This window comes from Oncorhynchus gorbuscha, linkage group LG12 (assembly GCF_021184085.1).
Source record: "Oncorhynchus gorbuscha isolate QuinsamMale2020 ecotype Even-year linkage group LG12, OgorEven_v1.0, whole genome shotgun sequence".
Classification (NCBI taxonomy): Eukaryota; Metazoa; Chordata; class Actinopteri; order Salmoniformes; family Salmonidae; genus Oncorhynchus; species Oncorhynchus gorbuscha.
Genome location: NC_060184.1, coordinates 59,102,070 through 59,173,441, shown reverse-complemented (window position 1 = coordinate 59,173,441; position 71,372 = coordinate 59,102,070). Strand labels below are relative to the sequence as shown.

At 44.0% G+C, this 71,372-nt stretch overlaps 3 protein-coding genes across 4 annotated transcripts in view; all 3 read left to right on the top strand.

Annotated features, from left to right (window-relative positions):
• Nucleotides 1-16,494, top strand: part of cubn (cubilin (intrinsic factor-cobalamin receptor)) — a 53,862-nt gene extending 37,368 nt beyond the window's left edge. Inside the window, exons 45-66 of the mRNA XM_046292450.1 lie at nt 1-126; nt 325-465; nt 1,178-1,365; nt 1,616-1,787; nt 2,103-2,306; nt 3,056-3,205; nt 3,505-3,626; nt 4,055-4,280; nt 4,524-4,711; nt 5,022-5,178; nt 5,283-5,432; nt 6,580-6,768; nt 9,181-9,307; nt 9,874-10,091; nt 11,356-11,561; nt 11,738-11,903; nt 13,696-13,904; nt 14,240-14,381; nt 14,553-14,734; nt 14,988-15,153; nt 15,459-15,694; nt 16,095-16,494. The exon at nt 1-126 is cut by the window's left edge and continues 81 nt beyond it. Of these exons, the coding sequence (XP_046148406.1) occupies nt 1-126; nt 325-465; nt 1,178-1,365; nt 1,616-1,787; nt 2,103-2,306; nt 3,056-3,205; nt 3,505-3,626; nt 4,055-4,280; nt 4,524-4,711; nt 5,022-5,178; nt 5,283-5,432; nt 6,580-6,768; nt 9,181-9,307; nt 9,874-10,091; nt 11,356-11,561; nt 11,738-11,903; nt 13,696-13,904; nt 14,240-14,381; nt 14,553-14,734; nt 14,988-15,153; nt 15,459-15,694; nt 16,095-16,202 (3,773 nt within the window). The 3' untranslated portion in view covers nt 16,203-16,494. The remainder of the gene's footprint in view (nt 127-324; nt 466-1,177; nt 1,366-1,615; nt 1,788-2,102; nt 2,307-3,055; nt 3,206-3,504; nt 3,627-4,054; nt 4,281-4,523; nt 4,712-5,021; nt 5,179-5,282; nt 5,433-6,579; nt 6,769-9,180; nt 9,308-9,873; nt 10,092-11,355; nt 11,562-11,737; nt 11,904-13,695; nt 13,905-14,239; nt 14,382-14,552; nt 14,735-14,987; nt 15,154-15,458; nt 15,695-16,094) is intronic.
• Nucleotides 16,495-27,016: 10,522 nt separating this feature from the next.
• rsu1 (Ras suppressor protein 1) lies at nt 27,017-62,241 on the top strand. 2 transcript variants are annotated; one of them, XM_046292448.1, is made up of 9 exons: nt 27,017-27,290; nt 28,734-28,845; nt 29,405-29,455; nt 34,606-34,726; nt 37,822-37,940; nt 39,121-39,203; nt 41,208-41,322; nt 43,296-43,428; nt 60,636-62,241. In XM_046292448.1, exons 1-9 carry the CDS (start codon nt 27,273-27,275, stop codon nt 60,736-60,738), a joined length of 855 nt encoding a protein of 284 aa, XP_046148404.1. In that variant the 5' UTR covers nt 27,017-27,272; the 3' UTR covers nt 60,739-62,241. The 2 variants fall into 2 exon arrangements, with proteins under 2 accessions (XP_046148404.1, XP_046148405.1); XM_046292449.1 differs by lacking the exon at nt 27,017-27,290 and adding an exon at nt 28,266-28,546.
• A 2,624-nt stretch (nt 62,242-64,865) lies between these two features.
• c1ql3a (complement component 1, q subcomponent-like 3a) lies at nt 64,866-71,029 on the top strand. The gene is made up of 2 exons (XM_046290777.1): nt 64,866-66,070; nt 68,907-71,029. The coding sequence occupies exons 1-2, from the start codon at nt 65,483-65,485 to the stop codon at nt 69,084-69,086; spliced, it is 768 nt and encodes a 255-aa protein (XP_046146733.1). The 5' UTR covers nt 64,866-65,482; the 3' UTR covers nt 69,087-71,029.
• The last annotated feature ends 343 nt before the right edge of the window (nt 71,030-71,372 follow it).

The window sequence follows — 71,372 nt, the reverse complement described above, 5'->3', positions numbered from 1 at the left end:
CCTGTGAGTGGTACCTGGAGGGCCCTACAGGACACTACCTCACCATCCGCTTCAACAACTTCAGCCTGCAGAGCACAGTAGACTGCAGCAGTGACTATGTCGAGATACGAGAGTACAATGCCTCAGGTACCCTGTTCTATGTTTACGGATTCTTGACATGTTTCTAGCAATGTTCTGCCTAAAAATGACAGTGGCGTGTGCACATAGTTGTGTCACATCTCTTTTCTAAGAAGTCTAATTCAGTTTGTCAATTTGTGTAATTCATTTTGTCTAATGTGATGAAATAAAAGGTGACGAATGTGTTGCCGGTATGTGCTGTTCCAGGGCGCTTCCTGGGAAAGCATTGTGGAAACAGCATACCTAGCCCTATGGACACAGGAGACAGCTTTGCTTATGTCAAGTTTGTCAGCGACAGCAGTGTAAATGCCCCTGGATTCACTCTGTCCTTTGTGGCCAGTGTGGAAGGTAAAAGTCAATTCATTTAAGACTTACAGTGCATTCGGAAAGTTTTCAGAACTCTTTACTTTTTCCATATTTGGTTACGTTGCAGCCTTATTCTAAAATGTACACACAATACCCCATGATGACCAAAGCAAAAAACAATTTTTAGACATTTTTGCAAATGTATTACAAATAAAAAAACTATCACACATATACTATTCAGACTGTTTACTCAGTACTTTGTTGAAGCACCTTTTGGCAGTGAATACAGAATTGAGTCTTCTTGGGTACAAGCTTGGCACATCTGTATATGTGGAGTTTCTCCCATTCTTCAGAGACTTGTCCCTAAACCACTCCTGCGTTGTCTTGGCTGTGTGCTTAGGGTCATTGTCCTTTTGGAAGGTGAACCTTCATCCTAGTCTGAGGTCCTACTTATGTAAATAAAGTATCTGGTTTTATTTCTTATAAATTAGCAAAGGTTTTTGAAAAGCTGTTTTCGCTTTGTCATTATGGGGTATTGTGTGTAGATTGATGAGGAAAAACAAGATTTTATCTGTTTTAGAATAAGGCTGTAACGTATCAAAATGTGGAAAAGGGGAAGGTCTGAAAACTGAGCTTGTGTGTGATTTCTGTGTCATAGCTTTGTGTAGTATTGGTATTAGCAGTGAAAATGACTGACTGACAGTAGAAGTTAATAAGCTGTGTTGATGTTAACAACCCGTTCTTTCCCCTACAGTGTGTGGAGGTGAGCTGAACGCTCCCTCGGGGACCATCTCGTCCCCTAACTATCCCAACCTGTACCCTCACGGCCGTACGTGCCGTTGGGAGATCACTGTGGTCCCGGGGAGAAGGGTCACTCTCACCATCAACGACCTTCGGCTGGAGGGCACCAGCAGCAGCAGCTGCTACGCCGACTATGTGGATGTGGGTCCCACTTATCTTTCAGCTTCTCTTCTTTTAGGTTCACTTTTTCATCCTTTAAGTCGGTGTGTTGATTTATTTTCACATTTGCCTCCGTTTGCTGTGCAGTCATATCATCTAGGGACTAAAATCTACTCAATCCTTCTAGCACATAATCAGCCCGGCCTTTCCATGCTTCCAGTATGACTTTATTGGTTCTAATGCCGTTCTAATTGTTCTAACTGGTTCTGATGGCGTGGTTCTCCTCCCTCAGGTGTTAAACGGCGTGTCGGTAACCGCCCCTCATATCGAGCGGCTGTGTGGCACCGTGCCAACAGGCTACCAGGTTAAGGCGTCGGGCAACACCATGACTGTCGTGTTCCGTACCGACTCCTCTGTCTCCAATGGAGGCTTTACAGCTACCTACTCCTCCAATGAAGATGCATGTGAGTACAGCTTTACTCTCGTCTCCCTCGCAACTTTCCCCAGGGTGTTCAGTATAAGATCTAAGTATAAGATTCTCTCAGGGTTTAATAAGGGTTAATAATAAAGGCGGCCATTGCCGTTTTGACCTCTTTCAAAGACATTTAAAGACACTTTTAATGCAAAGCATGTCTTTAATGTGTGAAGTGTGTTGCCATCCTCATAGGGATGTTAACATTTGGATTTGAATTATCAGAACTGCTCTCAAGGGAAATATCATACATTTAAAATACCCTTCAGTGCTTTCTTGTTCTAAACCTCTATGTCCTTCTCCATAGTGTGTGGTGGCATCCTCAGTGACCCAGCTGGAGGTAACTTCACCTCCCCGGGCTACCTCACCTCTAACTACAGCAACAACCTGAACTGTGAGTGGCTGATCCAGAACCCTACACAAATCAACTCGTCCATCGTGGTCATCCTAGAAGACCTGCACCTGGAGAACCATCAGACCTGCGAGTCCGACTACATAGAGTTCCGCCTCGGTGAGTCACAATGCTGGATGTGTCGTTTTGCTAATCGAAGAATGTTTGTGTTCGTATCCAAAATAACTACTCATTGGGGCGGTTTCACAGACACAGATTTAAGCATAGCCGTAGAAAAAAAATATATATATATTTTTGGCATTTAAATTTGACCCCTTTTTTCTCCACAATTTTCAATCTTGCCTCATCGCTGCAACTCCCCAACGGGCTCGGGAGAGGCAAAGGTGGAGTCATGCGTCCTCCGAAACATGACCCGCCTAAGTGGACACGCCTTAACACCCGCCAGTTTAACCCGTAAGCCAGCCGCACCAATGTGTCGGAGGAAACACCGTTCAACTGGCGACCGGGGTCAGCCTGCAGGCACCCAACCCGCCACAAGGAGTCGCTAGACCGCGATGAGCCACGCAAAGCCCCACCTGCCAAACCCTCCCCTAACCCGGATGACGCTGGGCCAATTGTGTGCCGTCCTATGGGACTCCCGTCCACGGCCCGTTGTTGGCACAGCCCGGGAATGAATCCGGGTCTGTAGTAACTCCTCTAGCACTGCGCCACTCGGGAGGCCCTAAAAAGCACTTTTAATGGAGATCCTTCATTGAGCTTGCTTTTTATTCCAGGACTAATCGTAATCTGTGTCTGGGAAATTTCCCCTAAGGGATAAAGACAAGTGATTATGTGCCTAACCGTTCTGTAACTGATCCCCATAAACAAGCTGTGTAACTGTGTGGATGTTGTGCATCTTCCCTTCCTAGGTGACTCTAGCGGGGAGCTGCTGGCCCAGTTCTGTGGCCAGACCACTCCGATGATTCCCCTGGTGGTGTCCACCCCTGAACTCTGGGTCCACTTCCAGACCAACCAAGCTATAGGAGACCTGGGCTTCAAAGCCAAGTACTTATTCTCCGGTGAGCTTAGCCCCATCTCTCACGTACAGTTCCTCAATGCCTCTAAACTCAACATCATGTGGTCCAAGCACCACTAGTTTTATTCTGAGGGATATCAGGCACAGATCGATGCTCCACTAAGGCATCAAGATATGAAATGTAGCATTGCAAACTTCATAACCTCTTCATCTCCCTATATAGTGTGGTGGTTGGTAGACTGGGGAAGGAGGTATAATCCTGCCTTCTCAAACATTGACCTTTTTACTCAGCCATTGTGTCTAGCTCCTAACCTCGACCTCTGTCTCCTTACCTCCCTGTAGAATGTGGTGGTTGGCAGACCGGACAGGGAGGTGTAATCTCCAGCCCTGCCTACCCTAACCTCTACCCCAGCCCCAGCCGCTGTACTTGGTTACTGGAGGCCCCTGAGGGCCACACCATCACTGTGAGTAGTAGAGAATCTCTCAGCAGTATGTCCTGGAGCTGGGTTAAATCTTGTGTGTGTGTGTGTGTGGTTTGGTGGCTAAATTTAGCTACATAGCTAACACTGTAGGACTAATATCAATCAGCATGTGAACTAGCTAGCTAGCGATATTGAGAAGTGAAGAGGATTTGTATATGCGTTTCTCTAATGTCTTCTGGTAGATGGTGTGATTGTTATATTTGTTTACCTGGATGGTCAATTTCTTAGGTAATAGTGACATTAATAGTAACATTGATGTAGTGTATGGTATTTATGCAGAGCTGGTGCTATAAATCAGATGGTATAATATAAACTCAACTTGTGCAACACAAACAGCCATCACATACCATACAGATTTACCTTAAAAACATTCAAACCACCCCTCCATTTCCCCCTGTTGTCCCCCTCAGCTCACCTTCAGCTACTTCAACCTGGAGCCTCACAATACCTGTGGCTGGGACTCTGTCACCATCTTCAACGGGGGCTCCCCAGGGTCTCCTGTGATTGGCCAGTACTGTGGAACCACCTCCCCAGGAACCATCCAATCAGGGTCCAACAAGCTGGTGATGGTTTTCCTGGCCGATCACTCAGTGTCCAGAGGAGGATTTGTGGCCACCTGGTCAACTGACTCCTCAGGTAGGCTATGGGCCCATGAATGACCAGGATGTCGTCTTGCCCAGGGTTGAGGTCAACTCTGGGAGTTAACAAAAATTCCAAGTAATCTTAAAAAGCAAGAATGGAAAGCGGACTTGGAATTTCAGTTTACTTTCTGGATTAACTGAATTTATATGGAATTCACCCCAGCCCTGGTCTTGGGATTGTTCTGTGATAGTTGTGTGATATGTTGTGAAAATATGATGTACTGTTGTATCCCTAAAGGCTGTGGAGGAGTGATACACGCTGACACTGGTGTCATCAAGTCTCCCAACTACCCCCAGAACTTCCCTGCCAACATTGAGTGTTCCTGGACCATCATCGCCCACGAGGGTAACCACCTGGAGATGAACTTCAACTCTGACTTCCAGATCCCTGATGCCAACGGGCAGTGTCAGAGCAGCTACATCAAGGTGAACACACACTATTGAACCTCCTAGCTCCTTCACTTGCTTGATAAGATTGCGCCCTCTATTAAAATAGCCTTTGGTATTGCAAGGTTGATGCTCCGCTGACATCATATGACTGAAATAATGAACCCAAGGAGTGGGAATTATTTTGTATAATGGTTCTGTGCAGGGGTGTGTGGTACGCCACTGGTTCTGTGGTCTGCTAGCTGCAGGGTGTGACAGCACTGATCCAGTTGACATCATCACTCCCTACTGTACAGTACATACTGAACATAACGTCTGTTTGTTACTATCTCTGTCGTATTACCTGTAGGTGTGGTCAGGTGATAGTGAGACAGCTGATGGACTGCTAGCTACAGGTTGTGGTACCACCGCCCCAGCCCCCATCATCGCTCCCTACAACACCATCACCACTAGGTTCCAGTCCACCGGGACCCCAGGAAGAGGCTTCTCAGCCAACTACATCACACGTGAGTAGAGTACTACTAGTGTCTGTTAGGTACACATTTACAGTCGTAATATATCAGTGTATTTTAACTACTATAAAGTTCTGTCCGTTGGCGTCTTCTCTCAGGGTGTGGAGCTAACTTCACTGCCCCCACCGGCCGGGTGGTGTCGCCCAACTACCCAGCCGACTACCCCTTATTCTCCGACTGTAGTTACCTCATAGACGTTGGACCCCAGACTGTTGTCATCCTGGAGTTCCGCTCCTTCCAGGTAGAAGGTAAGAAGAAACCATCTAAATGGTCATCTTGGCTCTCCTGCAACATGATAGATGTGTAACACCTGCACAAGAGATTTGTCTCTTGCTCTTTGCTGTTGAGAAAGTCCGCCCGATACGCTGCTTCCGAAATGTGTGTCGCTTATTCTACCTTCAAATCACATTCATAATACTATGATTCATTTGACAGTTATTTTCCCCCAATGGTGTCCTAGCCTGTGTCCTTTGTGTCCTGTCCTAGCCTGTGTCCTTTGTGTCCTGTCCTAGCCTGTGTCCTTTGTGTCCTGTCCTAGCCTGTGTCCTTTGTGTCCTGTCCTAGCCTGTGTCCTGTCCTAGCCTGTGTCCTTTGTGTCCTGTCCTAGCCTGTGTCCTTTGTGTCCTGTCCTAGCCTGTGTCCTGTCCTAGCCTGTGTCCTTTGTGTCCTGTCCTAGCCTGTGTCCTTTGTGTCCTGTCCTAGCCTGTGTCCTTTGTGTCCTGTCCTAGCCTGTGTCCTTTGTGTCCTGTCCTAGCCTGTGTCCTTTGTGTCCTGTCCTAGCCTGTGTCCTTTGTGTCCTGTCCTAGCCTGTGTCCTTTGTGTCCTGTCCTAGCCTGTGTCCTTTGTGTCCTGTCCTAGCCTGTGTCCTTTGTGTCCTGTCCCTAGCCTGTGTCCTTTGTGTCCTGTCCTAGCCTGTGTCCTTTGTGTCCTGTCCTAGCCTGTGTCCTTTGTGTCCTGTCCTAGCCTGTGTCCTTTGTGTCCTGTCCTTTAGCCTGTGTCCTTTGTGTCCTGTCCTAGCCTGTGTCCTTTGTGTCCTGTCCTAGCCTGTGTCCTTTGTGTCCTGTCCTAGCCTGTGTCCTTTGTGTCCTGTCCTAGCCTGTGTCCTTTGTGTCCTGTCCTAGCCTGTGTCCTTTGTGTCCTGTCCTAGCATGTGTCCTTTGTGTCCTGTCCTAGCCTGTGTCCTGTCCTGTCCTAGCCTTGTGTCCTGTCCTAGCCTGTGTCCTTTGTGTCCTGTCCTAGCCTGTGTCCTTTGTGTCCTGTCCTAGCCTGTGTCCTTTGTGTCCTGTCCTAGCCTGTGTCCTTTGTGTCCTGTCCTAGCCCGTGTCCTTTGTGTCCTGTCCTAGCCTGTGTCCTTTGTGTCCTGTCCTAGCCTGTGTCCTTTGTGTCCTGTCCTAGCCCACTCCACGTGTATGTTTGATGGGGTGAAGGTGTACGGTGGTACCCACCCTACGGGGAACCCTGTGGCCACAGTGTGTGGCAGCTCCATCCCTGGGCCCTTCAGCACCCTGGGACCCATGCTGGTCAACTTCTACTCCGACTCCATCATCAACGACAACGGCTTCCTGGCGGAGTACAGAGCTATACGTGAGTTTCATGCTTCAAGTCTGAGGCCCAATTCTAAATCAACCCTTGGACCCTAAGCCATCTACCAGAGGTGTCCAACTCAATTCCTGGCCGTGCCTCTGCTGGTTTTTGTTATTTCCTTTCCTTTCCAATTTAGACCTAGACAACAAGGTGAGGAGAGTTCCTAACTACCTTCAGAGGACTGGAGTTTGACGCATTTGCTGTATGCACTTGAAAAAATCTGAGAAGATTTTATTTGTGTAAGCAAATGTGGTAAAACGTCCACCTAGCCTACAGAAGGCAAGGGGAGATATTACCATATTGAGTATCAGTGCATTCTGACTGGTTCTGTCTGAGCCCCTGAGCTCAGAGTTTTGGGCTTTTGGCCTCACAGTTCTGGGGTTGTTTACCATTAAGAGGGGAATGCTGCCGTTGCGCTGGCGCTCCATTCAGCCCAGTGGAGAATGTGAGGAATGGAGAGAGGCTGCGCTTTCTAACAATTAGAGGGGATTTGAGAGGAGAAGAGGGCTCTGGATACAAGGCCACAGCAGATGGATACCAGGCCAGGGACAACACATACACACAATAGACCCACACACATACAGTGCCTTCAGTAAGTATTCACACCCATTTTACTCTTTCCAAATGTTGTTGTGTTACAGCCTGACTTTAAAATGGATTCAATTGCATTTTTTTTGGTCACTAGCCTACACACAATAATACCCCATAATGTCAAAGCGAAATTATTATTATTATTATTCAAAGAATGTAAGCTGAAATGTCTTGAGTCAATAACTATTCAACCTCTTTGTTATGGCCTAAATAAGTCCAGGAGTAAAAATGTGTTTAACAAGTCACATAATGACTAGCATGGACTCACTCTGTGTGCAATAATAGTGTTTAACATGATTTTTAAAAGTCTCTGTACCCCACACATACAATTATCTGTAAGGTCCATCAGTCGAGCAGTGAATTTTAAACACTGATTCCACCACAAAGAATTAAAAGAATTGATTAAAGAAAATGAAAGGCAGACATTGAATACCCCTTTGAGCAGGGTGCACTTATGAATTTCTCTATTGGATGGTGTATCAATACATCCAGTCACTACAAAGATACAGGCGTCCTTCCTAACTCAGTTGCCGGAGAGGAAGGAAACCGCTCAGGGATTTCACCATGAGGCCAAATTATGACTTTAAAACAGTTTAATGGCTGTAATAGGATAAAACTGAGGATGGCTCAACAACATTGCAGCTACTCAACAGTACTAACCTAATTGAAAAAAATGTATATATATTCCAAAACATGCATCTTGTTTGCAACAAGGCACTAAAGTAATATTGCAAAAAATGTGGCGAGACAATTAACTTTTTATCCTGAATACAAAGTGTGATGTTTTGAAGCAAAAATACAACACATTACTGAGTAGCACTCTACATATTTTCAAGCAAGGTGATGGCTACATTATGTTATGGGTGTGCTTGTAAACATTAAGGACTGGGCAGTTTTTCAGGATAAAAAAAATGTATAATTGAGCTACGTGCAGGAAAAATCCTAGAGGAAAACCTGGTTCAGTCTGCTTTCCCCCAGACACTGGGAGATGAATTCACCTTTCAGCAGGACAATAACCTAAAACACAAGGGCAAATCTACGCTGCAGTTGCTTACCAAGAAGACCGTGAATGTTCCCGAGTTGCTGATTTACAGTTCTGACTTAATTAAATCTACTTTCATTTTCAACAAATTTGATAACATTTCTAAAAACATGTGTTTGACTTTGTCATTACAGGGTATTGTGGTAAATGGATTAGATAAGTTTTGTTTGTTATCCATTTTGAATTCAGGCTGTAACACAGCAAAATGAATAAGTCAAGGGGTATGAATACTTTTCTGAAAGCATGCACACACACGCGCTCTCACACACGCACGCACGCACACACCCTTCAATTCATAAGGATTCAACTCTGACCTCTGTAATATTCAGACATGCAGCCTGTCAGACAGAACAGCAAATACGTATCATCATCAGTAGCTAAATGACTCAGACGGGCACCCACACACTTCAGACAGGGCAGCCATTATAGCCTCTATAATGGGGGAGACACCACTCTCCATCAAGCCTTTTAGATGATTCATGTCTGGAGTGGCAGGGTAAACGTGACTGGCTGCACATTGAAAGCTCAGAGTAGTCAAAAACTAAAAGACTTATTGCTTTATTTTTTTGCATGCTTCATAATGAAAACAGCTCTTCTCTCAGAAACCAAGACACACAACAAAATACAGTCTGAAAATAAACCGAATTAATTTAAGTAGGATTCATTCAAGTATATTTAGTTCAAGTAGCAGAAAAAGGGGGAGGAATGAGACTAATTAAGGGATTGGTGTTTCTGGTATGGTCAGAATGTTATTAATCTGTGTTTTTTTTTACTATTAGCATGTGGAGGTGTGTTCAACAGCACTTCTGGTACGGTCAGCAGCCCGGCTGGCATCGATAACTACCACCACAACATGAACTGTACCTACCACATCGTCGTCACTGAAAACAAGATCATCAACCTCAAGTGAGTCTAAGGGACATGCTGCTTTGTCTACTAACCCAGAGAAAGTCTAATAATGATCAGAAAACCAACACAATCCATCATCATTCAAAATAAGAACAGGGAGCAAGTGCAAGGCTTAAGCTGAAGTGTTGACTTAGCCTAAAGCACATACGGACTGCATTCTTAGCTAACAATAAGTACCTCATGTCTGTAGTGTAGTAAGATCATTCTGATTCTGAGAACAGACCGTCTCATGTCCCCCGTTTCCACCTGCAGGTGTTAATGCCTTTGTGTCACACCATAACCCCCCCCCCACACACACACACATACACACACAGAGGGAGAGAGTGTGTGTGTGTGTGTGTGTGTGTGTCCCGGTGTATGAGGAAAGATATCCTCTATGGACCAGGCACAGCCTAACTCAAAACAATGACTTTCCTCCTAAGGGACATTCTGTGCGTGGCAGTGCTTTAACAGACCCACATGAACAGGTTGACACCTCTTCCAGAAAGTCGTGTCAGGCTTTAAGTGACACCCACATCTCCTCAGATGTCCCATTACCCTCTGCCTCTTCTTCCACCAATCAGGTGGAACACCTTCCATCTGGAGGCATCGTCGTCCTGTCGCTATGACTATGTGATCGTGTACGACGGGCCCAACGCCATGGCTCCTATAATGGGGCAGTTCTGTGGCACGGAACTCCCGCCCAACCTCCAGTCCACAACCAATCAGATGTTTATCGCCTTCACGACCGACTCATCCGTGTCTGGGATTGGCTGGAGGGCCACCTACATTGAGACTCTGGGTAGGTCATCTTACACCCGGCTTCTCGATTTGTCTATTTTAAAACAGTGGCTGGTGTTACATTTTTCTTATCTAAGTGTCCCAGACACTATATGGGCTATTTGAAAACAACGGACTGTATCTATATAAAAGATGGGTAAAAATCTTACATTGTCCTATACTTATTCAGGCCTCAAGCTACTGTCGACGTTCAGTTCATATAGTTTGTTTTACACTCTCTCTAGAGAAGTGAGAGGCCAGGATTGTTGTTCTACTCTCTCCAATATTAACCCACATGTCTTAAATCGCTATGTGGGGAGTGGGGGGCTGTACATTCCCAATGACTGCCCCGCTGCGCATAAACAGCCTTTTGTCCATCCGATGGGCAGGGGGCCAGCCAGCCATATTAGTGTACTCAGACCAGGACAAAAGAGAGAGTGAGAGAGGCATTCTGCATTGCATCAAGCTAGTGAATAAAGGGCAAGAATGTTTTTTTTTTGTTTTTTAAAATCTCTTTTGCCATTTATTTTAATGCATTTTAGTATTTGATAGTCTAGATACAAATGTCTCTATAAAGTGTAGAGAGGGTTGATTTGTGTTTGATAGTCTACTGTAGATACAAAAGGCTCTATAAAGTAGAGAGAGGGCTGAAAAAGAATCCCAAGATTCCGTCATTGTCATAGAAGAGAGCCATGGTGAATCACCCCACTCTGTGTTACACTTAAATCAATCTCCAGCTGTGGTTACCCCTGTTTCCCATGGAGCTGAAGGCCATCCGAGGGATGTGAGCAGCTGAACAGACTGGGCAGAGGGGGAAGATTTATGACGGCGCACACAAACACTCCTCTGTCTCTGGGAATGTTGGGAGTTCTATAGGTTTTAACACATTATATTCAGTGTTCACAGCATACCCCCTCAGAGCTCAGACATCCAGTCCCTCAGTTAGTTTTGATGCATACAGCACAGCAACAGCAGGAGGGACACCTTGGGTATATGGGGACATGTGATATCTTGATGTGATATTAAATATCACTTGATGGGTGGATACTCAACAAGTACTGTTTTGAATGTGTACCACCCTTGTTTGACGTTGTAGGCCTATACATGTGTACTAACAGCCTTCTTTGAGAATTCATGGATATTTAGTGCTATCTGCTGTTCACTTATGGAAGCCTGCATGAGAACTCCCAAAGCTCACATGCTATATCATAACTCTTTATCACATATGCCCATGTCTTCCTCTACCCTCTTCCACTTTTCTCTTCCTCCCCTGTCTCTCTCTCCAGGCCCGGCACAAGGTTGTGGGGGTTATCTCTCTACACCTATAGGGATGTTTGGCTCTCCGGACTCTAACGGTGATGGGAACTATGAGTACAATATGGACTGCCTGTGGACTATCACCATGCCCATCAACAAAGTCATTAACCTCACCTTCTCCTCGTTTGAACTGGAGGGAACGTCTACATCTACCTGCCATTACGACTACGTCAAGGTTAGGAGATCTTCCTTCCATTCAATTGTTCACTCATTCGTTTATTTGCTCTCTCGTTTGTTCGTTCTTTCACTCATTAATCTACTCTCTTTCTTTCTTTCTTTCTTTCTTTCTTTCTTTCTTTCTTTCTTTCTTTCTTTCTTTCTTTCTTCCACCCTTCTACCCTTCACCATCAGATCTTTGACGGAGACAATATGAACTTCCCTCTGGTGGGGACGTACTGTGGACGTGATGTAATCCCGGGTCCCTTTGTGTCTGTTAGTAACTTCCTGACTGTACACTTCGTCACTGACAGCTCTATCAGCTACAGGGGCTTCAACGCCACCTACAGGGCACAGGACAGTAAGACACCCTTTGATCTATTCCCTTCCTTTCTTTCTATAAAAGTTCACCTGCCCTGCACTCATTGGCTAATCCATCACACTATTATTAATACAAACATAGAACACATATTTACAGTACCAGTCAAAGGTTTGGACAAACCTACTCATGCAAGGGTTTTTCTTTTATTTGTTACTATTTTCTACAATTTAGAATAATAGTGAAGACATCAAAACTATGAAATATCACATATATGTGCAGTAACCAAAAAAGTGTTACATTCTTCCAAGTAGCCACCCTTTGCCTTCATGACTGCTTTGCACACTCTTTGAAAACTCTCAACCAGCTGCATGAGGTAGTCACCTGGAATGCATTTCAATGAACAGATATTCCATGTTAAAAGTTCATTTGTGGAATTTCCTTCCTTTATGCGTTTGAGCAGTTGTGTTGTGACAAGTTAGGAGTGGCATACAGAAGATATCCCTATTTGGTAAAAAACCAAGTCCTTATTATGGCAAGAACAGCTCAAATAAGCAAAGAGAAACGACAGTCCATCATTACTTTAAGACATGAAGATCAGTCAGTCCGGAAATGTCAGTTTCTTCAAGTGCAGTTGCAAAAACCATCAAGCACTATGATGAAACTGTCTCTCATGAGGACAGCCACAGGAAAGGAAGACCCACAGTTACCTCTGCTGCAGAGGATAAGTTAATTAGAGTTAACTACACCTCAGATTGCAACGCAAATAAATGCTTCACGGAGTTCAAGTAACAGACACATCTCAACATCAACTGCTCAGAGACTGCGTGAATCTGGCCAACATTGTCGAATTGCTGCAAAGAAACCACTACTAAAGGACACCAATAAGAAGAAGAGAGTTGCTTGGCCAATCATGGTGGAAATCTGTCCTTTGGTCTGATGGGTCCAAATTTGAGATTTTTGGTTCCAATCGCTGTGTCTTTGTGAAATGCAGAGTAGGTGAACGGATGATCTCTGCATGTGTGGTTCCCACCGTGAAGCATGGAGGAGGTGTGATGGTGTCGGGGTGCTTTGCTGGTGACACTGTGATTTATTTAGAATTCAAGGCACACTTAACCAGTATGGCTACCACAGCATTCTGCAGCACTGCGCCATCCCTTCTGGTTTGCGCTTAGTGGGACTATCATTTGTTTTTCAACAGGACAATGACCCAAAACACACCTCCAGGCTGTGTAAGGGCTATTTGACCAAGGAGGAGAGTGATTGAGTGCTGCATCAGATGACCTGGCCTCCACAATCACCAACCTCAACCCAATTGAGATGGTTTTGGATGAGTTGGACCGCAGAGTGAAGGAAAAGCAGCCAACAAGTGCTCAGCATATGTGGCACATGAAGCACATGAAGCTGGTTGAGAGAATGCCAAAAGTGTACAAAGCTTTCATCAAGGCAAAGGGTGGATACTTTGAAGAATCTAAAATATATTTTGATTTGTTTAACACTTGTTTTGGTTAATACATGATTCCATATGTATTATTTCATATCGTTGATGTCTTCACTATTATTCCACAATGTAGAAAATAGTAAAAATAAAGAAAAACCCTTGAATGAGTAGGTGTGTCCAAACTTTTGACTGGTACTGTATATCAATTGGCGTGTGGGTATTGCGATTCACAAGACTGTGTGTGACTGTGTGTGACGTGTGTGTGTGCGTGTGTGTGTGCGTGTGTGTGTGCGTGTGTGTGCGTGTGTGTGTGTGTGTGTGCGCGTGTGTGTGCGTGCGTGTGTGTGTGTGTGCGTGCGTGTGTGCGTGCGTGTGTGCGTGCGCGTTATCCAGGACTCTGCGGAGGCACTCTGAACGCTACAAATGCGGTCCAGACCATAACATCTCCTATGTACCCCAACGCCTATCCCCCGTTCATCTCGTGTCGCTGGGTCCTGGACGCCCCTCCTCAGGAGAGCGTTAAAGTAGCCGTACAGCAGTTCAACCTGCAGCCCAGCCAGAGCTGTAACACCAACTTCCTGCACATGAGTGACTGGCCTGTGGTGAGACAGGCTAGCCAATTTTCTGTTGTTGCTTTTTTATGTGTTTATTTGTACAGAGTGTTCTTGGGTCACTTGAAAGTCACCTACAATTAAATGTTGTATTATATACTTAAATTTGTAGGATACTACTACTCTAGATGTCAGCTCTTTTAAACTGTGACAATAGCCGAAACCATTAATGTACTTGCAGGCATACTTGCACCTCCTTGTGAAGCCGATACGTATTGCATGTCAGGACTGGGAATATTATTTTAGAAAGTCCGTCTTCACTCTGTGAGTCTCCTAAAAAGACTTACTCTAATGCCCTTAATCTTTCTGTATTGTGTGTTTCACAGGGAGACTACGGACAAGCACACAAGTTCTGTGCTGCGGACCACATCCCAGACTTCTACAGCTACGGGAGGACCATGCACATCGTCTTCAAGTCTGATGCCTTCATCACCGGCAACGGAATGAGTCTGACCTATCAGGTGGCAGGTATGGTGATGGCAGACTTCCAACCGTTAAGAGGCTCCCTCTTACCCTATTCTCCTTTTACTAGTGACTTATTTTAAACATCTGTGTTTGTCCCATGGCTTTATCTTTAATGTATTTGTCTGGTGTTTTCTCCCTTGTCTGATTATTCGTCTCTCCTGTGTGTTCCTCCAGGTTGCAGCAGGACCTATGAGCAGGATTACGGCTACCTGAAGAGCCCCGACTGGCCTAACATCTACCCCCACAATGTCGACTGTACCATCATCCTCATGGCCCCCCAGAACAACTCCATCTCTCTGTTCTTCAACAGCTTCAACCTGGAGTCCCACTCCACCTGTAGTTATGATTACCTAGAGGTCAGGACACAGACTGTCTCAGTCTGCCACTTTACTTGATGCATGGCCATTTTATACCATACAAGGGCGTGGTTGAAATTCTCTCCTGACAGTCTGTTCTAAGTTATTCATATCTTGGAATGTTCCATTTTGATGGCATTTGGATGACCACATAAAATGTATGCTTTATGCTTTATGAATTCTGTGTATCCCAGTCAGTCATTCCTTGGTGTTGTATGTTTATAAAAGGCAACGTCTCGTCCCTGTTCCTCAGGTCCGGAATGGCAGTACAGAATCTGCCCCACTGTTAGGAAAGTACTGCGGGTCCACACTTCCCAATCCTATATTCCCGGGCACCAACCAGCTTTACATGCGCTTCAAGAGTGACTTCTCTGGTGCCAAGGACGGCTTTGAGATCACCTGGACCTCTTCTCCAGAGGGTGAGTGATTTAACCCTAAAGGGTGTCCCCATCCTGAAAGACAAGAGACACATTCCTAGTCCTAAACCATCTCCTCCTTCTGTAGTTTACCATATGATGCAACTGAGGCAATGGTCAAGATCTATCCATTTCTAATGACAAAATAGCTGTTTGGTTTATTAAAAAAGAAGCCTACCGAAAGGTTTTAACAGTGTATCTGTAGTACACAATTGTATAAGGGGATATCAACAGAGAAGTTGCTCGTTTTTATATTGTAGGTGTGGGTCTGTGCAGGATGTGTATTTTCATGTGTGTTTTCTCCCCAGGTTGTGGAGGGCGGTTATACGGAGACCACGGCTCGGTGACCAGTCCTAACTACCCTGGCAACTATGCCAACGGTACCCACTGTGAGTGGGGCATTAAGGCTCCTAATGGGCGTGTGGTGACTGTCACCTTCGCCCAGATCAGCATTGATGACCCAGGAGACTGCCAGAACAACTACCTGAAGCTGTTTGACGGGAAAGATGCCAGCACTCCTCCTATTGGCCCTTACTGTGGAGCGGTACGTAACATAGGAATTCCTATTTCACTTTAGATGACTTTGTCGATTTGTTTCCATTCTATTGTGGGGAACGTAGGTATCATTGTACTCAACCTCAAATGGTCTTATTTTGGTGCGATGAACCAATAAACAATGAAGTTCAGAAAATGAACAGGGATTCGCACTAAAAAATAGACCACTTATTTTTCCTTGCTTTTCAGCGGGCAAATGAAAAGAATTGACATTTTATTGAGAAACAAAAGAGCATATCTGGATTATGTGTGCATTTGTCAAATGTATCAATAGCGTTTATTATACAGTTAATATACAGATTATAACATACGATTAATGATTGTTGTCATATAAGGGCAAGGGTTCCGCTTTTCTCCCCTAACCCTCCCTTCTTTCTTGTCGTTCAAAGGAGACGAATATCGCTCCGTTCACAGCATCCTCACACCACGTCTACGTCGTGTTCAACGCCCAGTATTCTGTCCTGCCTTCTGGGTTCAGGCTTACATGGAGCAGCTGATAGGACACACACTCGCACACTAACCACATGCTTGTTTACAGATTCTCTAATCATGCCAGTGCAACTGGACATCTGCCACGAGATCTTAGCAGACCAATTCAATGTAAATAATGAAAAAGCTCTAAAATTGGACCATAGAATGTTTGAATCATCTGTTTGTAGATAATTTTCGAAAGAATGGCAAATATGTATTTTATGGAGCTGCTCATTGGTAATAAATGAATGTATTTTTTCATCTTTGATGTGCCAGCCGACATAGCAACCTTTTAATAAAAGTTATGTTTTAAATGTATTATGGGGGTATCTATCTTACAGGGCAGCAGTTGTATTGAATTGTAAATGCATGTATTACATCAGGAGACAACTTTATGACCAGACTGACGTTCCACATACAACTATTATTAGTGGAATGTATCTGGGTTCTGAGAAGCAACAGTCGTGCAAAACATGAAACAAGCTCCTTTTTCATTGGTAGGGATCTCTCTTAAAATACGTACATCTCTTAATCAAAATATGTTTTTGGTATACACTGAGTGTACAAAACATTAGGGGCATTAGGAGCATAGATGAGGATACGATAACCTCAGGTCTAAATATGCAGTGACAGTCCGAATATGTATTCTGTAGGGTCTTTGTTCCCTTCAATGGCTCGTTGTTGCTACATCAGGTTGTATGTACACTGAGTGTACAAAATATTAGGAAAAACTTCCTAATATTGAGTTGCCCTCAGAATTCATCAGGGGAATGGACTCTATATGGTGTCAAAAGTGTTCCACAGGGATGCTGGCCCATGTTGACTCCAATGCTTCCCACAGTTGTCAAGTTGGCTGGATGTCCTTTGGGTGGTGGATCATTCTTGATAAACACAGGAAACTGTTGAGCGTGAAAAACCCGTTCTTGATACACTCAAACCGGTGCGCCTGGCACCTACTACCATACCCTGTTCAAAGGCACTTTAAGATTTTGTTTCTTGCTCTTTCACCCTCTGAAAGGCACACATACACAATCCATATCTCAAGGCTTAAAAATCCTTCTTTAATCTGTCTCCTCCCCATCCACACTGATTTTGGAGGTGACGTCAATACAGGATCATAGCTTTCACCTGTGTCCAACTGGTCAGTCTGTCTTGGAAAAACAGGTGCGAGTGTTTTTTACACTTCTATGATGCTAATTCCATTTATCAACAGGAACATTTTGGCTGACCCTTATTGCTCACATTTTGTTTCCCCCCTATACACACACATGCATACTCCCCAAACACACACACACATTCTACACAAGCTCCCTGTCAGTGAGTGTGTCTAATTCCATCAGTTATTGGACTGTCTAATTTGAGTGGAGTTTCAAACCCTCTGGCTCTGCTAGTGCTCCTGGACACGCCTCAACTGACATGACACCTCTGACAGCCCTGATCAAACAGACAGTAAAAGAGAAGGAAAGAGGGGGATAGTAAAAGAGAGATAGGAGAGAGGGGGTAGCAGAGAGCAAGAAAGAGGGGGCAATGAGAGGCTGAGAGAGAAAGTAGAGGGGGAGGGAGGAGAGAGATGGATAGCGGAGAAGGAGAGAGACAGATTGATAGCTGGGAGAGAGGGATCAGAGTAAATGCTGTCAGAACCAGACTTACACAGACAGTGCTAATATTGTTCTGACAGCTATGGGAGAAAAGGATCAGGAAGGCTAGCGCTCTCAGGGGAGTAAGAATGGTCTGAGGGACTTAAGCGGTATTATTCTGAAGGAACCAATAAAGGGACACCAGAAATGCAGAGTATGTCACTTAGCGTGTACGGGTAAAGTCTCCCACAGCAGTTCCACGGACAAAAGCCCAGGTAAACATTTACATTTTAGTCATTCAAGACGCTCTTATCCAGAGGGACTTACAATAAGTCAATCACATGTATTCATAATACCCTTTTTACATCAGCAGTTGTCACAAAGTGTTCATACAGAAACCCAGCCCTGCTTTGCTGCCTCAGGACCAGGACGACTTGCCTTAATAGAAGGAACCATGAATTCCACTCTGTATCAGAGAATTCTACAGGAGGATGTCAGGCTATCCGTCTGTGAGCTCAAGCTGAAGCGCAGCTGCGTCATGCAGCAAGACAATGATCCAATTAACACAAGCAAGTCTTCATCAGGGTGGCTGAAAAGCAACGCATTTAATGTTTTGGAAATCCAGACCTAAACCCGATTTGAGATGTTGTGGCAGGACATGAAACGAGTAGTTCCTGCTCGAACACCCACAAATGTCGCTGAATTAAAGCAGTTTTACATGGAGTGGGACAAAATGGAGTGGGACAAAATTCCTCCACATCGATGTTTTTCACACAGGGACTTTGCGTGTTGCGTAACTTTGTTTATAAAATAAATTAAATAAGTATCCACATTGTGTGTTACTTGTTCACTCAGTTTCCCTTTATCTAAATTACGTTTTGGTTGAAGATCTGACAAAATTCAGTGTCAAAAATGTGCAAAAACAGAGACAATCAGAAATGGGGGAAATCGGAAGTTTACATACACCTTAGCCAAGTACATTTAAACTCCGTTTTTCACAATTCCTGACATTTAATCCTAATAAAAATCCCTGTTTTAGGTCAGTTAGGATCACCACTTTATTTTAAGAATGTGAAATGTCAGAATAATAGTAGAGAGAATTATTTAAATACAGCTTTTATTTCTTTCAACACATTCCCTATTTTAAATTGTTTAACTTCTGTCAAACATTTCGGGAATCCTTCCACAATCTTCCCACAATAATTTGGGTGAATTGTGGTCCATTCCTCCTGACAGATCTGGTGTAACTGAGTCAGGTTTGTAGGCCTCCTTACTTGCACATGGTTTTTCAGTTCTGCCCACAAATTTTCTATAGGATTGAGTTCAGGGCTTTGTGATGGCCACTCAAATACCTTGACTTTGTTGTCCTTAAGCCATTTTACCACAACTTTGGAAGTATGCTTGGGGTCATTGTCTATTTGGAAGACCCATTTGCAACCAATCTTTAACTTCCTGACTGATGTCTTGAGATGTTGCTTCAATATATCCACATAATATTTTTCCTCATGATGCCATCTATTTTGTGAAGTGCGCCAGTCCCTCCTGCAGCAAAGCAACCCACAACATTATGATGTCACCCCCGTGCTTCACGGTTGGGATGGTGTTCTTTGGCTTGCAAGCCTCCCCCTTTTTCCTCCAAACATAATGATGGTCATTATGCCCAAACAGTTCTATTTTTGTTTCATCAGACCAGAGGACATTTCTCCAAAAAGTATGATCTTTGTCCCCATGTGCAGTTGCAAACCGTAGTCTGTTTTTTTATGGTGGTTTTGGAGCAGTGGCTTCTTCCTTGCTGAGCAGATTTTCCCATGATGTCAAGCAAAGAGGCACTGAGTTTGAAGGTAGGTCTTGAAATATATCCACAGGTACAGCTCCAATTGACTCAAATGATGTCAATTAGCCTATCAGAAGCTTCTAAAGCCATGGCATCTTTTTCCAAGTTGTTTAAAGGCACAGTCAACTTAGCGTATGTAAACTTCTGACCCACTGGAATTGTGATAGAGTGAAATAATCTGTTTGTAAACAATTGTTTTTAAAAATGACTTGTGTCATGCACAAAGTAGATGTCTTAACCGACTTGTCAAAACTGTAGTTTGTTAACAAGAAATATGTGGATTGGTTCAACCTAAGTGGATGTGAACTTCAACTGTACGTATTTCACAGCACTGGAGCTAGAAGAACGTCTGAAAGTGAGCTTACAATGTAGCCAGTTCATAACTTGCTACATCATCACACACTTAGGCTACAGTAAATGAAGGCAATGGAAGCACAATTCGAGTTAGCCAGTAAGTTCCGGGTTTGCAATGAAAATGCTTATATTTTCCTTTCATTCTTTTTTCTTTCCTTCATATTTGTCTCCTCTTCATAATTTGGGTTGTTTGTCCTCTGGATTGGTCATTGCCTTCGATGGTTTCGCTTTCTCAAAGTGCTTCAGAACTTTGACTGACATGATTGCCAATTGGACAAGTGTAGGACTTGGTTGTAGAAATGTGCGCGATAGAAGTTCTATAATGAACGCGATCCAATGCACAGCTTAAAGTCAGAGAAACATTTTAATTTAGTCTAATTATGCATTAATTTATTTCAGCCCTGAAAACAGGCCTAACCCCCATAGACTAGTTTATAACGTTAAAAACATCCCCCAAAACATATTGTAAAAAATGTAAAGAAAATTAAACACACCAACAAAAGATAACGTGGGTTGAAAAGTGATGAGGAGTTATTATGCACTCTCCAAAACATTTCAAAGCATAGGTAACGACTATTATCTTCGTAAATCCATCCGGCGTGGACACCTACTGCATCAACAGGCTTAACTCAGCTCTACAGAAGGCCGTTAATGAGAAGATGTCATCAATCTTTGATGAGAAGGCCATTGTTGAAAAGGCTGCCCAGCCCCGAGAGAGCCCTGATGATACCACAAAACAGATGTTTGGAGGAGGAGGAGTAGAAGAAGAATTCTAAAGAAAATAAAAATAGGTCTGAAAATAGTGAGGAGGAAAAAAAACATTTATTTTTTTATTTTTGACAGCTATGAGGTTGCAGGTTCATAGGTCCATGCCTTGCACATATGGTTCCACAGTTATTGTATCTGAATATAAAGCTGGAATTCTGACCATGGGTAATTAAGGGTAATTAAGGTAATGAAGTAATTAAGATACAAAGGGTAGAGTAAGAGGAAGCAACACGATTCCAACAAAATCTTGTTGCACAACAAAATGTGTCAATATCAAACTGAAACTACAGAGTGTGGACATCATATCCACCACAAGAGTATTGTTATATTCAGTGGTGGAAAAAGTACCCAATTGTCATACTTGAGTAAAAGTAATTAAAAGAAAGTTTCTCAAGTAAAAGTGAAAGTCACCCAGTAAAATACTACTTGAGTAAAAGTCAACAACATCTGTTGTTTGTCATGTAGACTAAAGGGTGTGTGTCTTTGCTATAAAAGGCCATGGTATCTTTTGTCATTGGACTCTCAACGAATCGCCTAGGGGGGGTTCGTTGAAAAGCTCCATTACTGCAGTAATTAAATAATAAAGTTGGATTGTTTTGAAGAAATCTAAAAGTCTCTCCTTTTGATTACAATAATTCCACGACGCTCCTTTCATATTTTCATTAATGTAATCTATGGACATATTGGCTATTGGTGTGATGACTCCCCTCAACCTAGCATAAGCACCAATGACACAGCTTTTAACCTTCTACCCATTAAGCTTTTCCATTTGCAGCCAGGCTTCCCTTGCTGAGTCTGAGTACCACAAAATATTAGCATTCTACCAGGCTATCTCTTTGTCTATGGCATTGGTTAATCGGATAGGGTGTAAATGAGGCCCTGTGGTCTCATCATCTGACCCATTATTACCCTTGCTTCTTACCTTGGCCCTCTCCATGCTTTCTTTAATAGACGCTCCACTGCTTTCATGATCTCTCTTTCTATGTCTTTCCACTACAGACCATTCAGATCCTTGACGCTCATCCTCCCGCTCCATATCAAATCCAAATCTCTTCATTCAAAGACTCAATCATGGACACTCACTGACAGATGTGGCTGCTTTAAGGAATACCTAGGATAGGTTAAGTAATCCCTCTCACCCCACCCCCCCTAAGTTTTAGATGCACTATTGTTAAGTGACTGTCCCACTGGATGTCATAAGGTGATTGCACCAATTTGTAAGTCGCTCTGGATAAGAGCGTCTGCTAAATGACTTAAATGTAATGTAAATGTATGCTTTATGTGATGTATTGTTGTCTCTACCTTTTTGCCCTTTGTGCTGTTGTCTGTACCCAGTAATGTTGCTACCATGTTGTTGTCATGTTGTGTTGCTACCATTATGTGTTATCATGTGTTGCTGCCTTGCTATGTTGTTGTCTTAGGTCTCTCTTTACGTAGTGTTGTGTTGTCTCCCTTGTCGTGATGTGTGTTTTGTCCTATGTTTCTATGTTATTTTTCAATGTATTTTTATTTTTAATCCCAGCCCCTGTCCCCAGGGCAGGAGCCTTCCTCTGCGCCGATGTCCAGTCCAGGCACGACGTCCAGTCCTGCTCCATGGCAGGAGCCTCCCTCTGCGCCGGTGCCCAGTCCAGGCATGGTGTCCAGTCCAGCTCCAAGGCCGGAGCCTTCCCCTGCACTGGTGCCCAGTCCAGGCACGGCGTCCAGTCCTGCTCCAAGGCTGGAGCCTTGCTCTGCACCGGTGCCCAGTCCAGGCACGGTGTCCAGTCCAGCTCCGAGGCTGGAGCCTTCCTCTGCACCGGTGCCCAGTCCAGGCACGGTGTCCAGTCCAGCTCCGAGGCTGGAGCCTTCCTCTGCGCCAAGGCCCAGTCCGGGCACGGCGTTCTACCTGGCTTCATGGCTGAACCCCGTGGTCTGGGCGGGGGCAAAGTCCCGCACCAGAGCCGCCACCGATGCTGGATCCGCGGGATGAGCAGATTCTTCGTCCTGCACCAGAGCCGCACCTTTGGGGGGGGGGCACTCCATAGCTTCACATGTCGTTTGCTCTTTATTTATTTTATTTTTTTGCGTTTCACAAATAAAAAGATGTGGAACCCATGTCACGCTGCGCCTTGATCCGAATGTTATTTTGACGATCGTGACACATCATTTACAAACGAAGCAAGTCTGTTTAGTGAGTCCGCCAAATTAGAGGTAGTAGGGAGGACCAAGGATGTTCGGTTGATAAGTGCTTGAATTTGACTATTTTCCCGTCCTGCTAAGCATTCAAAATGTAACGAGTACTTTTGGGTGTCAAAGAAAATGTATGGAGTAAAAAGTACAATATTTTCTTAAGGAATGTAGGAATGTAGTGAAGTAAAAGTAGTCAAAAAATGTATAGCAAATTACAGATAACCGACAACCACTTAAATAGTACTTTAAAGTACAGCCTACAGGTTTTACTACTTGGTATTGAGATGCGTAATAAACCAATAGGGGTGTATATAGTAATTTAAGTAGTAATAAGTGATAGATTGGGACATACAGTGCCTTCGGAAAGTATTCAGACCTCTTGACTTTTTCCACATTTTGTTACGTTACAGACTTATTCTAAAATTGATTAAATTAAACAAAAATCCTCAGCAATCAACACGCAATATCCCATAATGACAAAGCAAAAAAAGTTTTTTAAAATATATTCGCAAGTGTATTAAAAACAGAAATACCTTATTTGTCATTATGGGGTATTAAAACAATTTAATCAATTTTAGAATAAGGCTGTAATGAAACAAAATGCGGAAAAAGTCAAGGGGTCTGAATACTTTCCCAAAGGCACTGTATGAACACTGGTGAACACTACATATTTCCTACTCAAATATATTTGTATCCACTACTTAAAATCTCCACATTCCCAAACAATTCCCCCATGTTCATCAAACAAGAAATAATCTTATTCAGACTTAATTGCATTTTTAGTTTTATTAAATTAATTAACATTGATTACATTGATTAAATTCCTTAATTACAACACTTTTAATCCATTTGAAGCCATGTCTTCATTCAGCTTTGATTGAACTGTCTTCAGATTGTCCTTTTTGTTGGAGTCACATTTCTCTACCATGTAACCTTTCAGAAAATAAAGACAAGAACAAGCGACAACCAATTATAACTTGTGCCATTACCAATAATCTGCTAACAGAGGTCACATAAGAGTGGCGCAGCAGTCTAAGGCACTGCATCGCAGTGCTAAAGGCGTTCCTGCAGACCCGGGTTCATTTCTGGCTGTGCTGGAGTCCCAAAGGACGGCGCACAATTGGCCCAGCGTAGTCCGGGTTAGGGGAGGGTTTGGCCGGTTAGGCTTTACTTGGCTCAACTCGCTCTAGGAACTCCTTGTGGCAGGCCGGATTATAACCGGTTTACTGCATCCGGTTTATATGGACCAATACAGCAGGAGCATCCCCTCATCTAAAAACTTGGCAGACATTGGATGAATAGAAAATGTTAATATCTTCAGCTGTGAGTTATATAAAATGCTAAACAACGACATTAAACTATTCAAAAAATATAAAGGAAAGTTACATTTACAGATGATCCCACCATAAAGGGCTGTGAAAGACAGAATACCGAATGATGGAAGATGATTACATTAGAGATTCTCAAACTAGCTAACAATAACCAACTACTTCCTTTTTTGTGTTGGGTCATTGTCCTGTTGCAAATCAAACGATATAATCAGTCTATATATAGAGGCCTATGTTTTGCTGTTTTGCTGTAAAAATCACCAGCCCCAGCCTACCCTGAAGCTAATATCGTTGTCTCCCAGCTAAGCAGCAAACCAGATGGGATGGTATATCACTGCAGAATGCTGTGATAGCCATGCTGGTTAAGTTGCCTAGAATTCTAAAGAAATCACTGACAGTGTCACCACAAAGCACTCCCGTACCATCACATTTCCTCCTCCATGCTTCATGGTGGGAAACACACATGCAGAGATCATCCGTTCACCTACTCTGCATCTCATGAAGACACGGCAGTTGGAACCAAAAATCTCCAATTTGGACTCATCAGACCAAAGGACAGATTTCCACCGGTCTAATGTCCATTGCTAGCGTTTCTTGGGCCAAGCTAGTCTGTTCTTCTTATTGGTGTCCTTCAGTGGTGGTTTCTTTGCAGCACTTTGACCATGAAGGCCTGATTCACACAGTCTCCTCTGAACAGTTGATGTTGAGATTTGTCTGTTACTTGAACACTGTGAAGCATTTATTTGGTCTGCAATTTCTGAGGCTGGTAAATCTAATGAACTTATCCTCTGCAGCAGAGGTAACTCTGGGTCTTCCTTTCCTGTGACAGTCCTCATGAGAGCCAGGCAATTCAATTTTCGAGCTTGATGGTTTTTGCAACTGCACTTGAAGAAACTTTTAAAGTTATTGAAATATATTTGAGCTGTTCTTGCCATAAAATAGACTTGGTCTTTTACCAAATAGGGCAATATTCTGCATACCACCCCTACCTTGTCACAACACAACTGATTGGCTCAAACGCATTAAGAAATTCCACAAATTAACTCTTTTTTTAAAATGTTTACCCCAATTTTGTGGTATCCAATTGTTTTTAGTAGCTACTATCTTGTCTACTATCTTGTCTCATCGCTACAACTCCCCCCAACTCCCCCATCGCTACAACTCCCCCTAAGTCATGCGTCCTCCGATACACAACCCAACCAAGCCGCACTGCTTCTTGACACAGCGCGCATCCAACCCGGAAGCCAGCCCCACCAACGTGTCGGAGGAAACACTGTGCACCTGCCAACCTTGGTTAGCGTGCACTGCGCCCGGCCTGCCACAGGGGTCGCTGGTGCACTACCGGCCAAGCCCTCCCTAACCCGGACGGCGCTAGGCCAATTGTGCGTCGCCCTACGGACCTCCCGGTCGCGACCGGTTATGACAGAGCCTGGGCACGAACCCAGAGTCTCTAGTGGTACACCTGGCGCTGCAGTACAGCGCCCTTAACCACTGCGCCACCCGGGAGGGCCTCACAAATGAACTTTTAACAAAATACACCTGTTCACTGAAATGCATTCCAGGTGACTACCTCATGAAACTGGTTGAGAGAATGCCAAGAGTGTGCAAAGCTGTCATCAAGGCAAAGGGTGGCTACTCTGTATTTGTTTAACACTTTTTGGTTACTAAATGATTCCATATGTGTTATTTCGTAGATGTGATGTCTTCACTATTATTCTACAATGTAGAAAATAGTAAAAATAAATAAAAATCCTTGATTCTGTAGGTATGTCCAAACTTTTGACTGGTACTACTGTCCCCAGTCCACCTGGCCATGCTCCTGCTCCAGTTTCAACTGTTCTGCCTTACTATTATTCAACCATGCTGGTCATTTATGAACATTTGAACATCTTGGCCACGTTCTGTTATAATCTCCACCCGGCACAGCCAGAAGAGGACTGGCCACCCCACATATGCTCTCTCTAATTCTCTCTTTCTTTCTCTCTCTCGGAGGACCTGAGCCCTAGGACCGTGCCCCAGGACTACCTGACATGATGGCTCCTTGCTGTCCCCAGTCCACCTGACTGTGCTGCTGCTCCAGTTTCAACTGTTCTGCCTTATTATTATTTGACCATGCTGGTCATTTATGAACATTTGAACATCTTGGTCATGTTCTGTTATAATCTCTACCCGGCACAGCCAGAAGAGGACTGGCCACCCCACATAGCCCGGTTCCTCTCTAGGTTTCTTCCTAGGTTTTGGCCTTTCTAGGGAGTTTTTCCTAGCCACCGTGCTTTTACACCTGCATTGTTTGCTGTTTGGGGTTTTAGGCTGGGTTTCTGTACAGCACTTTGAGATATCAGCTGATGTACGAAGGGCTATATAAATAAATTTGATTTGATTTGATTTACTACATGCATGACTTCATTCTCCCTAGCAGGACCCATAGACACCCAGCACTCACAGCCCTGTCCCCTGTCCCTTGTGCCTCCCAATAGCTAATATCGTTGTCTTGCTTGTGCGCACACACAAGCACAACCTTCTTTCATCTCATGTTTTTTTCTCTCTCCTTTTTTGGATGTGAATTTAGTCAAGTTAAATATTTTACAGTGCAAACAGAGAGTGGCCCTGAATCCCAGGTTTCTCCCCGGCACACAGTGAAGGCAAAGTTCATCTGTGCTGCAAGCATCTGTTGCCACTCACCATCCGCCAAATATAATCAGTCTATATATAGAGGCCTCTGTTTTGATATAGAAATCACCAGCCCCAACCTACCCTGAAGAACAAGGGCACAGAAAATGAGAGGGAAAGAGTGAAAGGAAGAAAGAGAAAGGGTGGGATGGAGTGAGAGAGAGAAACGTGACTCAGGGAGTGTTGTATGGAGGCTCGTCAACCCAACACAGCCAAGCAAGAAGAAAGTAGCACTCAGCCAGGGGAGCCCTCTAGGTTTACCTCCTCCTGTTCACGCCTGTCAGGGTCTTCTACGCTGGAGGAAGAGCAGGAGGAAGACGGGGAGGAAGCTCAGGTTGCAGTGTATTGTGTTATGGTGTCGTGTCTGAGCCAGGACACTAGGAGCCAGGCCAGAGAATGTGTCTCCCACGCAAGGTAATGTTAGGAAGGTATTACTACTATAGTGGGATAGGAGACGGACTTTACTGACTGGCACCTGCCCTGGAATTCTACTACTATTGTGTGATGTATTCTTAAATTCTGTTTATCATCATGTGAAGAAAGACAAAAGTTATTTGAAGGAAAGAAGCATTCTTTGTTCACCGTTATGCCCAGTTTTGGTTGTTTTCAAAAATGATTCATTAATGAATGATTAAATTGACTGTTGTTTACCCCTCGATCCAATAGATAGCCTACATATGGGTTGTCACTAGTGACCACAGCCAGAAAGTCAAAGTTCAAATCTGATTTTAAACCTAACCCTAACTTTAACCCTAACCTTAACCACACTGCTAACCTCATGCCGAACCCTGACCTTAAATTAAGACCATAGCTAATTGTTGTTTTCATACATTTTTATGACAGTGAATTTTGACTTGGTGTCTGCGGCAACTAGCGGCAACCCTACTGCACAGCAATGAACATAGAATAAGTATTTATAAATTGTGAAATTCACAAATAGATTAAACAGATTTGTTCCATATATTGTTTTATAATAACCTGTAGTCTTTATAATAATAGCAATATAATAATTCAGAAATAAAAAGTAAAATAAAGGAAGTCGTATTTTATTTATTTGGTTGAGGAGTTAACAGTCCAATTAATATATATATATAAACACATACACACACTGATTATAAACTGTTCATTATCACAGATTATCACAATTTAGTTTAACCCTATCCCTGTTCAAATCAGTAACATGTTGATTATTGCTTATTCAAATGTCTATGCGAGCGTTCATGTAGGCTATCCGATACAGTCAATGATGCGTCGGATACAGTCTACACTGTAGAAGATACTGTAGAACATTTTTGCGTCGTTCGCTACATTGTTTCACTGCGGAGCATATTTATGTTACACCATCCTTCTATCCGATTGGCTGAATAAGGACAACAGAGCATTCAGTTAGGATATAACCGTGGATCCAATTGGATATCCTTGTTAACGTTCTCTTTTTTTTCTCTGGGATTGTGGAAAACGATTGGATGGAAAAGGGAACTCTGCTCGTAGAATTTTTGGGAGACGTTTGGGTTGTAGGAAGTGCCCTTTTATGGCATGCAGAACATTTTACAGATCATCGCACATCAACTTCCGGTTGGGTGTGTTCAGGCGCTTAGTCTAGGAAGTAAATTGGAAATATCTCTCCTTTTAACACAATAATTGTTCACGGAATTAATACCAATCGAAAGGTAACCATTTCCGACATACAATGGACGGTTTTCTAACTCATTTTACTTACGCTAGCCTATTCCATATTATCTGCCGTCAATCTAACTTTCTTGTTCATGTTCATAGAAAGTAGCATATCCTGCTCATTCAACCAGGAAAAAGTAGCAACTCAACTAACTCATTGACTTTCCCCTGGTTACGTTGTAGAAAATGTCCAAGTCTTTGAAGAAAATCGTAGAGGAGAGCCGGGAGAAGAATATACCCGAGGTCGATATGTGCGACAGGGGTGTATCAAATATGCTGGACATTCCAGGGTTATGTGAGTAGGGGCCTACCGTTGCTGTTTAATGCCATTATCTTCTCTATAAAAAAACACTTGAATATGGCTTGCTGATTAGTTGACAAGTAGAATCAGGTGGACTTGTCTGGGGGTACTCGAGGACCAGAGTTGGGAAACTTTGGGGATAAGCGAGGACCGGAGTTGGGAAACGTTTGTCTAGCCCTGAATTCCTATTGGTTGATGTGGCATATAGATAGGAAGCAAAACAGTGCCTCTGTGATCACAAATTTGTGTGATCTGTTACTTGGTTGATGTTTGGATTTGGTCAAATTAATAATAATTATAAATGGTGTAGCCTACAAACTGCTGCATGCCTTATGCATCTGAAGGCAAAACAGTATATTTTTATTATAGGATTGGTCAGATCGACTCTTATGTAATTGAACAGGGAGTTCATTTTCGGTCACACTTTACATGACAGTGTCTTTTTTACTTGATCTAATCAGGTCTGTTATTCCTGTAAGTACAGTTGTAGTAAGTAATTCCTCAGATAATGCTGGTTCATGTATGACATATCCTTTGTGTTTTTACTTTGCAGTCACACTGTCCAACATTACCCAGCTGGTTCTGAGTCACAACAAGCTCACAAGTAAGTTCTGACTGTTTATCTGTTGTTTATTCCGCTGTGCAGCAAGCAGACTTAGACCCAATCATGTCCCTTCAGTATTCTCCACTTTGACAGACAGATATCTCAACCAATGTTCCCTCCCATTGTTTGGGGTACTGAGCAAATTTTGGGTCTTGTGAGCGGAAACTTGAACTTTGAGAGAATTTTGTGCAACTTACAGTTCGTTTACGGTGAACACTGAATCTGTACTCTTACAGTTTGACAGTAGCCAATAGGCTATTGTGGCTATTTGAGGACAACGTAGGCCAACCAACAAAACCAATGGAGCGACTCCCAGAACAGTTTCACGTGGAAATATCTTTTTATTTCTCTGATATAGCCTACTGTAGCCTATATGTGGTGTTCAATGCAGGACTACATTGCATGAGACTTTTTTACATTATAAAGGGCTTGACAATAATTAATGATTGCTTACTTGGTCTGTAACACCATGGGCCAATTAGGTGACTGTAAAATGCATTGTGTTGTATGATGCAAGAAACCACTACAAAGTAAAATGTATTATTATTACCACACAGAGAATTAGACAATGTAGGCTACCCCTCTGCCTCTTGGTTTATTTGCATATTCAAATCTGTCTCAAAATACAACACTGGCCCTTTAATTAAGATATAAGCTTTTTACCTGACTGGCTTTTCAAAGAGCTCTTGAAATGTAGCCTACACATTTTGTGCTCAGTGACGCACAGCTCTGATCTGAAAAGAGCATTCACTCGTGGGTGATTGAAAGACCTCTCGTGGACTACACACGCCAATAGAGTCCTTCTCCGTTGCACTCTGGCTCTGCTTACATCAGAATCACACACTCAATCTTGCAAAGTTAGATTTGTTTTGGTTTTGTTGCATTGAAAAGTGGCTGATACAATGTTGATTCGATCACAGAAAAAAGACGTTGATCTGTATTGTACAAACTAATGGGGCGAACTCCGTGAAGCTCAATCTTCTCTTGCATCTCTGTGCGGCCTGACGTTTCTTCTGTTTGCCAGTCCTGGAGGAGGTGCGTGGCTACGCAGGTGGGCCGCATAGAGGGAACATTTGTCTCAACCCTAGTTTCTGTCCGATTTGGACATACTCTGAGTGTACAAAACATTAGGAACACCTGCTCTTTCCATGGCATAGACTGACCAGGTGAAATATTTGATCCCTTATTGATGTCACTTCTTAAATCCACCTCAATCACTGTAGATGAAGGGGTGGAGACTGGTTAAAGAAAGATTTTTAAACCTTGAGACAATTGAGACATGGATTGTGTGTGTGTGCCATTCAGAGGGTGAATGGGCAAGGCACAATATTTAAGTGCCTTTGAACGGGGTATGGTAGTAGGTGCCAGGCACAACGGTTAGTGTGTCAAGAACTGCAATGCTGCTGAGGTTTTTTCCTCTTAACAGTTTTCTATGTGTATCAATAATGGTCCACCACCAAAGGACATCCATTGACACGACTATAGGAAGCATTTGAGTCAACATGGGCCAGCATCCCTGTGGCACACTTTCAGCACCTTGTATAGTCAATGCCGTGACAAATTGAGGCTGTTCTGAGGGGAAAATGCAGTGCAACTTAATATTAGATATTAGTTCCTAATGTATTGTACACACTATACACGTAGGTCCAGTGGACAGTTTATTAGGTACACCACCCAGTTCACAAAAATGGTTTGCCACTGCTACAGGCAGTGAGTCACGTGTCCGTGGCTTGCTATATAAAGCAAATAGACAGGCATCAAGGCATTCAGTTACTGTTCAATTGAATGTTAGAATGTGCAAATTTAGTGACTTTGAGCATGGTATGTTCGCCAGTGCCAGTTGTGCAAGCTGGTGGTGTAATGGTGTGGGGAATGTTTTCCTGGTACACGTTAGGTCCCTTGATACCAATTGATCAGCGTTTCCATGCCCTGAAGAATTTGGGCTGTTCTGGAGGGTTTCGATCTGGTACAAGATGGGCGTACCTAATAACCTTGCCACAGTGTATATTATTGAAAGAGTTATTTTTACAAAATTACATACATACACAGCTATGAATGGCAACGCAAGGGTGTGAAATTGTGCGTATTACCACTAGAGTGCACACTTGTGCTGTAGTACTTACCTTAAAAGGCTCACTTTCCGAGATGAGCATTGGAGACCAAGGCCTTTGTAGTCAGCTTGAACAACGAAGGTCAGTTCACTTCTCTGTGTTTTAGCTGGGGGTGTTTGACAAAGTATGCATTTACTTGAGGATTTTGATTTGGGATCTCAAAGCCTAGGGTTCATGTGTGTTATGAGTAATTTAAAGAAGAACATAATTTAAGTTGCTAATATGTTTATTACATTATTACACTGTTATTGCATTAATATGACATAAAACCAGGTAACATAGCAATGTAATCACAAATAATGAGGCAGAGAATCATGTCTCTCTGTTAACTTGTGTATCATCTGTACAAGAGTCTGTAGTTAATTTTGGGACAAGCCCACTAGGGATACACTTGAAACAAATTAACAACAAAAAAATCGCAAGATCTCTCTTGGCATCTTCAGTCACTACTCCAGACACCAGCTCCAAGTTCACACCTAACTACCTGCATCATGTTGCCACATTTGTTTATCTCATACTGCTGGTATCTTGAGTTTTCTGTTCTGTTCCTCACCCTAATCCCCATTTTAAGATGTCACACATTGAGATTACATCCATTATACATTTCTCTCTCCATGCTATTTATAGCGGAAGATCAGAGACTTGTTTTTGGAATAGCTAATTACCATTATCATCCATACCCATTTACCTGCAGGTGTTTCAGGTGCGACCATCTGATCCGTCTGTTGGCAATAATGTTCTTAGCTGTATTTATTTAGTTTTTACACAGCAAATCACTGTATTGTGAATATGGAGCTGTGGTTTATGGCTTTACTCTTCGTCTTGCCGTACCTCTACTGGGTTTTTCCCCTCTCTCCCCTCCGTGGCTCTGATCTTGTCCTGCCTGCTTTAAAGCGCTCCCAGATATAAAAGATAGCGTGCCGTCTTTTTGAACTTTTCAAGGTAGTCCGATATTACAATGACATTTGGAAAGTCTTTCATTAGAGAGGAGGAAGAGGAAGGTGACGAGAAGGGTGATCTGGGTGAGCAGGGTACTTACTTAGCCTATGGGAGGGAGAGTGAGCGGTGTTGGAAGGGAGAGAGAGGCTTAGGGAGGGGGGAGCGGGAGAAAGAGGGGAAATGAGATGGCTGTTGCTGCTTAGCCAAAGGTTGGGGCCGTTTCCCGAACACGTCTCTCCCCTATTACCATCAATCTATCTATCTGATCATTAACAACTCCCGAGTGTCACAGGGTCCCCATGCAGGCTGCACCAACCTGAACCCAGCCGCCTCCTCTCACACACACTCAAGAGGGCACCCACTTAATACCACACACTTAATATCACCCACTTAATACCACACACTTAATATCATACGCACACACACTATTCTCTCTCTCGCTTGCTCTCTCTCCCTCATTTATCTCCATTGAGACTAGCAATTAAACACAATTAAGCAAAAAAGTGTTATCTGTAGTATGAAATCGTATCGTCTTCAGCATGTCTAAGAGTTTAACTTTACTCGCATGAAAACAGGGCAGGTGTAGTAAATGAATAGTGTGTAAAGAGATCACTGGAGTGTTGTATTGATTGAGGCGTAGGCCTAGATCTGCGTGGCCAGGTCCAGTACTCTGTGACCCTATGTTCACTCTGCATTGATTCAGTGGACATTCACAGATCTATTGAGACTGAGCCTGAATGGAATTGATTTTGTGGTGCGGGGTAAACCACTGGGATAGATGGAGAGAAATGGACTCTAAAAGTCCAGGGATCGGAATCGAGTCACGATTTTTTCACAGCTCGGGACTCCACTCTAAATCAATCAGTGATGATATGGATTCAGACTGGACCGGTTGTGACTTGGATTCAGACTGGACCAGTTGTGACTTGGACTTGTATTCAGACTGGACCAGTTGTGACTTGGACTTGGATTCAGACTGGACCAGTTGTGACTTGGTTGACAAAGTCTCTCTCCCTGGTATACTCTTAATTCCACATGCTACTAAGCTTTAGTTACAGACTACAGAGATTTACACACACACACACACACACAAGCACTAGGGCTGAGAATTACCAGGGACCTAACAATACAATATTGTAACGATACTTAGGTGCCGATACGATAAGTATTGCGACTCATATGATTGTCACAAGTCTATATTTACGGGTATCGATATTGTGATTTGATCTTCCAATCATATTGCTCACTATATGACTGCTGCAGAGAGTGAAGAGAGAGCATGAGAAAATTAGTTTTGATCAGTCATGGAAATAAGTGCTGAAAACAAACATATTGGCTCACTATTTAAAAAGATGAACAATACAGGAGTTTTGGCGCAGGTACAGCCGACTAGTGCTAGCTAATGGTACCTTGCAACAACAACAAAAAATCCAAGTATTGATAAAATATCGTCCTAAATAATATTGTGGTATGTAACTAACAATTATGTCTCATCACTGAAAAGCAATCCCCTCAAAGACTAGCCTTTGTGACATGTTGTCCCTGTGATATGGAAACGGTATGGCAGGGACACGTTCAGTCACCCTGATCTCCCCAGGGACATTCCTGTCATGTCCACCTGTTCTGTTTGTGTACCCCCCCCCATCCCTTCTTAACCAATGCCTCCATTGATCACGCCTCTACTCGGATAGAGGCATCATCTCATTATCTCCCTATCGATCTCCGTCCACCTCTCAAAAATTGACTCGTGGAGGGGGGGAAAGGATGAGGAGCGGGAGGATAAGGGTGAGAGGGGAAAATAGGGGGAGGTGTAGGGAACAAAAGAAATGGCCCCATCATTAAAATGTCAAACCTCTGCCCTGATTGCCCTGACCATAGAGCAGCTAAATGAGCCATCAAAGACATACAGGATGATAATTGGCTCGTTAAGACGCTGTACCATCAGCCTGACTATAGTGGTTCTTCAGCTGGTCGTAGTTTGACTCCATGGTTGTGTTTTAAAGTGATGAAAGAGTATTCAATGTTCAATAAGGCTGGGAGGAAGAAATACTGGTGGTCTGTATTTTTATTCCATGTTTTGTCTCTCTCTCTCTCTCTCAGCCATTCCTGCCAACGTGGCTGACTTGAAGAACCTGGAAGTTCTCAATGTGTTCAACAACCAGATAGAAGAGCTGCCTACTCAGATCAGCAGCCTGCAGAAGCTCAAACACCTCAACCTTGGGTAGGCCACCGAATGTATTTTTTAAAATATTTGTATTTTCTGTCTTGTGTGTGTGCGACTGTGGCTCTTCAGCTATGCCACTCCTTCATCCTCATTCCAAGCTCACAAAGCCTACATTGTCAGACAGGTGAGAGAAAGAGGGAAACTGTTAATTTGAACACTTGTTTATTTGCAGGTCTCTCTCTTCCCCTCAGGACATGGCTGTATCTCTGCACTCAACTGAATTGCTGTTGTCAGGGCAGGGATCCTGTTATTTTCTCATCTCCGTTTGTGACACAAATCACTTCACCCCTGTAATTTACCCTTAACGCTTTACCCATCACTTCACATTCACATAGTGGAATAAACCATTATCAACCAGTATGCACACATTTATCCGAGAAAAATGTAGATCACACATCTGGCTAATCAGTGTAAGAATACGAGCGTATGCCATCTCTTCATATGGTGATCAGTCGATCTATGTAATGCCATAATAAAGACTGGCAGAATTTACCAGCTTGCAATAGGTTTGATTTGATTAGATTGAAGGACTATAGAAGACAGCAAGCTATGTTCCTTACCTATACCAGTCTGCCAAAGACGACGAATCCCAAACAATTTCAGTTCTCAGGTCAAATTATGCACAGCACAAAGGGACAAGGCTAAACCTAAGACTGGTGTGCGTGAGGCACAGTCTATAATTAGCTATTTGCCAAGACAACATCGAGAGGCTCAGAGACAACTTCATATCGTGTATTGCTGTCCTCTGTGAGCACTTAAAGGCGGAACACAACCTGTTTCCTACTCTCATCCTCTCGTCCAGTACTCGGCATTAACACTTTTCCTTTTGTCTGGGACAATTACAAAAATTAGTTGGACAAGAAGAATATAGATTTTAAGTTGTCAAAATGGACAAGTAAAGACTTGTTTTTTTCACACAATTCACTATATCAAACAATTACTCCGATCACAGGCCAACTTTGGAATAACATTGAAATACATTTTGCATGTACATATATACAAATTCTACAAAGTGTAGGTGATCAGCACATTGGCTACAGCCTCATGTCCAAACCGATGCCGACATGAGGGAGGCGACGGAAAATGTAGCCAAACTTTAATGAGACTTTTTAATTCCACAGATATCGGCTAAACGCCAGTCATGTTTGGCCAAATACAATGGAGGATAATTCACATGAACGTCTAAAGACTTGATTCTGTCGACGTGCTGGAGGCACCGTTCGTTCAGATGTAATGGTCGAGTGAAGGTCCGTGCCTGTTGCGCCCCCGCACCTCACCCAGCATTTCAAAACTTTTCCGCCGGAAACTTAATTGTTTTAAAACCTGCATGTTTTATGTCATTTTACGAAGCATCTCTTGTTTCAAAGTAGCCAAATTATGAGCATAGAAATGTTGAGGGAATTTTTTTTTTTTTAAATCAACGTTATTTTATTGTCCAGCAGCCAAAGGCATTGTCCTAGTCAGTAATCCATCACGCTAGTTGATGCATCTTTTTACATTTTCCTTTTCTTCATTTCGAATGGATATTTTCATCTGTCACGTGAAACCGCTTGTGCGCGTTTGAGAAGTGTTTTTCTGCTAATTGCATTTTGGAACGTTCGCAAATAGCCTACAGCCATGTGTGCATTGTTGAGCTTTATAATATGAAGAAATAAAACTCTATCAACATTTTTAAGCTAAAAGGTCAGATCTGTTGCATCAGCTTCTTTTTTTATGTGCAGTGGTTGTATGAATTTTGGATCTGTCGTTCCAGAACTTTCCAGACACTGTTTTGAACCGTAGACATATACAAAAGTAATTGGAATGTTGAAATATTTGAAAAGCTACCCAGGGTGGCCAACCATCCTCCATGAGAGCCTTAAAGGGACTGTTGTATTCAACATATTCCTGTCTGATTCTCTGGTAAAAAAAAATGCTAATGCATTTTATTTTGTAGAGTGGTTCCTTGCATCTTAAAATGATGTCAGAATAGTGTTATAGGACTTCTTTTTAAAATTTGAAAATGTATTTTGGGACAAGTGACTTGTGCTTTTGACCAGGTAAAAAATCTACAAGTCCTACTTGAGAGTTTTCTCCTTTATCTTCCTATGTTCTACTCCAGTTCAGTCACAGCCCAAATGTGTGGAATTAACAGCTTGCCCGTTACAGTTTTAACCCCAAATACTTTTGTGGGCCCCCCTCGCCACTGAAAGATGGGGGCTGGCGATAAGGGATTGGTCTCAATGTCACGCGGGATTACCAAAGTTTTTACAATCTCCTCCACCGCTCTGACATTCTGCGTCTCTTATGGATTGGCTGTCAGCTGCACCGTCTCCCAACCATAATCTAGGAAACATAAGCCTCGCAGACGTATTCAAGACCCACTGTCCCTTTCAGCGCGGTGTGTGTACTCTGTACTGTGTGTGTCTGATGTGTTTGTGTGTGTGTGCAGGCGAATTTGTGTGTACCTACCAACCTGATCTCATTTGTCAAAACAATCTCTGCCTCCCAACCTGTAATTGCCTTGCAAACATATCCTGGCGTCGCAGAATCAATTTGCTTTTGCTTTTCAAATCCGCCCTGAAAGCGAGGCGCTCCACTGTGTTCCCTGTGTCTTTGAGATGGCCTAGCCTCTTGTGGTGTGTGTGGATATTGATAATGTAATACCTGGAGATGTATAGACTGAGGCTTAAATGGTTGGGCTCAATCAGGACCTGATCTCCGGCTAGGCCCAGTGACACCTTGATCCTCTCCTTCTTCCTGAGCTCATTCTATAGAATCCTTAAACAGTTCTGCCACTATCTATAAGAATATGCCTATTGTGAAATGTGAGATTACACAATACAATTGAGGAATGAGTTATTTCTCCCAAGGTGAACGCCAGCTAGTATGAAAAAAGAATGAATCTGCGTTCACTGTACATTGGACTTACTGTAGAAATAATGTCACAGGCTCAGGAAACCGATGTCTTCACCATTAGACCAAGTGGAAATGTCCTCTTGTGCTGAGGGTGACACTGATTTTTCTTCAGTCGAGGACTACCTCAGGATATGCCGTTGTAAAGCTGTGAGTTGATTTAGCTCGTTGTTTTCTATCTGTCATTATGCGTGCAGTATGAACAGGATGAGTGCTCTGCCCCGAGGCTTCGGGTCCCTGCCTGCTCTGGAGGTGCTGGACCTGACCTACAACAACCTGAACGAGAGCTCACTGCCCGGCAACTTCTTCTACCTCAGTGAGTCTCTCTCTCTCTCACACACACACACACTGCATCGCTCGCACACACGTCCACAGAAACCTGTGAAGAAACACACACGTGTACTCAAGTACGACTGGTATATTTCTCCTGTCACCACACGCTGGGCAGACCACCATTCTTATTACGGAGTCAAGCACATCATCATCATGGGGCTCATCTTTCCAATCAACTCCTCCATTCCATCCACCACCCTGTTCTGGTAATTGACGCGCCCTCTCTGATAAAAATGTAAAAACAACTGAAAAGGGGATGTCTTCAACCAAGACCTAAAGTGGGAGAGAGAGAGTTGGTCTCCCCATCTCTGACTGTTTCTCTCTCTGAGGCTGCTGTGCTAGCTCTACTAATGGCCTGTTATTTTAATACTGATGATGACATAATGAAAGCACTATTCACACAGCAATCGGCGCCATTTTAATCTTATTCTCCCCTGCCTCGCACACTACCTCCTCTCCTCCCCACTCCATCTATCAAAGCTGGAGGAGGCTACGATGCCCAGACACACACACACACACACACACACACACACACACACACACACACACACACACACACACACACAGATCGCTACTAATTCCCTGCCCAAATTAAATAGCCACTGATTAATGAATGAGGTGCATATGATTGTCTTTAATCAGAGATACAAGAAGGAGGATATGCACTTTCATTATTGCTATTAGAAGACTGTAATGTGGCTATTTTTTGGTATTTTACTTTGCTCCAAAGGATCTGTTTCCCTTAGTGACATACCAGGAAGTATGCCTGTCTGTCTGGATGTCTCCCCAAATCCCTGATGGAAGAATAGTGTCAGTGAATCTGAAGATTACCCTTTTGGTCTAGTCTGTCTCTCTGTTTGCGTGTGGGTGTCTCTGTGTGGGTGTATATGTGTCTCTGTGTGTATGTGTGAGAGAATGAGAGGCAGTGTTAGCTGCTGTCTTCCAGTGTGTCAGTATGTGTGTTTGTTTATATAGACCCCCCCCCCCCCCGACTAGACAAGCAGCAGTAAATCTATGTTTGACCCATGTGTGTGTCAGCTGCCCAGAGCTTGCAAACGGTTATTAATCAGCCGTGACTGGTCTTATTGATCACGCTTCGGCCTGGTTAGGACTGAAAGTCCAGTGCACACACACACACTAACCAACTCCTGTGTAAATTGCAGCTACCCTGCGTGCACTCTATCTCAGTGACAACGACTTTGAGATGCTTCCTCCAGACATCGGCAAGCTGGGCAAGCTGCAGATTGTGAGTCATTTATCTAAATATCTCCCTCTGAATATCAGTGGTCTCCTTTCTCTCCTTCGTATTGCTTGGTTGGTTCCTTGTAATTGTCCGTCACCTAGAACTGCCTTAACACAGGAGTGACAGTTCCCCACAATAAGGACTTCAAATGGCATGTGTCTCTCCTATTGTGATGTCTCAAGATGTTTTATTCTGATTGTAGATGGGAAATCATTGTTTAGTATACAGTTGAAGTCGGAGGTTTACATATATTGACTCCAACCTAAGTGTATCTCGTTTTTTTTCAACCACTCCACACATTTCTTGTGAACAACCTATAGTTTTGACAAGTCGGTTAGGACATCTACTTTGTGCAAGTAATTTTTCCAACAATTGTTTACAGACAGATTATTTCACTTATAATTCACTGTATCACAATTCTAGTGGGTCATAAGTTTACATACACTAAGTTGAATGTACCTTTTAAACCGCTTGGAAAATTCCATAAAATTATGTCATGGCTTGAGGCTAATTGACATCATTTGAGTCGGAGGTGTACCTGTGGATGTATTTCAAGGCCTAACTTCAAACTCTTTGCTTGACATCATGGGAAAATCAAAAGAAGTCAGCCAAGACCTCAGAAAAAATATTTTAGATCTTCACAAGTCTGGTTCATCCTTGGGAGCAATTTCCAAACAATTGAAGGTACCACGTTCATCTGTACAAACAATAGCACGCAAGTATAAACACCATGGGACAACGCAGCCGTCTGCTAAATGGCATATATTATTATTATTATATTATATCGCTCAGGAAGGAGACTCGTTCTATCTCCTAGAGATGAACATAGTTTGGTGCGAAAAGTGCGAATCAATCCCAGAGCAACAGCAAAGGACCTTGTGAAGATGCTGGAGGAAACGGGTATAAAAGTATCTACATCCACAGTGAAACAAGTCCTATATTGACACAACCTGAAAGGCCACTCAGCAAGGAAGAAGCCACTGCTCCAAAACCAGCATAAAAAACCCAGACTACAGTTTGCAACTCCACATGGGGACAAAGATCATACTTTTTTGGAGAAATGTCCTCTGGTCTGATGAAACAAAAATAGAACTGTTTGCGTAATGACGATTGTTATGTTTGGAGGAAAAAGGGGGAGGCTTGCAAGCCAAAGAACACCATCCCAACCATGAAGCACGGGGAAGGCAGCACATTGTTGTGGGGGTACTTTGCTGCAGGAGGGACTGGTGCACTTCACAAAATAGATGGCATCATGAGGTAGGGAAATTTGTGGATATATTGAAGCAACATTTCAAGATGTCAGTCAGGAAGTTAAAGCTTGGTTGCAAAGGGGTCTTCCAAATGGACAATGACCCCAAGCATACTTCCAAAGTTGTGGCAAAATGGCTTAAGACAACAATATTTACTATGATTAAATGTCAGGAATTGTGAAAAACTGAGTTTAAATGCATTTGGTAAGGAGTATGTAAACTTCTGACTTCAACTGGATGGGGATGAATGTCTGCTGTGCAAACAGTACACATTTCATGTTTTATATACATTGACCTCAACCAGAAGACGAGGTCAGTACAGGTGTATCAAAGCTGGGACCAATCTTGCATTACTCTTCTCATATGTATATACTGTATTCTACACTATTCTACTGTATCTTAGCCTATGCTGCTCTGCCATTGCTCGTCCATATATTTTATATTCTTAATTCCATTCCTTTACTTAGATTTATGTGTACTGGGTATATGTTGTGTAATTTGTTAGATATTAATTGTTAGATATTGCTGTGCTGTTGGAGCTAGGAACATTTCGCTACACCCACAATAACATCTGCTAAGCACGTGCATGTGACCAATAAAATGTGATTTTTATTTTATTCAGAATGTATAAATCCCTATTTTTCCTCTCTCTATCCCCCCTCTTACTCCCTTTGTCTTTCTCTCTCGTCCTTCATCTCTCCCTCTACGTCTCTCTCATTACCCCCCCCCTTCTCACCTCCTATCCTCCTCTCCATAGCTGAGTCTGAGGGATAATGACCTCATCTCTCTGCCTAAAGAGATAGGAGACCTGGCCCAGCTCAAAGAGCTCCACATTCAGGGCAACAGGCTCACTGTGCTGCCCCCTGAACTGGGTAAGACTGACCACACGAACACACTATTGCACACAGACACACACACAGTCACTGTATGTGGGTGCAGGTGTCGTTGACTGCTCCTCTGGTTGGCTGGCCTCTCCCAGCATCGCCCCACTGCCCTCACCATCCCTGTGTGTGTGTGTGTGTGTGTGTGTGTGTGTGTGTGTGTGTGTGTGTGTGTGTGTGTGTGTGTGTGTGTGTGTGTGTGTGTGTGTGTGTGTGTGTGTGTGTGTGTGTGTGTGTGTGTGTGCCCCAGATGGCATGCTTCACAGATCCACAAACCCATGAACCCCCACAGAGGTCACCAGGGGTCGACCCTCTCTCTGACAGCCTGTAGAGTACAATGTGTGGACCCTCGCCACTGGAGGTTCTGCAGCTCAACCCAGCTCAGTTTACGAAACTGAAACACCTTCCACTACAATACAAAGGAAATATTTTCATCAGTTGGTAAAAAAAACAAAAAAGGGGATGTCTTCAGCCAAGACCTAAAGCAGAAGAGAGAGAATTCAGGAGGAAGAGGAGAGGGAGAGATGGTCTCCTGTTTCTCTTACTATGTGTGTAGAGCTGATTAGAATCTCTCTGTCACGGCTCCCTAATCCCAGTGTCTCACTGCTCTGGCCTTGTTAGGGCCACAGCTACACCACCAGCCAAAAGAGAGGATGGGGGAGGGAAAGCGGGAGGGAAATGATGTGGCGGGAGAGAATGTTAGAGAGATGGAGGGACGGACAGGCGGAGGGAGCGACTGAGGGACGGGGTGCTCCAGAGATGGAGGGTCAGACAGGCGGAGGGAGCGACTGAGGGGACGGGGTGCTCCAGAGATGGAGGGACAGACAGGCGGAGGGAGCGACTGAGGGGACTGGGTGCTCCAGAGATGGAGGGACAGACAGGCGGAGGGAGCGACTGAGGGGACGGGGTGCTCCAGAGATGGAGGGACAGACAGCCGGAGGGAGCGACTGAGGGGACTGGGTGCTCCAGAGATGGAGGGACAGACAGGCGGAGGGAGCGACTGAGGGACGGGGTGCTCCAGAGATGGAGGGACAGACAGCCGGAGGGAGCGACTGAGGGGACGGGGTGCTCCAGAGATGGAGGGACAGACAGCCGGAGGGAGCGACTGAGGGGACGGGGTGCTCCAGAGATGGATCAGAGGAAAAGAGGGGGATGAGGGGAGAAAGAGATGAAGAGTGAGTGGCCCCTCTAACAAGGAGCAGCCAAGTGCACAGGGGAAGTGCAGGTTTGGGGATCGAAGATCGGCATTGTAGCTGTCGAGACCACACTGGAGAGAAGAGGGACTAACACCACCCTAATCCTGTAACTAGGGGAGAGGGATGATGGAGCGGTGGGAAGGAAAAGAGGATAAATAAGGGCGATGAGGTTTCAAGTGTATGTAATATAAATTTAAAGAAAGTGTATTTCAGACATTATTACAGTTTAACCATACTGTAAAACCATCAAATCATTCAGTCTCTGAATTCAACCCTAGTTCGTTCTCACTAAAAGAAATTCCAGACAAAGCTGAAAGCAAGGAGTTGATTAAGAAGAGCAGTGAAACTGTAGATTCTGTACAATTATAGATGAACAGCTCAACAACCCTAACTGACTAGTTAGCATGGGGCTGCTGGTGTTGGCTTGCTCTGACCAGGCGTAACATTGGGGTTGGGGGACCTAGGGGTTTTAGGTTTTAGGCCCAGACAGCTCTCTCGGTGCTGGGCTAGTCAGATGTGTGTTAATTGGTCTCTGAGGTGCTACCATCGACCACATTAGCACCGTGACCCGTCGCCCGTGCCACAATGTTGTCAGAACGTTGTTCACTCTTTTGCCCTTTCTCTCCCTCTTTCCTCGCTCCTCTTCTCCCCACACCTTCATCTCTCCACCCGTTGACCTCTTCTCCCTCCCTCCTTTCCTCTCTGACACTCTTTTCTATATCACTCAATCTCCTAATCTCTCTCTGTTCATCCCTTCTCTCTCTTCAGGTAACCTGGATCTGACTGGACCTAAGCAGGTGTTCAAGGCTGAGAATAACCCTTGGGTGACCCCCATTGCAGACCAGTTCCAGCTGGGAGTCTCCCATGTGTTTGAATACGTCCGCTCCGAGACCTACAAGTAGTAAGTAGTCTAATCTACAAACACCCCTACACCTACAGCAGTAGTGGACTCACTGACTCCGACCTACTGAAGGAGAGGGCTCTAAGAGGAGAGAATGGGACGTGTGTGTGTTAAGGACTTTAATTCGTGTGACTGTCTGTGTGTCTCCCTATCCTGCTGGTCTTGTGGCTGTATCATGGTGTTGTTGGACCCTCGCCCTGCTCTCTCCTGGGGCCTCAAACCTTTACTTCTCATTAGGGACAGAGCGAGGGATGCGTGGATCCTCTGTCCTCTCCTTCCCTCTTTTCTCGTTCTGTCCATTGAGCTACTGGACTGCCACTTCAAGGCAATCCTCCAGCCGAGACCCACTCACTCTTATAGACCTGAGGGAGTTTGTCCGTTCCTCTACAGATGGCGTACAGTAGCTTTCGGTTTCTGTTGCGTTGTCTTCGTGCTCAGGGCTCTATGGATTTCCATCCCAATGTCAGGTGTAAAAGGGGGATAAATAAAGAAGCGTATGATGTCACTTCCTGCATAATGGCGGATGTCTCTAGGCTCTGACCCCGGCACCAGCTGTCTACGTCCCAGACTCCCTCAGTGCCAGCCCCAGACACAAGGATGGAGAGCTGGAGGAGGAAGGTGATACAGACCTGTAAGACTTGGCCATTGGTGGGAGGCAATGTTCTCTCTAAACCACGCACCTCCTCCAGGACTGGCAAACAGAAGAAACGCCAGCCCACGCAGAGACGCAAGAGGAGATTGAGCTTCACGGAGTTCGCCCCATTAGTTTGCACAATACAGATCAACGTCTTTTTTCTGTGATCGAATCAACATTATATCAGCCCCTTTTCAATGCAACAAACCAAAACAAATCTAACTTTGCAAGAGTGAGTGTGTGATTTTGTTGTAGGCAGAGCCAGATTCTATTGGCGTGTGTAGTCCACGAGAAGTCTTTCAATCGCCCACAATTGAATCTGCTTTTCAGATCAGTGCTGCAAGTGTGCACATTTGTTGATATTCTTTGCTAGTAAGCAAGTTAACTCAGTTATAGATAAGTATAGGGCAGCAATAGGGAGTTAGTTTGGTGGGAGCTACCCAGAGACCAGAGCTAACAGCATGAAATAACACTCCCAACAACAGCACAGCCCTGTCTGACAAGCCCTGGAGCTGTCGATGTCTGCTTTGAGTTACCTCTACTGTCTGTTCACTGCTGAGCCCATCTTTACTCTAAAGCCTTGTGCGCACACACACACTCTATTTCTCTCTCTTTCTCTCTCTGTGTTTCGCTCTCTCTTGTAATATGTTTTTCTGTTTAAAAGAGCAGAGACTTTTAAAGATTTCCTGTGTGTGGATGGTGAGGCTAATTTTAGTCCTCTTATAGAGGGCAGTTTTATTTTGGAGTCTTTGTTTCTGGAACAACCCAGTCAGGTCATTCTAGTTAATGTCTGTCTGTCTAGTTGGTTCTATTAACCCAGAATCAGATCAATTACTATGACGGGCTTGAGGCATTCATTTTGTCTGTCTGTGACTGGGGACTTGTATTGTAGTACAGTATCGGCCCATTCCAAAGCTTTTTACGCACTACTTAAACATTATCTATGCATTTGAAACCCATAGTTTTGGTTTGTACTATACCAGGTATGTTCTTAGATGGCACAGTTGAACTAGCCTTGTCCATTGCTCTATGTACTGTACTTAACTTCTGGGCTCCCGAGTGGCTCCCGAGTGGCGCAGCGGTCTAACGCTTCGATCATATCAACCGCGTCATTACATTTCGGTACACCAGAATTGCATTAATTTCCAATGAAACACTGCCTTGCAGCGTTGCGTTTGCCTTGCAGCGTTTGCCTTGCAGCGTTGCATTGCAGCGGTGCGTTTGCCTTGCAGCGTTGCGTTGCAGCGGTGCGTTTGCCTTGCAGCGTTGCGTTGCAGCGGTGCGTTTGCCTTGCAGCGTTGCGTTGCAGCGGTGCGTTTGCCTTGCAGCGGTGCGTTTGCCTTGCAGCGGTGCGTTTGCCTTGCAGCGGTGCGTTTGCCTTGCAGCGGTGCGTTTGCCTTGCAGCGGTGCGTTTGCCTTGCAGCGGTGCGTTTGCCTTGCAGCGGTGCGTTTGCCTTGCAGCGGTGCGTTTGCGGTGCGTTTGCCCTGCAGCGTCGCGTTTGCGGTGCGTTTGCCCTGCAGCGTTGCGTTTGCCCTGCAGCGTTGCGTTTGCCCTGCAGCGTTGCGTTTGCCCTGCAGCGTTGCGTTTGCCCTGCAGCGTTGCGTTTGCCCTGCAGCGTTGCGTTTGCCCTGCAGCGTTGCGTTTGCCCTGCAGCGTTGCTTTTGCGGTGCGTTTGCCCTGCAGCGTTGCTTTTGCGGTGCGTTTGCCCTGCAGCGTTGCTTTTGCGTTGCGTTTGCCTTGCAGCGTTGCGTTTCCAGAGGCAGTTGCAGTGCGTTCTGTGTGGTGCATACGTTGGGTTTATTGAATGCATGTGTCAAACTGGGTAGACAGAAATGGCAGCAGAAGGTGAATGATGAACTATTGTTGCGTACATATTCAGATGATGCTATTTTACGCAAGACTCTGGCGGTGTGTTCGAAGCGTAAGGCACTGCATCTCAGTGCTAGAGGCGTCACTACGGACCCTGGTTCGATCCCGGGCTGTATCACAACCGGTCGTGATCGGGAGTCCCATAGGGCGGTGCAAAACTGGGCCAGCGTCGCCTGGGTTAGGGGAGGGTTTGGCCGGGGTATGCCGTCATTGTAAACTAAGAATTTGTTCTTAACTGACTTGCCTAGTTAAATGAAGAAAGAAAGAAAAAATACTAAACTAGAAGACCAGAGATGCAGTCTAGGTTGAGGCGGCAAAAAATTGGGCCAGTGTCACCTGGGTTAGGGAGGGTTTAGTAGGCCGTCATTGGGAGGCGGACGCAGAACAAATCCCGCTGTTGAAAACTTTCATATCCAGCTGATCCTACATCTTCAGAGAGACTCGACCCACACACTGGAACTTATCTTCCTGTGTGTGTGTGTGAATATGTGCCTCTGTGACCTGGTGCAAGGACATGTCTGTCTGGGTTTATCCAAAGCTATGGCATCCCACTCTACTGTTGAACTGTAGTAGATTCTGCAAGCATACAATATGCATCTAGGCACTGTGACGCTCATAGTTACACCTTTTGTTGCAATCAAACCAACAGCAGTTTCTGTCAATCCAAAATAGTACACTTATTTTAGCGTTCCGTTTCCAAAGTGTACGTTTTCTTGAACGTTTCCCTCTGTGTTTTGATAGCCGTATGCTAATGTAGCGCTGGCCACTGACCAACGACAGGTTTGATACACACCAATGCCGTCTGCATCAGACGTATGGTGTTGAAGACTGGCATATATTACTAACGGCAGGTTTGATGCACAATCAATGCTGTCTGCATCAGTGATGATGTTAAACGCTGTGGTCAATGAAAATGCCGGGTACCATAAATCACTACTCAGACAGGCCAAGTCAAACCGGCGTCCCTGCCGCTGAGATTATACTAGACCTCTCGCTTTATCTGTCTCATAAGTCATCTTTATATTTCCTCATCGATTCGCTGATTCATCAAGACAAAAGTGGTGGTGAATGTGCTGTTGGAAACGTCACGGTCTGCTGTTGATACTGGCATTTTTATTTGGTATTGCAGGGGACCGATTGCAAGTGTCATGAGCGATGATTGTTCCTGCTAATATTTTGTATTATGTAGTGTTTTGTATTTGTATAAAGTACCTCAACTGTGCCTTCGTTTAGTGTTCTCCATGGTACAGAATTCAAGGCCTCTAGGCCTAAATCTATTATGAGCTGGCAAAGATGCGGCAATGTTTCTTCCTTCCTTGTCAGTCAGCTTACGCCCTCTTCTGTAAAGTGGAAAATACATTTCTCCAAGAGAGAAAATAAGCATTTGCTTGCAGAAGTTCCCGTAGTCGCAAGTCTTCCACAATTTGAGATGCCATTCTAGCTTTTTTGTGTTAAAAGGTTTTTTAAATGACTCATTAGCTAGGAGTGAATAGGTTTTGTCTCTGAGTCTACTCCGTTGTTACATGGGTTATGCTCGTCATGGACATGGTGTGCTGTAGCACTCTATGTGAAATCACTGTGAGGTGGATCTTAAATAGGCTATTCAGACAATGTGATCCTCATTCTCTGTTAGTGTGTTAACGAGGTGCAGACTTTGTGGGGGATGGTGTTATTAGTGTACTTTCACTTTACTGGTCCCCGTGTGTGTGTGTGTGTGTGTGTGTGTGTGTGTGTGTGTGTGTGTGTGTGTGTGTGTGTGTGTGTGTGTGTGTGAGTGAGACCTGGGTTCAAATTCTATTTAGGGTTTTGAAATTACTTTCAGACATTTTGAAGGTAGTAGTTGAATATTGGAATATATTTGGAAATACATTTGAAATGTGTTGGCATGTATTTGAAAATATTTAAATGCACAGTGTATTATCAAATAGAAAATATTTAAATGCTCCCAAATGTTTTGAACCAATGTCTGTGTGGTATTTGGAAAAGTATTTATAGGAAGTAATTTGAAAATACTTTAAAATACTTCAAATTGAAGTACCTGATTTGGGCACATTATTTGAAAATACACAGAAAATAAGTTTTTAAGTAACTAATAATTAAATATGCATGTCTTTGAACCCAGGTTTTGTGTGTGTGTGGGGGGGGGGGGGTGTAACGGTTATCTCACATTAGACAGGCGTTAACAGACCTCCGGGTTGTGTCTGGTCTCCGAAGGATTCATAATCACAGCAGCCTCCTTCTCACTTTCCTCAGTGTCCTTCAGACACCACTACTCAAGACTCACTCTCTATTCCTCCTTCTCTCACTCCCATTTCCCTTCTCTTACTCTGCCTCCATCTAGCTCTTTCTCCCTCTTCCCTTTTCTCTACATCAGTTTACTCCCTAACATGTCATGGAGTTTACTTTCATTGCTTGCTCAGGAATAAGAGTACCAGTGTGCTTTTCAATGCAACGCATGGCAGAAAATGTTGTACTTCTTGGTATGTCCTCTTGAACAAAGAATCCATTGCAGTTGGTACTACACTATTTTTTTTATTTTTTTATTTCACCTTTATTTAACCAGGTAGGCTAGTTGAGAACAAGTTCTCATTTGCAACTGCGACCTGGCAAAGATAAAGCATAGCAGTGTGAACAGAGAACACAAAGTTACACATGGAGTAAACAATTAACAAGTCAATAACACAGTAGAAAAAAAGGAGTCTATATGCATTGTGTGCAAAAGGCATGAGGAGGTAGGCGAATAATTACAATTTTGCAGATTAACACTGGAGTGATAAATGATCAGATGGTCATGTACAGGTAGAGATATTGGTGTGCAAAAGAGCAGAAAAGTAAATAAATAAAAACAGTATGGGGATGAGGTAGGTGAAAATGGGTGGGCTATTTACTAATAGACTATGTACAGCTGCAGCGATCGGTTAGCTGCTCAGATAGCAGATGCTTGAAGTTGGTGAGGGAGATAAAAGTCTCCAACTTCAGCAATTTTTGCAATTCGTTCCAGTCACAGGCAACAGAGAACTGGAACGAAAGGCGGCCAAATGAGGTGTTGGCTTTAGGGATGATCAATGAGATACACCTGCTGGAGCGCGTGCTACGGATGGGTGTTGCCATCGTGATCAGTGAACTGAGATAAGGCGGAGCTTTACCTAGCATGGACTTGTAGATGACCTGGAGCCAGTGGGTCTGGCGACGAATATGTAGCGAGGGACAGCCGACTAGAGCATACAAGTCGCAGTGGTGGGTGGTATAAGGTGCTTTAGTGACAAAACGGATGGCACTGTGATAAACTGCATCCAGTTTGCTGAGTAGAGTGTTGGAAGCAATTTTGTAGATGACATCGCCGAAGTCGAGGATCGGTAGGATAGTCAGTTTTACTAGGGTAAGTTTGGCGGCGTGAGTGAAGGAGGCTTTGTTGCGGAATAGAAAGCAGACTCTTGATTTGATTTTCGATTGGAGATGTTTGATATGAGTCTGGAAGGAGAGTTTACAGTCTAGCCAGACACCTAGGTACTTATAGATGTCCACATATTCAAGGTCGGAACCATCCAGGGTGGTGATGCTGGTCAGGCGTTCGGGTGCAGGCAGCGAATGGTTGAAAAGCATGCATTTGGTTTTACTAGCGTTTAAGAGCAGTTGGAGGCCACGGAAGGAGTGTTGTATGGCATTGAAGCTCGTTTAGAGCATTAGACATTCTGCATGAGTATAGTTCAACCCTACCTTCACCCCACTAAGGTCTCTTCTATCACGATCACTGCTTTCTCTTGGCGTTGTCAATAGTATCCAGAAATTGCTGTGTCTTCAGTCTTCTGTGGTTTTCTGAAGCCCCAAACCATAGTGCAGCACCATTATACTCATCCGTTTAGGAGCATGTGTTTTAAGGAGGAGGGTATGGACTGTTAAGTAGTGCCCGCTCTCCTCTCTTCCCTTCGTCCTTCTTAGTTCTTCAAATTAAGTGTGTGTGTGTTGTCTTCATTGTGTTTTAATTTCTCAGTCAGCTCTGGACAGCTGTGCAGTGACGAACGCTAGCCACCCTCTCTTATCAGCAATCATTAAGAGAAGAGAGAGAAACGGAGCGAGAGAAATCTGTTGTGTGTGAGGGAGCAGAATTAGAGTTTAACATGTGTTAATGCTTTATGATTATGCCATGGCTTTCCCTTCGCCGCTGTCTGTCTGTCTGTCAGTCCACCAGTCCGGCTGCCAATTATTTCTGTCAAGTTAACAAGCTCCGTATGAAATATGCATGACAGGTACACACACACACACCTGCTGTGAAACTACTACTTCTGGCTTCAGCCAGAGACTGAAGCTAAATAGGCTCTAGGTGTATCAGTTAAAAATTACTTTAAACCTATTAGGAAGTGTTCTCCTCAATGCTGTGTGGGCATTTGGATCATTAGGAACCAATCAAGGTTTGTCTGGTCTAGACACAGGTGCTCAGCACTTTACAAACCCACCCGCTGAGTCTGCCATCTAAATGGTACCCTATGTAATGCACTACCTTTTGACCATAGGGCAATGGCCGTGTCAGTCACGTGATATTTAAAATGACGTGTTTTTAAACCATAGACCTCTGTGGAGTTGTTATCTTTGTAGAACTTTTGAGTTTTATTTTGAGTCCGACCTCAAAAAGTACAATGAAAGAGGCAAGGTGATAGATGATGTTATCATGTGTTGATAACTCTGAATTCAACTAACACATTAGTGTCATAACGGCACAGTAGGAGAGGGGAGGAAAATCCTTTGCACTAAGCTTCTCTCTGGTGTAGCTAACTAACATCCCTCCCCCAACACGCACACACACTTTACCTTAGCATATTTTATCAGGCGATTCTGCATGGCTAGCTAGCCCTAGTTCGTTAATTCTGCTGAATGTGCTCAGAAGAGTTTTCAGACTTTCATCCTCCGAGCTAATTATATTCATGCATTAATGAATATGCCCGCCTCGCTGACATGGGTGGACAGGGGCCCACTGGCTACTGGGTACGGCTGCCATTTGGGTCTTTACTCCCTCTGTGACTAGTATGTGTCTGGAGCTAGTAGTGCAGCTGTCGGTGTATGAGGCTGGTGAAATGGCTGTTGATCTAGTAGTGCAGCTGTCGGTGTATGAGGCTGGTGAAATGGCTGTTGAGCTAGTAGTGCAGCTGTCGGTGTAGGAGGCTGGTGAAATGGCTGTTGAGCTAGTAGTGCAGCTGTCGGTGTAGGAGGCTGGTGAAATGGCTGTTGAGCTAGTAGTGCAGCTGTCGGTGTAGGAGGCTGGTGAAATGGCTGTTGATCTAGTAGTGCAGCTGTCGGTGTAGGAGGCTGGTGAAATGGCTGTTGAGCTAGTAGTGCAGCTGTCGGTGTATGAGGCTGGTGAAATGGCTGATGAGCTAGTAGTGCAGCTGTCGGTGTATGAGGCTGGTGAAATGGCTGTTGAGCTAGTAGTGCAGCTGTCGGTGTATGAGGCTGGTGAAATGGCTGTTGAGCTAGTAGTGCAGCTGTCGTTGTATGAGGCTGGTGAGCTAGTAGTGCAGCTGTCGGTGTATGAGGCTGGTGAAATGGCTGATGAGCTTGTAGTGCAGCTGTCGGTGTATGAGGCTGGTGAAATGGCTGATGAGCTAGTAGTGCAGCTGTCGGTGTATGAGGCTGGTGAAATGGCTGTTGAGCTGTAAGTAAACTTTGTCAATCTCAGTACGGACTGAAGCAGTCAGTGATAGTTGAAACCTGAATGTCCAAAATCGACTGTATACTCACAGATCTAGAGTTTTCCCATTAGAAAGAAAACACTTCTCTTCAGTGAAGAAAGATGACAACGTGCGGAGGAGGACAGTGAAGACCTGGCGTGTTATTGTCTTGTAGTGGCAGACTGCAGATCGTTTTCCATACTGTCCTACACTATACAGACCCTGTATAGTGTATAACCACAGTACATCAGACCCTGTTATGGTATATAACCACAAACCACAGGGATAGAATAAACTGTCCAGCTCCCTGCCTCAGCCTAAATCCATAGTGACAAGGCCACAGGAAATCCATGGGGATGCTCGATGAGACTAAATGACAATAATTAAGACGCATGACAAACGAGCTGTGCTCCCAGCCTATGACAGATCTTCCCTCCACTCCTACTCTCCTCCCTGCCTGCCCACATCGTTAGCTGTAACCTTAAGGATGATCGAACAGTCTATTGTTGCTGACTGACCAGCCCACTGCTATGCTTACGTGTGGCAACAACGAGGGTAAGAACAATTTGGAATATTCTACCTCTGCTTTTACACAACTCATAGCACCAATGTATTGTAATGCGTATACCCCTGAGAGAAATTATAATTCCAATGACCCTAATGTAGATCCTCAAGAGTCGTGTATCATTCTAGGCAATTAGTGCAGGCCTACTACTGTGTATATGAGGTTGTTGGACTGTATTTGTGCCATAGAAGTGGATGGTTACTTCGTTAATAATGCATGTTGTACAGAGGCTAATTTGTGTTATTGTTACATCATTGATTTCTCTGATTTTTCTTCCTCACAGGGGCCTCAACCGTGCTGTTTGGGGCCCTCGATTGGCCCCTTGTCTCCATTCATTACGGGAACTGAGAGAAAGGAGAGAGAGAGAGTGGGGAAGAGAGAGCAAAGCTAGAGAGACGAGGCCCCTGTATGTTTGTCCTTTTAATGAGGCGTCTGATTGATAACCTGTAGGAGGCCCCTGGCCACTCAGGGGCCCGTGTTATAGAGCTGTCCTCGAGGCCCGGCTAATGAGAAGTGATGGGACTCCAGTGATCTCTCACCCCATTTGACCTGACCTATAGATACTGTCTTCTCTGAGGTATGCAGATTCCGATGCATAGTACAGAGAAAGGTATACTTGGAAATTTGCATTGACTGTGATATGTGGTTGTTTCCCTCCTATTAACCTTAGTTGAATGTACTGGACTGTAAGTCACTCTGGATGAGAGTTTCTGCTTAATGACAAAAGTAAGAGTTTGTATGTATTTCTAGGCGCCATATGAGTTTGAATTAACTTCTTATAACTATAGCAATTGATAGAAATGGTAGATCTTGATTTCACTCAGAAGTATATTTCCATCTGTAAAACCTATAGTAATGCTATAAAATAACTGTAAAACTGAAAATGGAATGGCCTCCCGAGTGGCGTAGTGGTCTAAGGCACTGCATTGCTGTGCTTTAGGCATCACAAAAGACCCGGGTTTGATCCCGAGGCCGTGTTGCCAGCCGGGCGCAACCGGGAAACCCATGAGGCGGCGCACAATTGGCCCAGCATCGTCCGTGTTAGGGGAGGGTTTGGCAGGCCGGGATGTCCTTGTTCCATCGCACTCCTTGTGGTGTGCCGGGTACAATGCATGCTGACATGGTCGCCAGTTGTACGGTGTTTCTTCCGACACATTGGCGCAGTTGTTTTCCGGGTTAAGCGATCAGTGTGTCAAGAAGCAGTGCGGCTTGGCAGGGTCGTGTTTCATAGGACGCATGGCTTTCGACCTTCGCCTCTCCCGCATCCATACGGGGGTTGCAGCGATGGGACAAGACTGTAACTACCAATTGGATATCATGAAATTGGGGAGAAAAAGGGGTAAAAAAGGACCCCTAAAAAATTATTAAACAAAAAAATTAAAAGTGGAACAGGATGATAAAGGATAGAGCTGGGACGATAAACTGAAAATCTTCGACACTGACCATACTTATTGTTCCTTACAATAGGCAGCCTATACTAGCAAAATTTATAATGGATTAAGTTTGCTAATATGTGTGATTTGTTAATGGGACAATTGATGGCAATAACTATCAAACTGGTAGTATTAGTTTAAAGGATAATAAAAAAAAATATAAATACTTTGGTGTACATTGCTATAAACTTATCGTGTATTTATTGTTATCGCATCAATTTAGGCAATTTATTGCATTTTTTTGTTGTCCATATCCCCCAGCTCTAATACAGAACACCTGATATCAGATCAATGACCCAAGGTGCTGCACAATTATCAAGAGAGAGAGAACCTATGGACACACACTGGCAAGTGCTTTGATTATTTAAGCCGTGTAAAATGGAAAATAGAAAAAGCCGTATAACGGTTCTCTAAGACCACACCAGGACCCATTAAGTTCTCTGTGCTGCTCTCCCCCTTTTAATGGCCCTAAGTCTTCACAAGGGTCCTGTCCAGTCCCCTCTCCACTCACTGCAATGCTATGGGAAATCTTTGTGTTTATGCAGAGACAGAACTGCTGCTGCTGCCCATGTACAGTGGTAACAAGACTCTAGTCGGCCCTCAATGATTTGCGCTGTATGTATGTATGTGTGTTGGTGGCAGGGGGGGGGCAGTTCTGTGGATATCCCATCTTCCCCTTGGGCTCTGGCCTCTCCAGTGAACAACAGACTGTGACAGAGTGAGGAAGAGAGAGAGGGGGGTGGGGGTTGGGAGGACAAAGCACATGGAGGAGCAGGAGAGAAGGAGGAAGAGGTGAAGTCTCGTTGTAGACTTTCCCATGGGATGGAACGTCTACTTTTTGCCCCCAATATTTTTATGAATATTGCTAGCAACAACAGAATCGACTCATTTTAAATGACAGATCTACAGTAGAAAATAGGAGAATAAAACTGCTGGTAAGCTTTCTTGACTTGGGCATACATTTTTGCCAACATGGCTAACCAATGTCGATTGACGCACCCGTGCGTCACTTGGTCACTTTATTTTGAATGTTGAATAGCTCGCCGTGTATTTATCCTAGAGACTTAGTTTATTGTAGTGGCTGCAGCTAAATCCCGTCTCTCCGCCATTATAAAGTTTGTGCACATGCCATAAATGGCTTTTTTCTACACACAAGAGGTTCCAAACAAGAAAATCGTAATTAAATAGTCTGTAAAACCAAAACCATGTGAGCTTCAAATGGTCACCAAACTAATGACTCCCACAAACACTACAGCTCTATGACATCCACAAGCTTCACAGCAGGCATCTGAAGGTAACTCTATACCGACTGTCAAAATAGCAAAAGACGTCAAATGTGTCCAAAAATAACTAACGTGACCAAAACCTGGGTCTAAACATTGAATCGAAGTTTTCTCATATCTCATAGATATAGGACATACACTTCAAAACCTTGTTCCTTTGAGAGATTTTTTGACTGTCTTTTTTTTGCAATTTATGGACGTGTTATTCAATGCGTTTTTATGGGCTATAGCAGTTTAGGTATAATTCAATGTTTTGGCAAAAAAAAAAAAATTATACCTGCAGGTGTCTTAAATTTCAAAATCAAATGGCTAAATTGTAAATTTTTTGACCATCTTAAAGCAATTCCAGATTTTAGCCCAGTAGATTTTGTGATCTAAGGGATTAGACCTACAGGGGTTATCAAGTTAAACGGCTGCTCTTACACCTAAATTCAATTTCTTTTCGCTATATGACGCTGTTCGTTTTGCAGCCACGATCCCAGCCATTTTGCCATCAAGATCAAAAATAGCCCAAGAAATAGGTTCAAAAACTAGAGATTTTTTGTAAGAAAATTCTCCCCAGTTAGTCTGATCTCATTGCTGCAACTCTCTTATTGACTCTGTAAAGGCGAAGGTCACAACGCCCGCTTAACCCGGAAGGCAGCCGCACCAATCTGTCGGAGGAAACACTGTGCACCTGGCGACCATGTCAGCGTGCATTGTGCCCTGCCCGCAACAGGAGCCGCTAGAGCGCAATGGGACAAGATCATCCCGGCCGGCCAAACCTTCCCCTAACCCAGACGACACTGAGCCAATTGTGTGCTGCCCCATGGGTCTCCCGTCGCGGCCGGCTGCGACAGAGCCCGGACTCAAACCAGGATCTCTAGTGGCACAGCTAGCTCTGTGATGCAGTGTCTTAGACCACTGCACCACTTGGGAGTCCTCTCACGTGGCCCATTATATCGGTATTTATTGGGCTATGTCATCCAAAAGGGTAGACCTAGTTATAAAGGAGAGTGGATACATTTTGCATAACTGGATGATTCTTCAGAGCAGGATGATTTGCAAGCAGAGTAAAATACATGTGTTATCAGTATTTATTTCAAGTCGGAGTCTATCATATTTAGGAAGTTAAGGGCAACTGCACCGTGCTTCAACGCCCATATAACCTAGTCTACAGGCTATTTAGACCAAACATAGGCGTACTTGATCTCGCACGCCCAACCAAATCTAATAATGGTAGGCTGCTGAACGTAAATCAGCAAGAATTTGGTTATTTGATTTGGTGAATATTGCGACGGAGGGGATTTTAACACACTAGATAACGAATAGCCTACAAAACAAAATACCTTTTCGAAATATTTTTGCATAACTTTGATAGGAGCAGGTAGACATAAATACATGTGTTATCAACATTGATTTCCAGTCGATGTCGGAGCCGAACCCAGCCTATTATATTTAGAAGTTAATTTCCATGGAAAGACAGGCTATTTAAGTGAGACCATGCATAGCTGCATTTGACCTCGCAAGCTCCAACAATAGAGGAGAGGTAGGTTCCTGAACTTGAGGCAGCATTATCCTATGCGAGTGTGTGAATAGTACGACAGAGGTGCTTTAATACAATAGTTAACACATAACAAACAGAAAGACAACCGTTCTAAATAATCTGTGGCGCGAAGACATATTTTCATCCCAAAGTTGTCTGTCTGACCGCCCACTCCCGCTGCGCAGCATGAAAAATGTAGACTTTGCCGCAATGCTCTCTGTCGGGGCCCGCGGGATGCCCTCGGGAAAGCGGCTCTCTAGCCCAGAGCAGAGAAACAATAGCATGCTGTTCAGGTGGCATGATAGAGCATATCTTTGCTGTGTCTCCCTCTTTTCTCCCCCGTGTCTACCCCCTCCCCCACGTCTTCCTCGTGGTTCCTCAGTATTCCACTCATGTTCCTCTGCCATGTCATTCCTCTGAGACTGTCAGAAAGAGAGCGGGAGAGAGGGGGCTGGGGATTGATGGATGGAGGGAAAAGGGGGGTTGAAAGGAGGGTGGGGGAGAGCGAGAGGGCGGGATGGCCGGGGGGAGGAGGAATGCTTTGTTGATCCCACCGCAGCTTCCTCTCCCCTTTCCTCCCCTCCACCTCTCACCTCTCTCCACCTCATCAGACCAATGTAAAACAAGACCAATTAACTCCTAAAACAGTGTTGTGTGTCTGTGTACGTGTTTCTGTCAACACTGATCCTTCTGACAAGCCCCGGTCTGATCAGCCTCTATCTGCATGTCTCGATGGGGAATAAACCAACTCTACCACTCCTTCAGATGACTCCCAACAACATCACACACAGCCAGGCTACATCAACTATGTTACACTGTATGACCTCCACACCATAACAGTCATCCTGGTAGCAGAGAGCCTATACGAGGACATTCGAGACCGAAAATGACCATTTTTTTTGGTGAAACCTTGCAACGTTTCCAATGACATTTGTAAGACCTGATGTAGTCTTGCAAAACCTGCGAGGTTTCAACCTATCGTGCTTCATACTAGATGTAATGCCGAGACCGCCAATGAGACAATATGTTGTTGTCAACGTTTATGATATATTATATCAAGCTTTAAGTCATGTTTATAACAACCCAATGTAGGCATTAGTATGCTTTCAAATGAAATGTTACTGTATGTGTTTTAACTTGGTCATCTTTGGGTTTCAAAATATACTGAACAAAAATATAAACGCAAAAATGTCAAAGATTTTTACTGCGTTACAGTTCATATAAGGAAATGTGTCAATTTTAAATGCATTCATTAGGCCCTAATCTATGGTTTCACGTGATTGGGCAGGGGCGCTGCCATGGTGGGCCTGGGAGAGGGCGTAGGCCCAACCACTGGGGAGCCAGGCCCAGCCAATCATAATTTGTTTTTCCCCACAAAAGGGCTTTATTACAGACAAGTACTCCAGTTTTATCATCTGTCCGTGTGGCTGGTCTTAGACGATCCTGCAGGTGAAGAAACCGGATGTGGAGGTTCTGGGCTGGTGTGGTTACAAATCGTCTGCGGTTGTAAGGCCGTTTGGACGTACTGCCAAATTCTCTAAAATGATGAAGGTGGTTTATGGTAGAGAAATTAACATTAAATTATCTGGCAACAGCTCTGGTGCACATTCCTGCAGTCAACATGCCAATTGCATGCTCCCTCCAAAATTTGAGACATTTGTGTCATTGTGTTGTGACAACTGTACATTTTAGTGGCCTTTATGTACCCAGCACAAGGTGCACCTATGTAATGATCATGCTGCTTTTTTTCCCCAGCTTCTTTATATGCCACATCTGGCAGGTGGCTGGATTATTGTGGCAAAGGAGAAATTCTCACTAAGAGGGATGTAAGCACATTTGTGCACAAAGTTGGAGAGAAATAAGCTTTTTGTGCGTGTGGAATGTTACTGAGATCTTTTTATTTCAGCTCATGAAACATGGGACCAACACTTTTATATTTTTGTTCACTATAATTAGTGTACTACATTTCCAAACACATCTTTATCATATTGCCCTGGCCTACACCCTAGCAATTGTTCATATAGTTCCTATCCCTCCTCTTTAGTGACTCCCTTGATCCAAAACACTCAGTCATTCATTTGGGGGTATTACTCTCCTCAGATTGATTTTTTTTCTTTATGACACAATGGATTGTTTTCTCTTCCTCTCTGCATCCCCTTCCTCTAAATCATCCATCAGTGGGGCGAGTGCTACAATTATGCAGAAACAGTGGCTTGTTATGACACTACTGAGTGCTGCGCCCCACTGCATGTTATTGACAAAATGAGTAAACCTGCTCTTTTAAGCAGCTCCCTCCATCAGTCACCCCCCCCCCCTTCTCCGTTCTGCTAGATCCCTGCTCTCTTATATACTCAAGCACATGCCTCTTTTCCTCTTGTGTGTGTGTTTCTCTCTCTCTTTCATTCTTACCTGATTTCTATATTAGTTGAGTAATATACCGGTAAAACAGCATAGGCCATGTGAATGCATTCCAATGGTAATGCTGTGGCTTTATGCCGGAGTCTGGCCCTGCTCTTGGTCATGGTAGCGAAATGGTTTTGATGTCCAAGTAGAAAGAGAACTATATCTCTTAGGACCCTGGTTCTTCCAGACACTGGGGGCCCCCAGGGGCCAGTGGAGTGGCTCCTAGCCCCCAGCCAACCCCCTTCTCCTGGGCCAAAGCACCACGCCTGGCTGGGCAGCAGCTCTGGAGGAAGGGGGGGACAACCGCTTCCAAGCCCCAGGAGGGGGGTCTGACACTGGGCCAGACACAGAGAGCTGTGTCTGTAGAGCTAGGAGATTCCAGGTTCTTCCATCACAGAGTGACAGACGGGATGACAGAATCTAGACTCCATTTTTGATTTGTAGATACTTTATGGATAAGTAGCGGGAAGGAAATTCAAAGGAATGACATGTTGACAAACCATAATAAAAAAAAAAAGACAAATTAAAAGTGCACTATCAATAGTTGAGTTTGGCCACACTTAAACCAACATCTTGGTGTTCTATTTGAAGGTGTGTGTGTGTGTGTGTGTGTGTGTGTGTGTGTGTGTGTGTGTGTGTGTGTGTGTGTGTGTGTGTGTGTGTGTGTGTGTGTGTGTGTGTGTGTGTGTGTGTGTGTGTGTGTGTGTGTGTGTGTGTGTCTGGGGGGGGGGGGTCCGTCATCCAGATGGTTACTGTGTTAACCCTCACAGTAGGGGTTAGTTAGAGCAAGAAGCCACAACAGAATTTTGTTTATGCTGATAGACAGTAAAAATATCGCTCTGTCAAAAGTGAAATATTAACTATCTACATTATTAATGAAAAATGTGTTTGATTTATGCAGCGTGAGAGTCAGTCAACACCTTTGTGCGTGTGTGTGCGCGTGTGAGAAGCTCTGCATGGCTATATCTCAAATTTCTGTATTAGAATTGAACTTCTTCCATAAAGCTAATCAGACTCTTGACATTTTCCAAATCTGCAATTATAACTATTTCTGAAATGGCACTCTTCATTTACCCTCAACAAGTGGGTTGCAGGCCAGGCAGTAACATGCACTCAGCTGTCTCCTGTCCATCAACCTGCTCTTTACCGTTCCTCCTTTTTCCTCCTCCTCTTTACCTCTCTCCAGACAGTTGTTTACAACCTCTATCTTTTCATCGATGGCCTCCGTTCCTTCTTGTTCTTCTCATGCCCCCACTACCCCTCTCTATGTATCCCTCTTTCTCTATCTTCTGCACTCTTTCCCTCTCTTCTCTCTCGCCCTCTGTCACTTTGCTCAGCCCCATGGGTGGCTCTCCCTTACAGAGAGTGAAAGAGCAGTGGACTGGAAAGGACTGTTCCTCCCTCTTCCCTTCCCTCTCTTTTTCTCCCTAGCCAGAGCGGCCCAGTTCTAAGATAATTGTCTCTGTGTATTCCCTGTTCTTCTGCAGGATAATCCCCAACTGGGGCTGTTTAGCCTCACATAGATAGTGTTTCCCCCATCTCTCTCTCTCTCTCTCTCTCTCTCTCTCTCTCTCTCTCTCGCTCTTTCATCTCTTTTGATTATGTCCTATTTATTTAGCCCTGTTTATTAAAAATGGGTATAAATGCTGTAATAACCTTTAATTAATTGTTAGACTAATAAGAGGTTGAATTAAATACTGTACATGTTTGATGATACATGAGGAGAATAGTCAGGACAATAGATGTTGAGCTGAGATTCAGTGTGGCTGTGCATGAATGCATACGTAGAGTAAGTAACAAAAAATCCCTGTTGTTTCTTCTCCTACCACAGTCTGTACGGCCGACACATGCAGGCCAACCCCGAGCCTCCGAAGAAGAACAACGACAAAACCAAAAAGATCAGCCGCAAGCCCCTGGCCGCCAAAAACAAATGAGAGGGAGGAGGATGAGAAGGATGAAGAGGAGGAGGAGGAGCTGACTGCTTGTTTGCCCCCTTTTTATGTATTTATCAGAGGAACACAGAACTACATTTTATACTGCTCTATGTTCAGGATGTCACGCTAGAGTTAATGGTAGTCCACCATGCATCTTTAACTGCCACAGAGGCCGATTTTATTACAGCACCCTTTTAAGCAGACCAAAGGACTGATTCAGTCAACCCATCCCCTTCAAATCAATTCATAAAGCATCTTTTATTAACTTTTCTCAGTGTGATTTTAAACCATCAGCAATTTGTTTCTTAACTTGATTTGGAAGATAAATAATTTCCCAAGCCATATGTGTAGTGGTGAAGTCGTTACACAGGTTGACGGGCTCTGGCCCCTGTGGTCCCACAGTAACTGAATTAGCTTGTCCTGGTGGGGGAGACTATTGTGAAACAATGCTAATTTGTGTAGCTATCTGCCGACACAAAACGCCTTGTAGAGTAACCACCAGAGAGACGGCATTAGCTTCACCCCGCATTTGATTTGATCCAGCTTACCAGAGAGCGAGCGAGACGAGGGGGTGAGGGGAGGGACGCCGGGTGAGGGGGGGTTAGGAAGGAGAGCAGGCCATTTTGGAGAGGGGATGAGGGAGGGTGAGGAGAGAGGAGTAGGCCATTTGGAGATGTTCATATCCGACCCCTCCAGCACTCCCTGGTGACTCCTTGTCTCCACTGTAGTGAGACAGGTTGTGTAAAGGCAGCCGCTGCAGCCCGAGTGGATGGAGGGATTTTAGACGGCTTTAAAGGGTCTTAACTGCATCTGTAGTATCCTGCCCTCGAGGGGAGTAGAGGGGTATAAAGTCACTGACTGTTACCTTTTCCTGCATTTGCTCTTCTTAGTCTTGTTTTCTAACACAGGGATATGTATCCTCACTGTCTCTTGTGGTCAATTGTACATGTTCGCTGTCTACGAGCTATGGGAGCCAGCAGTGGCCAAAATGCCCCCAGAGCTCATTTTTATAAAGGATAACAAGTAGCTTTAAACAATGGGGTGGCCATGTACCTCAGATATCAGTCATATGGGACATAACACTGAAACAATATGTCGTCCTAAAGTTGCAATCCACTATAGTCTGGTACGGTGCTCGGTCATAATCCACTTTGTAAAACCGTTGTCCAAGTCTTTTCAATGACCTGGAGATACTGGAGTATTTTGATTGTTCCATTTTGTCAAGTGTCTTTGAAATACGTCCACAACTATCTGGGACAAGCCATAGAATAGCCATTGATAGACTGAGTCTTTACTGAAAGTGTTATTTTTAAATGTGCCTCGGAAACGCACGCTTCCTGACAGCTGTCCTTAACATTTCAGCTTAATAATGTCAATGAAAAGAATGTACTCCTTTTGTTATGCTTTTATCAAGCCATGCGCCAGATGCCACAATATACTGTACGTTACATGTGTTCTGTTTTTCAATATTTTAAATAAAGCAATCCATTTGGTTTGAGTTTAGATTTTGGTCCAAATCTGCTGTATAACTTTGATAACCCCGATGGGTGTGGTTTCTAGGAGAGTTAAACACTGAACTTGTGGACACGCAGCAAGTCAGTCATGGAGATCACACACCCTAAGACGACCATGTCACGCCTCCCACACCTGTCCTACACACACACACCTCCCCTGTTGTCATGACGGCGGGTGGAGGGAGGCGATGAGATCTCCTTAGAACTGACCTTTCAGCGGTGTCTCCTGGTAACCAGCTGATGACTCTTAGGATGGTGTGTGTGTGTGCGTGCGGGTGTGGATGGGCGTGTGTGTCAGTTGGCCGCTGTGGGGCTGCCTGTCCTGCTCGTTCACACACCACGCTCACAAGCACAGCGGGCACATCTGTCCATCTCTTAGAGCCGACGCAACAACTCAGAAGATGGAGCTGGAGACCTGACACGCATCCACACACCCCCTCTGCTCTCACACACACACACCACTCACATCGCCCCATCGTGCCAGCATACCCCTTACCCATTCCTCCTCTGTGCTACGCTCGATGTCTCTCATACCTGTCTCCAAACACTGTCTATGCTACCTTCTCTCCGTTCCTCATTAACACCAGTAAATCATCCTCTTCTCCTTATCCAAACATCACTCTGTCCCCTGTGTTCATCCACAGCCTGTCTCCCTCTCCAATCTACTCTCTCTGCCCCATTGTCTTCTAACTGGTGGCATCCCTTCTACACGACGCATGTCCCTCAACCAACAGTGCAGATGGATTCGTCACGCTTTCCAACGTACGACAATGCCCTCTAACCTCTATGCTCTTCCTCCTCCATCCTTCTCTTCACTATACAATACTTTCTGGTTGTTATGCTCTTCCTTCCTCTTACTCCTTCAGTCTGGTCAGAGGGTTTAATCTGATCCCTCAAAAAATCTGAACAATTACAAGTCCAAAACAGGGTGTGGTTTTTAAACTTTGCAAAAGGTATTGGCAATTCATTACTGTCTGAGAGTTTAGAACCAATCCATCTATTTGTGGATCTAGAATAATGGCAACCTGACCCATTCTCTACAGCGGTTCAATTGTGTTGTCAGCCTCCATTAGAATGGGAGGACTGGCCTGAGAAATGGAGCTCGTCAAGGGAAATGCATCATTATGCGAACGGTGGATCAGTCAACGACAACAATGAATCTATGACCTTTTCCAACTATTGTTGTTTTAAGTTAAAACTTCACCATGCTGCATTGGAATAGATTTGATTCTGGCCCCCTTTTTGATTTTGGTAAAAGTCATTACCTCAACGTTTTGTTTTTTAAGCTCGTTTTTATTTCCTTTCTGCTACTCCTTCCTTTAAACAGATGTTATTCCTTCGTTCCTTCTTCTCAATTCATCTCACGGCCTCAAGGACACAATAGGTCCCCAGCTAACCAAGGCCATTGATTTTCACTGGGTGATTTATAGGGTCCAGTGTGTGTTAGGGTAGACCTGATTGGCTAGGGAACCTGCTCTATGCCACCTTAATGGGTGAAGAGTCGTGGATGGCATATGGCCGATTTGGTGCCTACAGGCACCTATGCCACCCAGACCATACCAATCTATAGAATATGAGTACCAGAGAACGTGTGTGTGTGCGTGCGCAAAATCCGTCTTGGGTGGCCTTAAACAGTGAAATATTGTCACAGCCACCTTTTTTGGTCCCAGCGTTACGTCAAAGCTCTTCAGACAGGACGTGCTGCTTTTATGCATCTAGCAAATCGTTATCCTTATGACCTGCCGTCTGCACACAGAAGAGTGCGCAGTGTGCAGGGCTTTGCGCACATCCAAGTGCAACACAGCAATCGTGTTTGTGGTAACAACCTGTTGAACGTGTGAAAGGAGCGTAAAGAATATCACCTAAACTGTTCAAATGTGTACCTCATATTTACCTTGGATACCAGGGCCAAGCAGAAATAAGCTACATTAGGATATAGTTTGTGCTTACCACAGCAATGTGCTATAATTTATCTTCTGCTGTTATGATATTGACAGAAGTGTCATTATAATGATCGCCCTGTTACCTTCGAAGCTCCTTGTCAGGGACTTGTTTAATGTATCAACTAAGTGGTCTCAATAATATTGTTTTGGGGGGGGGGCGGTATAATAACTCGGAACCATAGTTTAATTTAAAGGACATAAGAGTCCGCGACCAGCGATTGCCTCCTCGTGGCTCCTGATGTCCTAGTTTGAGTTACAGGAATGTAACCATGTGTTAATCATGTTTACGTGTAAATCACAAGTGCTGTATTGATTGTAGTCTAAAGAAACACATAGAGATGTTGCCACATAGCCCTGAGTAAACGCTAAAGTAAAAATAATACAATGTGTCTAAGCTTGAAACATTTAGATCCTCTTTAGCAGTGATTAATGCCATCTTTGTCCAAGGCCTGATTGCATCCCTCCAAGCCTCTCCTCCTCCTAGTGATGCCAAGTCTGAGTTTTGGACCGAGCGAGATATCAAGATAAAGGAATGGGTGGTGTTACTCTGCACTATATTTCCATCTTTTATAAGACGGTGCACTATCTTGCCCTCCCTCTCTGTTTTTTCTTCTCTCTCTGTGCAGTGCAGAGTACTGCGCATACAACTCTGTAAGCTACGCGCTCTGATCAGAGGCACTCCGCTCTCCACACAGGGTTTAATGACATTACCAGCGGTTTATAGAGTCGTGCTTACACCTGATATGCTGCTATTCTTTAACAAACTCTGGACTGTGTACACAGTGGTAGACTTTTAGACCAGTTGGCTTTGGATATAAGCTGTGGATCGTTGGAGAATAAAGCAGAGAAAGGAGTGCGTTCTCCCACCGAAGTGTTTTTGTGTACTACGCGTCCACACGTGGCTGCTTACAGCAGGGCTTTAAAGTACAGCCGCCACCTCACAGATGCTGAAGACAGTGTTTTTTTTAAGCACTGACGACTTAAAGCGCGAGCAGCCAGGAAAAGGGCTGAACTTTCCGATTCGGTGAGACTTAAATAAGCAAACATCAGCACAAAAAGTAAAGAGCGGAAAGAAGAAAAAAAGACGCGCAGGGGGCTTGGCCCAAAAAAAGTTCATTACCATTAACTTACCAACAAACCAATATTGGCTGTATATTTTTTTCTTTTTAAAAGCGTACCTCATCAACCACCAAGATTTCACCCAAAAGCAGACAAGAGGATCGCCCTGCGCTGACGAGACTGGTCGGCAGGAAGCGGCTAATAGCGGCTGGAGTGCTTGGAGTCGTCATGGTGTTAGTGCTGGTGATTCTGATCCCAGTTCTGGTTAACTCCGCTGGAACTTCAGCGCACTATGAGATGCTGGGAACCTGCAGGATGGTATGTGATCCATATGGAACCAAGTCACCGACCGCTACGGCAGACACGGTGCGAGCGGACAACAGCCTCATGCAGTCTTTACCAACTTTTATAACAGGTCCGAAAGGGGAACCGGGCCGCCCGGGGAAGGCTGGACCCAGAGGCATCCCAGGTGATCAGGGCCCGCCCGGTCCGATGGGGCCACCCGGGGAGAAGGGGGAACCGGGACGGCCTGGACTACCGGGGCCACCGGGACCCAATGCCGCGGCGGGGGCTATCAGCGCGGCTACGTACAGCACCGTTCCCAAAATCGCGTTTTACGCAGGCCTTAAAAAACAGCACGAGGGCTACGAGGTGCTGAAATTCGACGACGTGGTCACTAATCTGGGGAACCATTACGACCCCACAACCGGGAAGTTTACCTGCTCCATACCTGGGATATACTTCTTCACTTATCACGTCCTGATGCGGGGAGGGGACGGAACCAGCATGTGGGCAGATCTCTGCAAAAACAATCAGGTATGGACCGGTGCACAAAGAATTACGCACACACCGAGGCACATATTGTTGTAGCCTTTGTGTGTTTATTGGCAAATATAATGTTTCAACCTTTGTCACTTGTCACTGAACTGGCGTTCGAGTGATCTCTTTTTTGTTTCATGGGAAAATAAGTAGGAACCGAAAAGTGACCAAATGCATAAACCATTCAAACAGACAATGCTCAACATGATAAATATAATGCTATTAGCTTATTTCATGAGTGTAGCTGAAGTCAGTTTTACGCATGTATGAATGTTTATATTTAAATAATCACTTCAGCATATATAGTAGCCTTTTGGCTAAAGCCAGGCGACAATAAAACGAAAGTGACACTTTTACCCACTCAAACATTGCGTTGAACTTCCTCAGACATGCCCGTGTGCGCGCTGACAGGAGGCGTGTGGATGCTTCATTGAAGATGCTGGGTGTAATTGATGCAAACGGGAAAAAAATTGCGGCAAAGATTGTCCATTGTTATCATAATACATTTTCAACACTAATTGGGTTAATGAGTTGACATTGGTTTGACATTCAATGTTTTCCTAAGACTGAATGATTGAGATTAACGAAACGAAAAAAATCTCTATTTTACTTTTCACACCAATTCGAAAAGTTTTTTTAAAGGCCAAATAATAACATGTATTATACCCTTTCCTGTCTTTTTGACTTGATTACATTATGCTAAATCTGATAGAAGATCATCCTAACAATTGTTTATTATTTTCATTTCAAGTTAAAAATAAAAAATAAAAGAAATAGGCCTATCATATTTATTTTTTTACAAAAAGCATTATTATTATTATTATTATTATTATTATTATTATTATTATTATAAAATCCTTAATCATAATATATTTAGAATATGTAGATTTAGCAATATATTGTTACTCACACTGTATATGGCTCCAAATCATATTTGATCTCCTCTTTCAACAGTGGTTCAATGATCAGAATTGACAGAATCTGCTCATAATACTAGCTGCTGTCAGAGAAGCACATCTAATCCCTATTCCCTCGGGACATCCCGTGTCACCAAGCCACTGTGAGTCTCCTCGACTCACAGAGCCCGCTTCGCCATGCGCATCTCCCTGTCAACGGCTACTGCGCTCGGTGTAGCGGGCGACCAGGCAGCCACTTAGGCTGAAGCCCGCAGCTCACTCTGCACAACACAGCTACAGTACGGGCCAATCAGTTCGCAGCACAGACAGACAGGTTCATCTGAAGCAAAAATTGTACTTTTGGTGTGTAACAAAAAAAAAACCTGACAAAAAACTAAGACTCTGCCAAGAGGCTCTGTGTTTTGTTTTTATTGTCACAATCCAGTGTTTGAAAACAGCATGCTGTGCTGAGGACTAGTAGAGGTCAAGCGTGAGCTAAAGCAGAAATAAACAATTACAAATAATACAATAAATTCTTTATTTATTCACTCACTCAGATAATTAAAATCATTTGGATTACACTAAAATATGCCTTTAGGCATAATAAAGTCGTTGTTAAATCATTCAGATGCTATTCATCATTTTATTCTAGTGAATTAACAGGGCTTGCTGTGCATGCCTTTAGTGGCATTTAAAGGTTGTTCTCCATTTGAATCTCCACACACAGAACATCAAAATAGTGTTAAGCAAACAGTGGATTTATTGCAAATTCCCTCATTTACAGTCTCATGTTACACCTTACAAAAGGTGTCTGAGGAGACTCATTTGAATAAACAACAGCCCACAATTCCCTGCTATGTTTCACTTTCTAGATCGTAATGATATTCACGTTCATCAATCAATGAAGACTGATGATTAGGCTAATTAGGGCGATATTGCCGAACAATTTCTGGTTGATGACAGGTCTGGATAGGTGTAGCCTAATTGGGCTTAGGCCAATCCTTCATATGGAAGTCTACCATCCCCTTTCTCTATGTGATGTTGATATAACGTTTTTATTGGTGGTTTTAATTCATTGTGGTATTTTGTTATCTCGCTCAAATAGTTGTTTTAGCAATAGTTAGGGTCAGAATGCAGAATTCAAGGCTCTTCCGGATTTTGAAATCGTCCTGACAAGCCTCTGGTGTCCGGGTAGGCCTATTGTGTATTGGAGCTGTCCATGGGGCTGAAACAGTGATCGCCTCTTCTTTATAATCTACATCGGAAGCAAGACCAAGTCCTACCCTATGACTCTAATATGTTGTTTTTAGACGAGTGAGCAGTCCACTACAGTACTGCAATTTGGAGTTATAAACATTAGATTATGTACACGTGTTGTATAAAAACTCCCCAGAAGGCAATTCAATTAAGTTGCATACTGACATAAAATGAATCTTTAATGTAATTTGCCTTAAACATTTATGAAACTAAAGATAATGTTATTGTAAAAAATGTAAGCAAACTTGTTAGTGTTAATCCCACACAATATTTGAAGTTAACTGATAACTGAAACATTGCTAGTCTGGCAACCTTCGGGGTGGAGAACCTGTTATGGGACTCCTTGGGTTAAGGTGCTGATTCTATTCCATTCAATACGACTTTAATTATCCACTCAAGGGAAATTAAGAAAGGCATATTGCATATCAACATGGCTATTCTCCTCTAGGCTTGAGCCAGTGCCACAGTGAGTTGATGGCAGTTAACTATATACACCTGTCTCCATTACCCTGTAGGTTTGAGCAAATGCCATGTGATAACAAACTGTGTCTCCATACATTCCCCTCTAGGTTCAAGACAGTGCTAACTGTACCCATTACTCCATTCCCTTGTGGGTTGGAGACAGTGTTAACTAATTATATACATGCACTAACTATGTAAACATGTCTCCCACCCTCTAGGTTCGAGCCAGTGCCATAGCCCAGGACGCTGACCAGAACTATGATTATGCCAGTAACAGTGCCGTGCTGCATCTGGAGCCTGGAGACGAGGTCTACATCAAACTGGACGGGGGCAAGGCCCACGGGGGCAACAACAACAAGTACAGCACCTTCTCTGGATTCATCATCTACGCAGATTAGCTAACAGACCTAGCCTCAAACCTCAGTCAACCTACAGCCTCACCTCTCAGTCAACCGACAGCCTCACCTCTCAATCATACGGAACACCCTCTCCATGATCTGTCCTATAGTAACTATAGTAACTATAGGCCCTAGTTACTAAAGATACCATAGTGACTAATACTATATTTGAGAGTTGAGGCTATAGGACCTAGCCTCAACTCTCATTCCTCCCGACAACCTCAACCCTCAGTCACCTACTTACAGAACACCCTCTCCATCTATATGATCTAGCTTCAACTTTCAACCCTCAGTCATCTAATATCACGAGCCCCCCCCCCCCCCCCCACCCCGATTGTATGGAAGGCTGTAGAGGGTGGGTGTTTCACAACGACAGAGTAATTGAGTTTTGTCCAATCCTGCTACTGGATCCAAAGCTGCCTGAGGGAACTGCCTGTGTGTAAAGAAAATGAAAGAAGAATTGAAGAAGAAGAGTTACGGAAGGAAAATGTCAAAACATAAATTGTAAGTCAAACAGAAGTGCTGGCCTTCATTATTCTACCACCAAAGCAGTAAACTAGTGTACATCTTTGTTTGTGTAGCTATATAAACGAAGCCTAGTCGTGTGATGACGAGAGTTTTTATGAACACAGAACCAGATGATTGTTTGCAATAACCCACATAAACAAACCATAATTGTCCTTGCTGTGCGTGACGTGTTAAAACCGAAGGCAATACAATACTTTCTGAGGGTTGCTAAGCAACTCGGATGCTTACATGTTGGAGAAAGGTTGGTTGTGTTGTTGTAGGGTTGTAGTGAGAGGGGGGACGATGACATCATCTTAAATCTGGTTTCAGTTCATGGTTGGGAATGGACTGTGTATATGGTGAAGTCTCTACTAAGCTCTATAAATAGTCATTCCTTTCCCTTATTTAATTAAGTAGACTTTAAGGCCTTATTAAAAAAATACCTTCAACATCATATTTAAAGGGATAGTTCCTTTATGGCAGAGCTGCTTTCTTATGGTTATAGCAGACGCAGCCTTTTTGTTTACAAAAGGTACACATGGTTTCTATACATTTTTAGAAAAACAGGTGCTATCTAGATCCTAAAAGAGTTATTTGACTGTCCCAATAGGAGAACCCTTTGAAGAACAATTTTTGGTTCAAGGTAGAACCCTTTTGGATTCCATGCAGAACGGGTTCTAGTTGGAACAAAAAGGGTTCTCCTACGGGGACAGTTGACAAACCCTTTTGGAACCCTTTTTTCTAAGTGTACAGTATGTATACTTCTTCTGGAGGTCAAGCCTAGACTGTTTAGTGGTTAGGTCCACTTAGAACCACCTTGTTTTACACTAGATGAATCATCGAGTGCTGTGTGGGAGTGGCGCTACCCTGACGTGAAACAATGCTTAGCCCCATTAGTTCAGCACAACAGTGTGAAGTTACAGTATTGGAATGCTACTGGAGGAAAGCACTATGCAGAACTACGAGTATGACTACTATGTAAATGTATATGTATGTATCCTAAAGGAAGCTTAACGAGAATGTGGATAGCACCACTGAATTATTGTGTAAATATTGTAGTGATTATGAAATTGTTCTTATTTTTCGCCCCTATAAATGTACAAAACTGTTGAAAGAAAGAGCACGGGTTGGATAACCTACCGCTTCGTATTAGAACCATAGTCTAACTTAATGGGACATGCAGTACCAGTCCTATACTTGCTGATATGTGTGTGACTATGTCTGCGTCTGAGATGGCACACTATTCCCTATATAGTGCACAGCTTTTGATCCGAACCCTATGGGCCCTTGTCAAAAGTAGTGCACTATATAGAGAATAGGGTGCCATTTCAGACACAGGCGATTAGATCAGGACACGTTGTTCTATTTTATTCCCTGGACACACTTCACCTGTGTACTGTTTACTCAAATCATGTTGCCATTAAATGGACAAATCGAATCAGATGATCAGATTCCTGTCTTTATTTATTTTTCTGATTTAGTGATATGTATTAAGATACAACCATTGAAACAACTGTCTGGATGGGTGCTCAGTCCTGACTGGGTTGGTTGGAGGGGATAAAGGAATGTCCTCAAACTTTCATCAGATAGAATGTCAATGTTTCAACTCACCAAACTTTCTGTCTGTGAAGGGTGGCCGGTTACACAGGAGAGTAATGTCACTGAAGTGTTCAGTCGATTTTAAGTAAAGGCATCCTCACATGTAATTCCTGCACGGTAATTGTGCAAGTCTTGTAGAACTCAGAACGTGAGCTTCTACAGTTTCAGCCACAGTGTTTC

Bases quoted from the DNA above. Each gene is read 5' to 3' on its own strand.
- rsu1 (XM_046292448.1), top strand. The intron at 29,456-34,605 runs GTAAGTTCTGAC...TCTCTCTCTCAG, and splicing joins GAGTCACAACAAGCTCACAA to CCATTCCTGCCAACGTGGCT. The intron at 41,323-43,295 runs GTAAGACTGACC...CTCTCTCTTCAG, and splicing joins TGTGCTGCCCCCTGAACTGG to GTAACCTGGATCTGACTGGA.
- c1ql3a (XM_046290777.1), top strand. From the start codon at position 65,483: ATGGTGTTAGTGCTGGTGATTCTGATCCCAGTTCTGGTTAACTCCGCT. The intron at 66,071-68,906 runs GTATGGACCGGT...CCCACCCTCTAG, and splicing joins ATCTCTGCAAAAACAATCAG to GTTCGAGCCAGTGCCATAGC.